The sequence below is a fragment of the Jatropha curcas genome, chromosome 11 (genome assembly GCF_041381405.1).
Source record: "Jatropha curcas cultivar XTBG-Jc1 chromosome 11, XTBG_Jcur_1.0, whole genome shotgun sequence".
NCBI lineage: Eukaryota > Viridiplantae > Streptophyta > Magnoliopsida > Malpighiales > Euphorbiaceae > Jatropha > Jatropha curcas.
In genome coordinates this window covers 4827842-4897704 of record NC_143161.1, presented here as the reverse complement: position 1 = coordinate 4897704, position 69863 = coordinate 4827842, and the positions used below count along the sequence as shown (strand labels likewise).

Below are 69863 nucleotides of genomic sequence, written 5' to 3'. Positions count from 1 at the left end.
TGTCACTGTTTTGAAGATGTTCGGATTTTTCACAGGTCTTTTCTCTGTGGCGGATCGACTGGGCTATTTATTTATGCTTACTGCTTATATTATTACTATGCGCGGTCTGATATGTCCGGCTTCATGCAAACCTCTTTCTTCTTTGGGTACATGGCTTGCGTATGCTATGGCTTCTTTCTCATGCTTGGGACAGTGGGTTTCCGTGCCTCCCTGCTCTTTGTTCGACACATATACAGGTCGATTAAGTGTGAATAGATGGCTGGTTCGTCTTTTCATTGCAATTAATGCCATCAGAGAAAGATCTATAATTTTTGTTAGAACTTAGGCTGGAGACTAAATTGGCTGTATCAGGAGTGACGGGAATGGAGGAAGAAGCTTTGGTCTTTTCTGATCTCTTTTTACATGTTGGCTTTAGATGTTAGGAACCTTTCTGACATTCTTGGTATATGTAATTATCAATACACAAAATGTGAAAAGTGTCTGTACTGTTACTCTGCGTATACCTTTAGTTTGTAGAAGCAGCACTCTTTTTCAACAATCTCTTTTGCAAAACACTTTAAGAATGAAATCTATTTTTCGGATTAATGTTCTTGTTCCTTTTGTTAGGACTATCAAATTTCCTCAGAACTGACGTGTAAATTGCATATTCTACGAGTATCAACATTGCAAGCTCATGGAAAATACCTTTTATTGTCTAAAAATAGATAATTTTATTGCACTGGAAAAGAACTGTCATGAATCTCCCTTCAACTTCTGTCATGTATAAATAATTTGTTGGACAGTATTTTATTAGTTTAAATTTATAATTAAGTTTAATTTAAAATCTACAAATACATTTTATATAATTAATAAATTAATAATATAGCCATTTATAAATGGAGCTTCAAAAGATACATTTTTAGCACCTAAACCAGCAACCAGAGACAATGCTTCGCTGGGCTGGGCTGGGCTGGGCCTATAAGACCCACCGTCATCACAGAGGCGGCAAATAAATTGAAGGAAGGGTATTATGGTAGTTGGGTTCACCCTAATCCCTTTGTTCTCCTATAAAATGGGAGCGATCTCTCCCCACTTTTTGCGATCGACGCTTGGAGCATTCCCTTGTTGTCGCTCTAAATCTTTGTACGATGGAGAAACAGGTTCGTTATGGTGAATTAGATCTTACTGGTATAAACGATGCCGAGATTGCTGGATACCTTAATGGGAAGAAGGAAATTCAATTTAGAAAGCTCATGTGGGAACTGTTGAACAGAGATCGGTCTAGAAAGGGAAAGCGACCGCAAAAGGCTCTTAAATCTAAGAAGAAAGAAGGTCTGGCCAACAAAGCTGTTAAAATCGATGGAGATTTGAGCGAGAACATGAAGAGGACGAGAGTCAGTTGTAAGATTAACTATGATGCTTTAAAGAAACTTATGGAGGAGGAGACAAAGGAGAAATCGACAAGTCCTGAAATGAGGGAAGAGGGTGAATATGCTGCTGGAGATGATTATAAGGATATGTATAATGATGAGAATTGTGAAGAGGATGATTTTGATTATGAGAGTTATAAGTACTGATTGTTAACAGAGAAAAATTAATCCATTTTTTTGTGAGTTTCTTATTTTCTTTTGAATGATTATTTTTTCTACTTAAAACGAATTTGAGAAATATTTAATGGACACTTCTCTTCAAAAAAAAATAATATTTAATGGACACTAACATGTTTGGTATTCATTTTCCTCCATTTATAAATTGAAAAAGAAATTATAATGCATAGAAGAAAGATTTGCTGGAAAACATTTTGTGTTCTATTAATTAATAAAATACAAGTATGTGAATTCTTAATGAATTTTTTTTCAAGAAAATCTTGGGGTTTAGGACTTTGATGAAGCCTTGTAGCTTTTCCTAGTTTGGTCTATATCAGCAATTCAATAAAGAATACCTTTTGATCTCTTATCCTTCTTTTACAGCAAAGATAACCTCTGAACTGGTGAAACTGCCAATTTGAAGCTCTGAACTAGTGAAACTGCCAAGTGCCAATTTGATACTTGGAACTGAAAGCCAAGCTATTATTAATCTTGGCTTCCTGCCCTTTCTTTTCGCATTTCAGGATTGCTATAACGGTAGTTATTTTAGTTATCTATGTATGGTTGGTCGAGTGAAAATGTAACATGGTGAAGGAAATTTACAACTCAACGCGCAGCTAGCACTTTTACAGGGAGTCTTGCAGATCCTAATCCTGTAGTAATATTATTAATAAAATAATTTGGTTGTGAGCATTTTGTGGAAAATCATTAACATTAACTTAGTAATATTATTAATAAAATTAATAATATAGCCATGTGTATGTAACTGGAGCTTCCACAGCAGTAGGAACTAATCATTAAAGCAGAATAATGAGATATGTGTTCAGTTAAAATTGTTTATTCCAATTATTATTACCCACGTTAATTATTTAATACAAATTACTCGTATGTATATATGTATATGTCTCCTCACAAACAAGAAAGCCCACAAAGGGGTTGATTATTATTGTTGAAAAGGAAAATTAGTAGTATTAAATTTCTCCATCCCAGAACTCAAAGGGGGACTTGTATGGGCCTTCATTTGAGATAAAATACTCACAAAGATGACCTCTGCTTTGTGGAATTTGATCAATCATGTCCAACTCTTCCTTACTTAGCTCCCAATCAAATATCATCAAGTTCTCTTTCATTCTTTCCTTGTTAAAGCTTTTGACCGCGACGCTAACACCTTGCTCATACACCCATCTCAAACACACCTGATTATGTATGCACCCAGTTAGAGCTCATATATAGCTTTCATAATAATATGAACATGACCAACAAATCAATTACCTGAGCCACTGACTTTCCTCTAGCAGTGGCAATCTGTTTCAAGACATCACATTCCATAGGTCTACGATCAATTTGCCAAGGAGTCCCTTTGGTTCCCAATGCAGAGTATGCTGTTATATGAATACCCTTTTCTTTACATAATTTCCTTAGCTCCTTCTGTTGCCAATAAGGATTCATCTCTACCTTATTAAAACATAACAAAAGTATATTAGCAGATAATATGAAAAAGCTCCAACTCATAGCTAATAAAATCAACAGTTCAATTGGTTGATACTTCTATCAGCCATCAACAGCTGTTAAAAAGCTTATCAAATGCCTGCAACCTAACTGTAAGGTACAAGAATGTTCCTTAGCTCCTTCTGTTGCCAATAAGGGTTCATCTCTACCTTATTAAAACATAACAAAAGTATATTAGCAGATAATATGAAAAAGCTCCAACTCATAGCTAATAAAATCAACAGTTCAATTGGTTGATACTTCTATCAGCCATCAACAGCTGTTAAAAAGCTTACCAAATGCCTGCAACCTAACTGTAAGGTACAAGAATGTTCGGCATCAGCTCTGATACCAGTTTTTGGGTATCAGCTCTGATACCACTCGTTAGGTACCGGCAATAAAGTTACGAGAATAATTACGGCAGCGGAATAATAGAAATGGGAACACAGAAATTTACATAGTTCACCCTCAACTGTTTAGGGCTACGTTCACAGGACAAAATCCGAATATTTCTTCTACTATTAAAAATTAGTAGGCTTACAAAGAGAGTAATACAAAATAGTGGCACTCAAAGTATTTCCCAAAAACACCCCAAAATAATTTTCTCACTATTTTTCTCTCCCCTAGTTTTAGGAACCCTTCCTAAAACTAGATAACCTCTCTACATTTTTTTTTCTTCTTCTTCTACCATGTATTTTTGTGTTGTGCTGCATCTGCCTCTATTTATAGGCAGGTTAACGCGTACGAACGCATTTAATGAGCCGTGTACAACTCTGGTTCCTTCTTTTTCAAATAACATGTTTTTCTCCTTTTTTTTTCTTTTTCAAATTGTGTGTGGGTCCCAATTGAGTGGGCACCGCCACACCAATAACAAACCACCAAAAAATAAACATGTGGGTCCCACTTGAGTGGGTACACCACAGTAAATCTCCCCATACACACTCAAGTGGGGACGTTAGCCATACTCTCTATCATCCCTGCAGCTAGTCGACAATATTCAAACTTGTTTTTTGGAAGAATCTTCGTTAACATATCTGATCCATTTTCATCTGTATGGATCTTCGCAAGTTGTAACTGCTTCATCTCCAGTACATCCCTGATCCAATGATATCTAACATCAATATGCTTTGACCTTGAATGAAAGGAGGAATTCTTCCCAAGATGAATCGCACTCTGGCTATCGCAGAATATCAAATATCATTCTTGATGAATTTCGAGTTCATTCAAGAACTTCTTCATCCACAGCAACTCATTGCAAGCTTCTGTTAATGCTATGAATTCTGCCTCAGTTGTTGATAAAGCAACACATTTCTGTAATCTGGACTGCCACGACACGGCTCCCCCTGCAAATGTGATCAGATATCTTGATGTAGACTTTCTCGAGTCGACATCCCCAGCCATATCTGCATCGGTATAACCGACTAATACTGGCTTCTCATCTCCAAAGCATAAACATACTTTGGTTGTACCTCGAAGATACCTGAAAATCCATTTCACTGCAGCCCAATGTTCCTTTCTAGGATTTTAAAGAAACCGACTTACTACTCCAACTGAGTGAGCAATATCTGGCCGTGTACAAACCATGGCATACATCAAGTTTCCAACTGTTGAAGCGTATGAAACCTTTTCCTTTTCTTCCTTCTCTCCATCAGTAGAAGGGCAGTGTTTAGAACTTAATTTAAAGTGATTCGTAAGAGGACAACTCACCGCTTTAGCGTTTTTCATTCTAAACCTTTAAAGTACTTTCTCAATGTACTTCTCATGTGACAACCATAATTTCTTGGCTCTTCGATCTTCATGCCAAGAATTTGCTTTGCGGGTCCCAAGTCTTTCATGGCAAAAGACTTACTTAGCTGTTTCTTCAAGCTAGAATTCTGACCAACAATCAACATATCATCCACACAGAGCAAAAACAATATATTCATCATCAGAGAATAGAAACACAATGATCTGAAGTAGTCTTTCTGTAGCCATGCTCCCCCATAACAAACTCAAGCTTCTTGTACCACTGTCTCAGTGCTTGCTTCAAGCCATACAGGCTCTTCTTCAGTTTGCAAACACAATCCTCTTTTTCTACGAAACCCTCTGGTTGCTCCATGTATATTTCTTCTTCCAAATCTCCATATAGGAAGGTAGTCTTTCCATCCATTTGCTCGATTTCCAGATCAAAACTGGCGGCCATTCCTAGCACTGTTCGAATGGATGTCATTTTCACAACTGGTGAAAAGATCAAAATCAATACCTTTTCTTTGATTGAATCCTTTTACAACCAGTCTAGCTTTGAATCGTGGTTGGGAGCTGTGTTCTTCCTGCTTGATCCTAAACACCCACTTGTTCTTCAAAACTTTCTTGCCTTTCGGCAACTTCATCAGCTCAAATGTTTCATCCTCATGCAAGGACTTCATTTCATCTTGCATGGCTTCAATCCAGTTCCTGTTGTGTTCATTTCCATAGCTTCTTCAAAGCTTTCGGTTCTCCCCCGTCAGTCATTAGTACATACCCATTGACTGGATATCTAGTAGATGATTGTCAGACTCTACTAGATCTTCTTAATGTTTGAGAACCTTCCGGTGCTGGTGGTTGAACATGAACGCCATAATCTTCATCCGGTTCATTTTCATTAGGAACTTCTGGATTTTCTAACTCTGGCACTTTTTCTTGTGGAACATTTTCTTCATCTCCAATTTGTCTGCGTTCTATTGGAGGGACTCTCTGTATGTCTATTGAGTCTTCATCAGATCTATTGGCACTCTGCTTCAATATCTTCAATAGTCTGATCTTCAACAAATACAGCATCACGATTTCTGATAATCGTCTTCTGGATTGGGTTATAAAACCTATAGCCACATTGGTCTTGACCATAGCTAATGAATACACACCATCTAGTCTTGACATCAAGCTTAGACCGTTCATCCTTCGGGACATGTACCCAAACACCCACAAATGATCATAGGAAACATTCTTTCCTAACCATACTCTCTCTGGAGTATCATACTGTAGAGGGAAACAGATTGAACGGTGAACTACTGTGAGTAACGCTTCACACCAAATCTTTTAGACAACTTTGCATGTGAGAGTAAACATCTGACTCTCTCCATCAAATTTATGTTCATCCTCTCAGTGAAACCGTTCAGTTGCGGCGTCTTGGGAGGTGTTGTTTGATGTCGAATGCCATGCTTTTTACAGAAAGCATCAAATGGCCCAGTGTATTCTCCACCATTATCTGTCCTAATACACTTCAGCTTCTTGCCTGTCTGTCTCTCAACCAGGTTTAGAAGACTTCAATGTGTATACCCAGGTCTTTCTAGAATGGCCATCGATAAATGTCACAAAATATCGATTTCCACCATATGACATCATCAATGGTCCACACTAATCTGAATGAATCAGATCTAATACATTCTTCATTCTAGAAGGAGGGGTAATCTTGAAAGCTACTCTGTTTAGCTTTTCCGCCATACAATCAAGACACTTGTCTAGGTGAACTTCATCCGATCCAGGTAATACGTTCCTTCTTGCCAAAGTTTTCTTACTCATGTGGCGTAGTCGTTTATGCCACAATTTAACTGTACTGTCATTCTCCGCTACACTCAAAGTGTCTTGTGAGAGTTTCGCATGCATCACGTATAGTTTTCGATCTCTAGCTACCACAAATGAACCTTTTGTGAGCTTCCACTGACCATTTCTGAAGGTGCTACAGAAACCTTCATTATCAAATCTACCAATCGAGATTTGGATGCATGCTCGAAAGCCCATTCCTCGTCAGTCTTCTCTTTCGATTTAGTTCAACTAAACACAGACAAATGCATTTTGATTACCATAAGGAGATATCTCATTTCTCCATATATGGTAATTCCCGCTATTTAGACTGATCATTTTGCTTGTCCATTTTGACTTGCGCAGAAAATCATCACCAACATAAACCGTATACGTGAATAGTGACTATGAATAGTAACAGTATACTCTGAAGTAACTGTATGCATAAACAGTAACTGTACACGTAAATAACACTATGCGTAAACAGTGCTGGGCTTACTTCAAAGGGACTCAGCAATAGTAACGCCAATAGTACTGTTCACATCAACTTTGAGTTACTATTTTACTATTCATCACTAAGTTGATTCTGCACGTCTTTTCGAGCGGACGGCACCAATTGACTCGTCGCTATATATTTATTTTCAAAATATATCCACGGATCCGGTACCATTATCTGACCAGCTGGACCTACCGAAACTTTCAGTTCTGATACCACTTGTTCAGCATCAGCTCTAATACCAGTTTTTGGGCATCAGCTCTGATACCACTTGTTAGATACCGGGGATAAAGTTACAAAAATAATTACAACAGCGAAATAATAGAAATAAAAACACAGAAATTTATGTGGTTAACCCTCGATTGATTTCTTCTTTGAGTGGGTACACCACAGCGAAGAATTAGCTAAACCAAACGCCCGATAAATAATGTTAACGCAACCATCGCAAGCCCAGATGCAAAGAAAAATGAACTTACTTGATTGAGTGCCGGAGGGATTGTTGCAGTGGCAAGTAACTTGTCAATCTTCTTGCAAGTAAAATTGCTGACTCCTATTGCTTTTGTGAGGCCAAGATTTTGGCATTCTTCCATAGCCTTCCAAACAGACTCAAAATCCATCAAAACAATATCATCTGGCTTAAACGGGAATTGGGTTTCTGATTTCAAACTCACTGGAAAGTGAATTAGAAACAGATCAAGGTACTCCGTTCCAAGATTCCTGCACCCGTTAATACCACAATCACCAAAAAAGAATTTACAATTCGCTTAATTAATAAAAAAACCATGAATTGTAGAGTGCTAACCGGAGAGTCTCTCGCAGAGCCGGAAGAACGAGATGAGAGTGAGCGTTATTGGAAAAGAGCTTAGAAGTGATAAAGAGGTCATCCCGTGATTTGATTAGGTCGCGTTGCAGAGCTTCAGCTATAGCGTCGCCGAGAGGCTTCTCGGACTGGTAAATAGCAGCAGTATCGAAGTGTCTGTAGCCAACTTCAATTGCATTAACAACAGATTGTTTCACTGAATCATAATCGCCAAACGGAAAATCAGCAGTTCCAAAACCTATAATTGGAATTTTTTGGCCACTTGAGCCGATGCTTGCCTCTGGAATTCCCTCCATTCTCTGCTACTTTTTCCCCCTTTGTTCTTTGGCTTGCTAATTTTTCTTCTGAGGATGGATTATTGTACGACTAAATATTAACCGTTCGGAGGTTTCAGCTTTTAATTTGAGGACGTGGGAAAGCTTTGCTTTGTCCGGTGGAAACTTTTCTGCAAATTGGGAATGGCAAAAATAAATAGCAAGATAAAAATCTATTAACTATGGCAACACCGAAACAGTTTTCTAAGGCCAAACAAGATGTTGACTTGACAACAGCTTCCTTGGTGCCGTGGCGCTTAGTGCTCTTAACTCAGCTTTATTATTTTTCATGAATTAATTTTTACATGAAAGCTCTAGAATATTTGAATGTTGAGTGAATTTATGGTAAAAAACCTAAATTCTGCCAGAAATAGACAAATTTCTTTAAATCATGGAAGTTAGTATTGACTTCTTGTAAAAAGCTTTTGTAATGTTGCTATAGAAAAGCAATCTTAGCAATGAAAGAAAATGAGATTAAAATGTGAAAGCCAAAAGCTTGGAGAGGAAAGGGATATTTTGTAAGAACATTAATTTATGTGGAAAAATGAAGAAGAAAGGACAAAAAAAAAAAAAAAAGAAAAAAAAATTGTATTTGAAGGTACTTTGTTTTTTCTACTCTAAATTCTGCTATATTCATTTCTTTGTTTTATCTCCTCCTTTCAATCTCCAACACGAGCATATAGATAAATTCGAGCTTCAAAAGAAGCGTGTGCCATCTCTATTTCAGCATAAGTTCTTTAAGCACCATGTATTTGAAAAAGTGGAGCCAAATGGATAAACCCTCGGATAAAATAGGGATGTTTCTTAATCGCATAAAATGTAATTTCTAAATTTTTATATCTATAATATATATAATCATGAAAACAAAAATCCACAATAATTCTTGTCCATTGAATTTTGATGGCTATGATTGCGAATTCCGCAAGTGCATGGCCATACAAGTAATATAGTGAAAAAAAATTGTCAAATCCATAGGATTGGGAAATAGATTATTAATCCCAATAGATTATTAATTTTTATGTTTAACAATTATCAAGAAAACCGTAAATATTTGGCAACATTAAATAAAATTAATAACTACATATTAAAGTAAATTAAGCTAACAATTTTCAAGGATTTAATTAATTAGTATTCTAGATAATCTAGCTATGGGATATTTATTAGCTTAATGTATACTTCGAATGGTTAATTTAATGGTTTATAACTGTTCTTGAAGGAAGACTAATATAAAATATCCAAGTTCATATTTCAAGGTTAAATGGACGTGTTAGAATCAGAATGACACATATTTTCGTAGTACTACGTTAACTGAAACCCAATAAGTTGGTGTAAATCTGTTGGCCCTCGAAGAAATCTAACCTATCTCTAAGTCTATTTTTTTAAGTTTAACACTTAAGTTCGACTAATAAGTCAATTTTCCAATCATATAAGTCGGTCTAAAATTATGTAAATATGAGACCCAACATATTGTAATACCCCGAATTCTTATTTTCGAAACTTTTGAATTTTTATTAAATCAAAAATCAGAAATTTTAATCATGTGGACTGCAAGTATAAAATAGCCTCAATTCAAGCCCAAGTTTACGAAGTTGGGCTCAAGCCCAAAACACATTATCGAAATTTATCAAAAAAAAAAAAATTTATATATATATATATATATATATATATATATATATATATATATATATATATATGATTATTAATATTAACATTAAGTAAATTGAAGGAATGTTATAGAACCTAACTAAAATAATCAAAATAAATTAAACCGGACCTAAAAATCAATTTAATTTGTCGAGAACCACACGAAGGATCCGAAAATCGATTGGAAAACTCGAAAAACCAAACGAAATGAGACCAAATCACTGAATCAGACCGAACCGGTTCGAATCGAACCGGATCGGCCCACTTTTCTTTTCTTTTTCTTTCTTTTTCTTTTCTTTTCTTTTCTTCCTTCTCCTTCTCCAGTAGCGTGGCCTCCTCCTCCTCCTCCTCCTTCCTCTCCTTCGATCTCCTTCCTCCGGCCACCAAATTCAGCAAATGAATACTCTAAAAATATCTACTCAACGTGAGGAAGAAGATTATAGCTTAGATTTGAACTGAAATTGTGTCTATTTTGAAGGGGAAGAGCTTGAAGTTTTGGACACCTTTTTCCGACGATTCACGCCGTTTCAGGCAAGCCTTGGACACAAGGTGAGTACCAAATGACTCCTCTCTTCTTCCTCTTTCATTTGATGGCCTCCTCGTCGACTGTAATAGCCGGAATCGGAAAACCCAAAATGGGTATCACCGAACCTTTCCGCCCAATTTCCGGCCAACTGGTTCACACCCACCTTGATTTGAACACATATTAGTGATCCTCTCATCGAAACGAATAAAATGATGTATTGTTTGTCAATTTTGGTGAAGGTTAAATTTTCCGGCCACCGTGCACGGTGGCGGCGGCGGCGGTCCGGCGACCGGCCGGCGAGACTTCAAGGGACAGAATGCTCTCCTCTTCGTGCGGAACACGGAAATGAAATTTGATTTTAAATCGGTACACTCTAAAGCTTAATCCGCAATTTTTGAATAAATTCTGAATTAATTAATTAATGAACTTAATTAAGTATTTAAGTAAATTAAATTAAATATTATTAAATAGATTTTATGAATATTAATTATAACTATAAGGTTGGTACAAAAAAAAAATATATTCCTAGCTAATAATAAATTTTAGGAATTTTATTAACAAATAAATAGTTATAGAACAATTAATTATAATGGATTATGTGAATTAAATGACCGGTAGCCAAAATAAATAAACGAATGTGAAATATAAGTTTTTGAATTAAAATTCTTATTTAGAATTTTCTTGTTTATTTTAAAGGCTTATAAAATACAAAATGCGAGGACAAAAGCTGGAAGCATGTGGCTAAAAAGGCAGTCCTTTTAAAGGACAATAAAGAACTGTGAGTAGTGTTAGATAACTAGCATCATCCGCCTGCATTCATGCATTCACGGCTAAATGTTATCATGCATTATTTTGTTGAATTGCCATATTATGATGCACTATTCTTTGATATTAAAAATTGTTTGATTACTTGTGCTATGAATATACTGTGCCTTGTTTGTGTGGAATTGGGATGACGTGGACCACCATGGGTTTGTGAGGACGGTCTGTGATATGGATCCTGAATATGATATGATATGGAATTTGACCGTCGGCCGGGAAAATGGGAGATCGGCGCCCCCGTGTGCACCTGATGATATGGATTATATGGAAAACCACAGGATGGCTTCTTGTTGTTGCGCACCTGATAATCTAGATTTGATTGTAGCCCGCAGGGTGGCCTCCTGTTGTGAGCACTTGATGATCTAGATTGGATGGAGACCACCGGGTTGCCTCCTGTTGGTATGGAAAAGAAAAGAGAGAATGGAAAAACAATGAGAGGACTGGTCAGTGAGGATTAGACCAGTTGGCCGTATGGGGGATCGGCTCCCTGGTGCACATGTATGAGAGGGCGAGCCATGTGTGAGGACGGCTCGCTGGGGATTCAGGTGGTGCCATTGACTAATTTCCACGTGATGTGATTATATGAAGGTGATAATACTTGTGATTGCTGTTGTATTGCCATTTGTGTGACAAAGTGCATGATCATATAATTAAACGGTAACCGGATAAAAATATTTTAGCATCTGTGTGATTGTGTGGGGTGAGAGGGTTATCTAACCCTACTCATTGAGTTTGGCGCTCATCCCTGCCTACTATTTTTTTCAGGTAATAGAAAGAAAGGAAAGCCCTATGGAGTTGAGACACTTATTGTAGAAGATTGTTAATGATAGAAATAACGATGTGAATGTAAAGGTAGAGTTCCGCAATTGTATTCCAGTTGGGTTGTAAACAAATAGTAAAAGTCCATATTAAGTATATGAACTGCATTATGGATGCATATGTATAAAATGTTAATGGGCCTGAATCCATAATTATGAATAGAAAGTGAGATTTAAATAAGTTAGGCTTACTACGGGCTTCGGGGGCCTTAAGCCCACCCAGGTCCTAGTGCCGGTCCGGTCCATGGAAATGGGTCGTGACAAAGTTGGTATCAGAGCATAAGTCGGGCCTTAGGAATCAATTGCGGAACATAGGAAATTAAATAGAGAGCTCCTATGTTGGGATCGGCCGTAACCAACAAAGGAGGTGTAGTCTGGATTGAATTCCATTTTAGTGCCGGTGGACGCATCGTGCACGAGGATGGAAGGAAATCTATATGAAACTTAGGATGAGAATTAAATGTATATAAGTAATAGTAAATCATAAAAAGGTCCGGGTAACTGACGTTTATAAAATAAACATTTCGAGTTTTGCTAAATCCCCTCCATCTATTTTGAAGCAGAAGATCAGTTGGAAATTGGTGTAATGGCCTGATCACCCATTACACCATGATTCGACAAGAGACACTGCTTCAAAAAAGAAAAAAAAAAAATTGAAATTATTTAGAAAAGAATTCGGAGTTTTAAAGACAATAAGAAAGTAAATTTATTTGAACTATGATTTGAGAAACATGTTTTATTATTTGCTTATTGGAAATTGTTTTGAAGTTGCAATTAATTGCTTGGTTTTATTGTTTTGTCGGCATGTCAAAAAAAAAATTTATCTGATTTTAGAATTTAAATTATTTTCAATGATTGCATGTTTGATTTATTTTATCATATTGTCTATCCCGAGGACTAAATTAGGCCTATAGAAATTAATATTGATAAATTAATAATAAATGGTATAGAATATGAATTTGAATTAAAATTTCAATTAAGATATAGATTAAATTCTAGAAATGTTACTGTTAGGGAATAAAAAGTGAAAATTGTAATGTACATTAAATTAAGGGTTAGCAAAAGAAGGATTTAGGACAAATAGTCATACTAGACAAGAAATCCTCAATTAACCAAGCGAAACTTAAGGATGTAAAGAGAAAATTTGTAACTTACTTAAGCATAACATTAAGGAGGATAGAGACTTATTGGAAAAATTAAATAGAGTTAGACGTGGAAATAATAATTTGTGTCTTAAAAAGTATTGATTGAGGTGAATCTCGATATATAGAATTTAAATAGAGCAATGAAATTAAAATAAAAGACAAAGGTAAACTAATTATGTTATTAAATATGAAGAAAATAATTTTTAACTGGATAGGTCATATTGAGGTGAGGCAGAATATAATAAGGAAATGGGTAAAACTTCCTTTGCACAACTAGTATGAAGGGTAAGATTTTGGGTGTTTTAATATAGAATTAAAAGTAAAATTGGTTGGTAAATAATTGGGCAAAAGTTTGAATCGAAAATTTGATTAATATGGAAAAGATTGACTAATAGTTAATAGAAGTAATTACAAGCCATGAAATAATTATGAATCTTTTATAATAAAATGAGCAATTAGATTGAATCGATAATAGACTTATGGAACTAATGTGTAACTAAGGGATAGTTGGTATAATCTAAAATTTTATAAGGTGAAAGTGTAGTAAGTGTATTAGATATTATATAATTAAGATCCTAGCACATGTAGGATGCTTAAAGGGCTAGACTAAGTTCATAAATCTATTATAATAAAATGAATGTAGAAGATGATGAATAATGGGGAATGAATGGGGAAAGGAACGTGGATGCTGTAGGAAGCTTAATAAATTAAGGAAATTGGATGTATCTAGGTAGAGAGTTATGTAGAAAGGACTAATACCATTTATTAATCTAAGGTAATGATAAGAAACGTGTATAAAACCTGCTTTAAAGAATTAAGTACAAATTTAGATCGAGGTGCTAAAATAAAATAAAATAAAAGTTAATAAATTTGGAACAGAATAAAGGTCAAAGATAACTCATAATGATGAAGTAGAGATAAAAAAAAAAAAAAAAAAAAAAAAATTTAGAATAAGAAATTCAAGAAATAATGACCTTACGACGGAATTAAATTTTGTGTAGAATAACGGTTTCACGCCATAGATTCATCTACCCAGCATTAAACTCTTTCAGGGATAAGACTTAAATGAGGTTGGGTACACTAAGGAGACATGAATGATAAAAGAAAGATTAAAATGAATCAAACAGCTAAAGAACTTGGATAGAACTAGGGGGATGTTAAATAATAGAAAAGCCAATGATGATCAATTAATTTATCTACTGTGAAATACTAGAATAAATAATTAGAAACAAATTGGGAAAGAAGTAAAATTCAGATGTAAGAAATATACATATATATATAAAAAAAAAAAAATGATGATAAAATAAGTAACGAAATAAATAAAGATAAAATAATAATATAAATATAAATATAAATATAAATATAAATCACTACTGAAAATAACTTTTGGGAAAATTTAAGGTGTGGACCAGTCTACTTGAGAAACTAGTAATAGCGAAAGGAATAGTAATGATGGAGATTAGAATATTCTTGGTTTAAGAGGATCATTTAGGGATGAAATATGTAACAGTAGACTGGAACTAGATGATTTAAGGATTGTCCTCGTGGAGATAGACAATTCATTTTTGTTAAATACCAAAAGGTTTTAGAAAATACAATGAGTGTTGATTTTCAAACTTTATAAAAATATTTTTTTTATACCACGATTGAGACTGGTTTAAAATAAAAGTAAATGCAAATTTCTATTAAAAGAATTTCAAGGTTTTGTGTGAGTGACATGCCGATGTTTTTAAAAGTTGGAAAGGAAAATTATTTTGAAAGTTTTTAAATAGTCAGTTACCCATAGGATGGTCAACCTAGGCTGTAGTTGTCAACTCATTAGTCGAATTTTGAATAAACAATTAATCTAATAATTTATAACGGTGAAACAATGTATAGTGGAAATATAAATAAATGAGGACTCTTAAGTTACTCAAAAATCTTTAGTAGACACATTTGATGAAATGCCTGATATGAGATAATTAGTGTTGTAGACTATTATTATAAATGAACTCATTAAAATGGAAATTTTCTCAAGAATAAGAAATACAAATCAAGAAAACTTAGAAATAGATCCATTTAGAATTGAAAATTTTAGTACTATACCTTTTTAACTGTAGTAAATTGTGACAAATCAGAACTAAAGAGATTTGATGTGAAAATTTAAATTTTCTCGTAATTTATGAGATCATAAGAAAAGTATTTAACTCTAGAGGATATTTTGGAGTTCAATGGAAATATGTGGCAATTAATTTCTTCAGGCTTTTCAATAAGTATAACAATTAATAAATTTAAATCCTTACAGAAAAGAGAATAAAAGAAGCTAGTGAAGTGAATCGTAAGGTAATGGATAAAAATTTTGACATGTCAGCGAAAGGAGGAAGGACCAGAACTCAGTCGAGGTCTAGATAATAATACCAGGTGGCAGTGTGCTAACCTGAGAAACTAGAAATGATAAGGTTACATGGATAAATTTAAGGAAATCATAAATACCTTGCTAGACATAAATAAGTAAGGATGAGATAAATAAATTGATACTATATTTTAAAACTTGGATGGAAAAATTTAACGATTAGCTTAAGTATTATAAGGGCTAATTAGGGCCTTGCTATCATTTCATAATTAAGGCATAAATTGAACTTTCATATGGAAACGAATAAATTATTTAGTTGACGCAGAGTTGGGTGAAAGAAATTGAGTTATTGATGTTTTCTTAATTGGTGTGATGTCGAAATTGTAAGAAAGCGTTAGATCGGGACTTAAGAAAATAATAAAGATTAGATTGAAACAATAGTAATCGGATAAGTCGTGAAAAAAAAAAAAAAAAAAATCTTAAAATTTTGGATTATAGTAATAGTTTTTCAACTTTGATTAAGCAAATATTTAGTCATAACATATGTAAATTAAATAAATCAAGTTTTATAATAAATAAATTAAATTTCAAATTTATTTTACATTATATATTTGGATTTCATAAAGGAATGCGTAATAAAATTTAATTTTCAAATGAAATTAAATAATCTTGGGGAACATAGATATATATATTAAGCATTTTATTGAAAAACTCGATTAATTATAAGATTTTTATTTAAAGAACGATTTTCTAAAGATTCCAATAGCCGAACGATGATAGTATTGAAGATTAATGTAATAAAACTCCTTATAAGCTACAGCTAGGTGGTACTATGTAGCTTGAACGAAATTTTATTCTAAATATGATAATTGGCTGTAGAAGTACAACCCGAATACCCCATTCACTGCCTTTCCTCGATCTGTATTTTCGCTTTTGAGCTGTCTCCTTGGTAGTGGAAGCAATTTCTTGTGACTTTAAAATTCCCCATGCATCCATTCTTATTCTTTCCCACTAGATTCAATTCGAGGACGAATTGTCTTAAGGGGGGGAGATTGTAATACCCCGAATTCTTATTTTCGAAACTTTTGAATTTTTATTAAATCAAAAATCAGAAATTTTAATCATGTGGACTGCAAGTATAAAATAGCCTCAATTCAAGCCCAAGTTTACGAAGTTGGGCTCAAGCCCAAAACACATTATCGAAATTTATCAAAAAAAAAAAAATGTATATATATATATATATATATATATATATATATATATATATATATATATATATATATGATTATTAATATTAACATTAAGTAAATTGAAGGAATGTTATAGAACCTAACTAAAATAATCAAAATAAATTAAACCGGACCTAAAAATCAATTTAATTTGTCGAGAACCACACGAAGGATCCGAAAATCGATTGGAAAACTCGAAAAACCAAACGAAATGAGACCAAATCACTGAATCAGACCGAACCGGTTCGAATCGAACCGGATCGGCCCACTTTTCTTTTCTTTTTCTTTCTTTTTCTTTTCTTTTCTTTTCTTCCTTCTCCTTCTCCAGTAGCGTGGCCTCCTCCTCCTCCTCCTCCTTCCTCTCCTTCGATCTCCTTCCTCCGGCCACCAAATTCAGCAAATGAATACTCTAAAAATATCTACTCAACGTGAGGAAGAAGATTATAGCTTAGATTTGAACTGAAATTGTGTCTATTTTGAAGGGGAAGAGCTTGAAGTTTTGGACACCTTTTTCCGACGATTCACGCCGTTTCAGGCAAGCCTTGGACACAAGGTGAGTACCAAATGACTCCTCTCTTCTTCCTCTTTCATTTGATGGCCTCCTCGTCGACTGTAATAGCCGGAATCGGAAAACCCAAAATGGGTATCACCGAACCTTTCCGCCCAATTTCCGGCCAACTGGTTCACACCCACCTTGATTTGAACACATATTAGTGATCCTCTCATCGAAACGAATAAAATGATGTATTGTTTGTCAATTTTGGTGAAGGTTAAATTTTCCGGCCACCGTGCACGGTGGCGGCGGCGGCGGTCCGGCGACCGGCCGGCGAGACTTCAAGGGACAGAATGCTCTCCTCTTCGTGCGGAACACGGAAATGAAATTTGATTTTAAATCGGTACACTCTAAAGCTTAATCCGCAATTTTTGAATAAATTCTGAATTAATTAATTAATGAACTTAATTAAGTATTTAAGTAAATTAAATTAAATATTATTAAATAGATTTTATGAATATTAATTATAACTATAAGGTTGGTACAAAAAAAAAATATATTCCTAGCTAATAATAAATTTTAGGAATTTTATTAACAAATAAATAGTTATAGAACAATTAATTATAATGGATTATGTGAATTAAATGACCGGTAGCCAAAATAAATAAACGAATGTGAAATATAAGTTTTTGAATTAAAATTCTTATTTAGAATTTTCTTGTTTATTTTAAAGGCTTATAAAATACAAAATGCGAGGACAAAAGCTGGAAGCATGTGGCTAAAAAGGCAGTCCTTTTAAAGGACAATAAAGAACTGTGAGTAGTGTTAGATAACTAGCATCATCCGCCTGCATTCATGCATTCACGGCTAAATGTTATCATGCATTATTTTGTTGAATTGCCATATTATGATGCACTATTCTTTGATATTAAAAATTGTTTGATTACTTGTGCTATGAATATACTGTGCCTTGTTTGTGTGGAATTGGGATGACGTGGACCACCATGGGTTTGTGAGGACGGTCTGTGATATGGATCCTGAATATGATATGATATGGAATTTGACCGTCGGCCGGGAAAATGGGAGATCGGCGCCCCCGTGTGCACCTGATGATATGGATTATATGGAAAACCACAGGATGGCTTCTTGTTGTTGCGCACCTGATAATCTAGATTTGATTGTAGCCCGCAGGGTGGCCTCCTGTTGTGAGCACTTGATGATCTAGATTGGATGGAGACCACCGGGTTGCCTCCTGTTGGTATGGAAAAGAAAAGAGAGAATGGAAAAACAATGAGAGGACTGGTCAGTGAGGATTAGACCAGTTGGCCGTATGGGGGATCGGCTCCCTGGTGCACATGTATGAGAGGGCGAGCCATGTGTGAGGACGGCTCGCTGGGGATTCAGGTGGTGCCATTGACTAATTTCCACGTGATGTGATTATATGAAGGTGATAATACTTGTGATTGCTGTTGTATTGCCATTTGTGTGACAAAGTGCATGATCATATAATTAAACGGTAACCGGATAAAAATATTTTAGCATCTGTGTGATTGTGTGGGGTGAGAGGGTTATCTAACCCTACTCATTGAGTTTGGCGCTCATCCCTGCCTACTATTTTTTTCAGGTAATAGAAAGAAAGGAAAGCCCTATGGCGTTGAGACACTTATTGTAGAAGATTGTTAATGATAGAAATAACGATGTGAATGTAAAGGTAGAGTTCCGCAATTGTATTCCAGTTGGGTTGTAAACAAATAGTAAAAGTCCATATTAAGTATATGAACTGCATTATGGATGCATATGTATAAAATGTTAATGGGCCTGAATCCATAATTATGAATAGAAAGTGAGATTTAAATAAGTTAGGCTTACTACGGGCTTCGGGGGCCTTAAGCCCACCCAGGTCCTAGTGCCGGTCCGGTCCATGGAAATGGGTCGTGACACATATCCACAGACATTAATACACATATTAAATCAGGAAATCTTAGGCATATATAAGAATAAATCAAACTATTCTTGGACACATTAATCTAATAAATAGTTCCCATAACTAGATTTAGAGTTTAGTACAATATTCATAATAATATTCAAATAAAAATAGAGAGAATAAGGCATGAGACTCAAGTTACACTTGAATTTTTTTTCTTTTTTGCTACTGTCCCTTGAACTCAACCCAAACCTTTTAATTCAGCTATTGTCTCTCCTTCTCATAGGCCTTGCAAGATCCTCCTCTTTTTCCTTGACAAGTGTTGGCTGCTTCTTTGATTAGTTGATCCTTAGTGGTTTTGTGTTGGGAAGAAGAAGCAAAATGCCTTGTGTTTTTTTGTGTCCCTCTCTCCTTATTGCTCTCTTTTTCTATTTATAATTGCAACCAACTTGTGGGCAGGGTTCACTTCTCTTTTATGGTTGGCTTTCTTTTTCCGCCGCCTAAGCCAATAAAATAATAAGATAATTGCAACCAACTCGTGGGCAGGGTTCACTTCTCTTTTATGGTTGGCTTTCTTTTTCCGCCGCCTAAGCCAATAAAATAACAAGATAATTGCAACCAACTCGTGGGCAAAAGATACTGCAGTAAATGACATTGACAGCTATACAAAAACTAATTTGATGCTTCTAACTAACACACCGAATGATCATTTTCGAGGTTATCTCAAGAGTATAAATTAGAGTTTACGTCAATTTATTAAATAAAGTGTATTTCTTTTTATTTCATTCAGCTCATGATAAAATAAAAAACAAAAGAATTTATTTATACTGGAACTAATTTATTAATTAAAGTAATTCAAAACACAACTAAAACAATACAAATTGTATATAAAACCATATGCATTTTAATTGTTATCAAATTTCACTTATCTAGAAGATGTGACGCTATAAATTACTTGTGCCTAAATATCAAGAAGCATGAAAGTCCACAAATTCACAGTATAATAGCAGGCTTTCCGCCTCCGAACCTCAAACCAAATCCTATCATTTATAAATGTATTTTATACATCAAATTCCTTTATATTAATTAAATAAGAGGGGTTTATTGAAAAGGAAAAATTATTAGTGTTATATTTCTCCATCCCAGAGCTCAAAGAGCGACTTGTACGGGCCTTCATTTGAGACAAATTGCTCAGCAAGAGTACCTCTGTTCTGTGGAATTTGATCAATCTCGTGCAGCTCTTCTTCACTGAGCTCCCAATCAAATATCATCAAGTTCTCTTCCATTCTTTCCTTGTTAAAGCTTTTTACTACAACGCTAACACCTTGCTCATATACCCATCTCAAACACACCTGATCATGCATGCACCCAATTAGAGCTCATATATCTCTTTCATACTAGCTACATATATAGGTTATATGTAAATGTAAATTACCTGAGCAACTGATTTTCCTCTAGCAGTGGCAATCTGTTTCATGACATCACATTCTATAGGTCTATGCTTACCTTGCCAAGGAGTCCCTTTGCTTCCCAATGCAGAATAGGCTGTTATAAGGATACCTTTTTCTTTACATAATTTCCTGAGCTCCTTCTGTTGCCAATAAGGGTTCATCTCCACCTTCTCAAAACATAACAAGGTATATTAGGAAGTAAAACACACGTATACACATTAATTAAAACTATTGTTCTTACTATATAACATAATTCAAAATTAATTGTTTTCCTAACTAGGTCCTTGTCAGATGTATTATGGTTACACTGACCAGGAAAAACTATTTTATTCTAGCTAGGTCCTCAATTGAGCTACACTCTAGTCTAAAGAATGTAAATTATTAATAGGTAATTTAGAGGAAAATCATTAAATATGAATAAGTTAAATTTTAACCCATCATCTCTTAAGTTAACATTAAATACAAACATCAATTTACAACATAAAAATTATCCAATATTAATTTATGCAATATTCTACTAATTTTCAAATAAATTTTATCAGGAAGTTAATGTAGATGATATGCTAGATATAAAATCAGTTTTTAACCCCAGCAACAATGCTTATTCTCTCTCGTTTACTTGCTCTTTTTGTTACTTTTCATAGAACAATTTTCTCTCTCTTTTCGTCAATTGCATAAACAAATGAGTAAAAAAATATAATTGATGATAACCTTTATGGTCAAGATGAGTTAAACTTGAACTCTCACTCTCCACATTTTCTACAAAATATAGGAAGACTAACAATCTTGATCGGCTATTTTAAACTAAAGTATAACAATTATAAAGTCTACAAGTGCTATTTCATGAGGAAATGAATAAAAAGGGTAATTTTTTTTTTTTTTTGAAGAGGGTATTAATTATTTAGTCAATGCATATTACATTCTTATTATTTGGCAAAATTATTGATAGTCTTTGAGGGCTGCTTACTATCTTTAAACTACTCGGTCAATACATCTGATAAATTTTTTTTTTTTTGGGTTAAAATATCCTATAATATTTGACTATTTTGTGATTCACATTTAATATAATTTTATAATTTATTTAGATTCTTATTTATGGTAAAAATAATACTCTAGACGGAAGGGTTAAATATTTTAAGGGGATTAAGTCTGAAGAATGAATGAGTGATTTTGAAAATAATAGGGATGTGATAGCAATTTAACAAAAACTATTAAGGACTAAATAATTAATTACTTGAAAAAATCAACCACTATGATATGGATACATTAGACATGACTAGACTGAATAAAAAGAAGTTTTGTCTCTTTATATATGTGTATAGAAATTTCGTAATGGACGTCCATTTCCTCTTGGATTTCGTTATATTGGCCATTATTTTAGCCATGCATAACCTAAATTCCACCCCACAATCAGCTATCTACTATTTTGTCGAAGAGGGAAGAGGGTTGTCGTGATTCATAATCCAAAGAAGGAAAATTAAATATTAACGCAAGCCCAAGATCAAAGAAAATGACTTTATAGCGATTCGGTAATCAGGTTTGGTGGTCGTCTCATTTATTAAATGAGATGGAGGTTTCAGGTTCCACTCTTCTCAATTACAAATGTTTTCTTCAATTACAAATGTTTTAACTAAGAAAAGATCAACAAGTGTTTTTAAATAAGGGAAGAGTTATTATTTCGGTTTTTAGACTTCCAAACGAATAAAGAAAAAGAAAATAAAGAAAAAGAAAATGACCTTACTTGATTGACTGCCGGAGGGATTGTTGCAGTGGCAAGTAATTTGTCAATCTTTTTGCAAGTAAAATTGCTGACTCCTATTGCTTTTGTGAGGCCAAGATTTTGGCATTCTTCCATAGCCTTCCAAACAGACTCAAAATCCATTAAAACAACATCATCTGGCTTCAACGGGAATTGGGTTTCTGGTTTCAAACTCACTGGAAAGTGAATTAGAAACAAATCAAGGTACTCCATTCCAAGATTCCTGCATCCATTAAAACGACAATCACCAAAAAAAGAATCTTTCAATTCGCACAATTAGTAAAAAAACCATGAATTGTAGAGTGCTAACCGGAGAGTCTCTCGCAGAGCCGGAAGAACGAGATGAGAGTGAGCGTTACTGGAGAAGAGCTTAGAAGTGATAAAGAGGTCATCCCGTGATTTGATTAGGTCGCGTTGCAGAGCTTCAGCTATAGCGTCGCCGAGAGGCTTCTCGGACTGGTAAACAGCAGCAGTATCAAAGTGTCTGTAGCCAACTTCAATTGCATTAACAACAGATTGTTTCACTGCTTCATAATCCCCAAATGGAAAATCAGCTGTTCCAAAACCTATAATTGGAATTTTTTGGCCACTTGAGCCTATGCTTGCCTCCGGAATTCTATCCATTCTCTGCTACTTGGCCAATTTTCCTAAATGGAGCAAGAAAGATAAGATTTTGCATGAAACGTCTAACATTTAATATAAATACCAAACACAAACAGGTCTGAAAGTGACACGTCAACGTTTAGGGTAAGCGATTTGCGGAGGTAACTGACAATCCAAATCCAACAGAGTAATTTTAGTTTGGTTCGGTTGTCATCAGATAAGTTTTGATTGGTTAGTTATAAATATTAATTTAGTTTTTCAGTTATAGTATAGTTAGTATGAAAAAATTTCGGTTAGGTTAATCCAAATTAACTAAATTCGTATTTAAGATATATATGTTTTTTATTTTAGATTTTTTTTTGTCAAAATGTTGACTTTTACCTTACATTAAAATGAAACAAAGAACTCAAATTATATTTGTATAGCTTTTGTGACGGCTGACAATAATATGATATGACTTTTAATACCATCGATAAAGAAAACCATGCTTAACTGAATACTAATTATAATTTTAAAGTTTAAATAACAATTAATATAATTAACATTAAATGAATAAAGTTTAATGAATGCTTCTTTTAATATTAATTATATTATTGTTATTTGGATAGTTGGATTTAGATATAACTATCTTTATAATTTTGTAATTTGTGTTTGGACACTTGTGACTTGTTAGATTAATTAATCAATTTTATTATTTATTTATTTATTTTTATTCTATACAATTGTCTATAAATTTATAAGTTTGTGTAAATAATTGCTTTAAGAGTATAAATTGCAAATCTGGAAATAGAAACACATATATTGAAAAATTTTGGATTTGGATTAACCGATTGAAAATACCAATCCAGTTATCCGGACGGTTGCGATTTTTTTTATAAAACCGCATATCATTGGATTCGATTATTTTTTATTTTATTTTAAATGTGGTTTGGATTGAATAATAGATTTATGAAATTTAGATTAAATTATTCGATTTGGATTGGTTCGGATTAACAAAAATGCTCATCCCTAATTTTGAGTGTATGAAAACCGGAGCAGCAAATTGAAATAAAAAAATGAATTTTTTAAATATACATATAAACTGGCTCCACCGATGGGTTGACCGGATAACTAGCGTCAAAATCAAGTTGATTTTGCTTTTAATCATTTAAAAAAGAGAATCGAATTGAACTAATCGACCAGTAGTTGAGTTGAATCGCGCAACCGCATAAATCCTGATTTTTTCGAGAAGTTTAATTTTTTTTATTATATTACAATAATTTTAAATTATAATTACTTAATTAAAATATATTATTCTCTTTAAAATAATAATAATATATATTATTAATATTTTTACCATCCACTAATTGAATCATTAATCTATAGGTTGTAATTCATCCATTCAGTTTTTTATCCAGGTCAATGGCCGGCCGAGTTTAATAACACCGAATTTTTTTTACATGGTATAAAAAATTGATAAACTTTGTGGGCGATGCAGCGATTTTTTTTTAAATTGATAAATTTTTTATTCTAAAATAATAAAACTCTCATTTTATTTTTCCCAACGATTATCGTGGGCTTGGGTAATCATTGATGAAGCAGTTGCACTGGGCTTGAGTTTCCACTACCTCATCGTTGATTTCCAGGGTTCTGAAGTGCATGATTCTGAACCATAATTTTTCAGATAGATACCAGTGTGCTGACTGATATTATCAAATCCATGCAAGTTGAATAAATTTCTAATCACATTTTGGTATTATGTTTATAGAACATCCACCATTCAAAAATACGCCATCTTTAATAAATATCTAAAAATCCTAAAATATCTCAAAATTTTCATTAATATCTTCTATTTATCTGACACAATCTCCTTCGAATAAATATAATGAATAAGTGATGGCCGTGAGATTTTCTCCAGTATCTCCTCTAAATCTAAAATTGTTAGAAAATGATAGCTTATATAAAGACACTAAGAGACGTAGAAAGGACTCTCTACTCATTAATTCTACTCTCCACTTTGTTCTCTTTCTCTAAAAAACTCCGAAAAGAATTCTACAAACACAAGCTATCAACTTTCGTGTTGCTTTGTCTTTTACGAGGACAAATATTCCTGCATAGTCATTTTTTTGTCCAATAATCTTTGAATTACATTCAACAAAGAATATGCGAGAATGTCAATTATTTTAGGATTTGATAAAAAAAAATGTGTTTTGATTATTTTAATTTATTATGGTGGATTAAATTAATCCATGTGGTAGAGTCGGATTTCACAATTAATGAAATTTGTGCAAAATTAAAACAAAATGTGCAATTTAGAGTGTCCAATAATAAAAAGTCGTTCTAAGGTGAAATTGGAGCATCTCGAAAAGGTCCAGGTGAAAAATATGGTTCATCTGCTAAGTTACAGTAACAGAAATTATGAAATAAATCTTTTAGTGACAAACATTTCAACAGGGTTTGTGCCTTTTGATACAGAACTGGTATAATTTTTGCAAAAAAAATTATAGTGGACAATACTTAACATTTACTTGACCACAATAATTTTTTTATAGGATGGTGTCTAACAGCATAGCAGTACAAGGTCTTTTTTTTCGTTTTACCATGTCTTATTTAGGTGCTAACCTGCCATTTATGTGTAAAAAATCTGCAGATGAAATGCATGAATTCAAATTGAATTTCCAGGTAAGGCTTGTTTATTGAAGATTGTATATGTTTTTGTTACTGTTATATGTTTTCGTTTTTATTCTTTTAGATTTTGGTTCACGGCACGCCAACACGCGCATATCTCAATCCTAACAAATGAGTAAATTGGGAGCGTTTTTTGCCAAGTTTTGGAGTGATTTGGCTATACAGTTGATTTTTGAGTAAATTGAATACTCGTTGAAATGTCAACAAAACGCAGATATTTTTTTCGGACGCCATTATTTTAATTTCAAACACCATCTTCGGAAAATGGCCAATTGTTTCTGTGGGCGGCTTCAAAACTCGAGGGACCATTTAAAATACAACAGCAAATCTAGTGGGATCTTAGGTGATGATTAATTATATTACAATAAGAGTGATGGGAACGCAAAGTTTGACCATTATTGGGAGCAGAAATAATAAATATATATAACTTTTGATATTAGTCACAGAACGTACAGGATATAAGTAGTGCCAGAAATCTTCCACAAAGGCAGAGTACGTAGGGCAAAGGAAAGACAGAGTCTGCCTGTGTTGAGAGTCAAGAAAAAAATATAACAACACTTGGGGATAATTACAGTAAAGAAAGAATGCAGAGCATTAAAATTCCAGAGAAAATACTGTCGAGTAATAATCCAATTCCTCTTGTAGGTTTTGGAACAGCTGAATACCCTTTTGGTGCTTCCACTGAAACCATGAAAGACTCAATTCTCCATGCAATAAAATTAGGTTATAGACACTTCGATTCTGCTGCTCTTTACCAAACTGAGCAACCTTTAGGTGAAGCAATATCAGAATCTCTACAGCTTGGAATTGTAAAATCTCGAGACGAGTTCTTTATCACTTCTAAGCTTTGGTGCTGTGATGCTCATTATAATCGTGTTCTGCCTGCTCTACAAAATACTCTCAGGTAAATACTACATAATATAAATTTTAATTCTTTTTTGGTCATTAATATATTATTATACCTTGTAAATTTGAAATCCGATAAGTAGTATTTAATATTTATTAAACTTATGCAGGAACCTTAAATTGGAGTACATTGATTTGTACTTGATACACTGGCCAGTGAGCTTGAAGCCAGGTGAATATGAGCTACCAGTGAAGAAAAAGGATCTTCTTCCAATGGATTTTAAGTCTGTATGGGAAGCTATGGAAGAGTGTCAAAAGCTTGGCTTGGCAAAATCCATTGGAGTAAGCAATTTTTCTTGCAAGAAACTTGAGATTCTGTTGGGCACAGCAAAGATTCCTCCTGCTGTTAATCAGGTGAGTTCGTCAATTAGCTAATTTTATTATTTTTTTTTCAACTTAATTTGCGAGAGTTTTCGGACATCATTCTAATATTTAAAATTTACGGTTACATTCTAACATAAGTAAAGAGTCACTTGACTTTCTCAACTCTTTGAAAGTAATTTAGTTCATCACCTGATATGGACTACCCAATAGTAATAATTAGCTATATCAATAAATAAAATAATTACTTCATCCGTCTCAAGTTATATTTACTATTCTTTTATGGATATTTCAAAATAATAGTCACTTTTATATTTTCGAAATACTCTTATATAATAGTCCGTGTGTATAATAATATAATTAAAAGAATTAATTCTGAAATTATAATTAATTAAAGTAATTTAAGTAATGATTTTTAAAGTGTGTGAAAAAAATTGGGATTTTATATTTGTAGGACTTAGTGAGTATAATAATAAAATGATAATTATAATGTAGGTAGGATATATATAGTCATTTACAATTAATGTAACAAAATAGGGTGTATATGATCATTTACAACTCATGTGGTAGATCCGTGTCACCTTTTACATAAACTTAGACAGTGGATAAGTCCATCCATCTCTTCCCAATAAATGCTGTAAAAAATACTTTGATAATTTTTTTAATTGATAATCAAAAATTTGTTGGTTTAATGAGAGAGTTTTATGCCTTTATTGTAAAATATAAATCTTTTTACAGTTTTTGTTAAAATTTTGATCTTAAATCCTTCTTTGTTGCTGGAAGTCATCTTGTACTCCCTCCGTTTATAAATAACTGTTACATTTCCACTTTTCTCATCTCATAAAAAAGTTATATTACCCTTATTTACAATAAAGAGAGAAAGATTTTTGGAAATTATAATAATTAATATTCGTAATTTGTAAAAGATAAACACGGAATAAAATTTAGTATTTCTAAATCCACAGATGTGATGTTTATTTGTAGACACAATATTTTCGCAAATATGACACTTATTTGTGAACGGAGAGATCGTAAGATACAATCTATTAAGTTAAAGTTTATTGGCAATCTAAAATGATTTGTGTTTTACCTACGGATTGTGGTTCTGTTGGCTGGACATGTGGGAAGAGCTCTCAAGTTCGATTCCTACTAATTGCACCTGCAGAGAGGGGCGAGAAGCCTTGACTGTAACTAAACCTCGAACCAGATTAGGCGATCCCTAATAATAGAGTTCGGATACCAGTAGTTGAAAAAAAAAAGATTTTTATTCTTTATTTGACAATAAAAATGATGATACTAAATGGGTTTTTTGGTGATGATGAAGGTGGAGATGAATCCACTTTGGCAGCAAAAGAAGCTCAGAGATTTCTGCGAGAAAAAGGGTATACCAGTAAGCGTATACTCTCCTTTGGGAGCCAAAGGAACCTTATGGGGTACAAACTTAGTCATGGACTGTGAGTTGCTACAAGAGATTGCGAAGGCAAAAGGAAAAACTCTTGCCCAGGTATATTAATTTTGGGATAAAATATAATTAGGTTTCTAAATTATATTTAAACTAACATTTAAGTCCCTTTATATTTGAGAAATAATTATGATGTTTTTGATTTATGATTTATCTCATAGCCAGATTCTTCCATTCAAAAAGTGAACTATTTCCATGTAAAGACTACCCATAATCCGACTAAAAAGTGTGTCTAATTAACTGTATAGAGTTCACTTTTTAGATTGAAGGACCCAATTATAAGACGAATATATAAATTAGAAATGTTATAATTATTTTTCAAAAATAAAGAGATTTAAGTGTTAATTTGAATATACTTAAGGATGGGTTATATTTTACAGTTAATTTTATGCTCATAATTGTAAACTTCATCACTGATCAGTGATCAACTTGGGCTTGAAACGCAATATATGGCATAATAAGGTCCTTTCAACTTGACCATATTCAATGTATAAAGGCCAACAATGACAAATGCAAAAACAACAAGAGAATTGAAAATTCGGTGAGCAAACTTTGGAGGAAAAAAAAAACAGAATTATTTTTGGTTTTTTGATTTCAATTTTTAATTTGTTATATTACAAAAAATTCGGTCTTTACACCGATTATTATAAAACAGTCATTTTTGAGTAAAATCAAACAATATGACTAAATTGATTTCAACCAATAAGTTCAATTTGATTTTCGAACTTATTTCGATGCGATTCGATTAACAAAAAAGAAACTAATTTCGATTTTGAATCAGACCGTCCATTTTCACACCCCTAATTAGAAACATAATGTAACAAAGTTTTTGTCTACTTTTTATGAATTTGAAGGTGTGTCTAAGATGGGCATATGAGCAAGGGGTAGTTGTATTAGTGAAGAGCTTCAACAAGGAGAGAATGAAAGAAAACCTTGACATTTTTGACTGGCAATTAAGCCAAGAAGAATTAGAGATGATCGATGCACTTCCACAACGTAAAGGATTTCCTGGTATTGAATTCATTTCCGATGAAGGTCCATACAAATCTTTTGAGGAGCTTTGGGATGAAGATATTCAATTTTCTTAAATTTATTTATATCTCCTGTTTATGTTTTAATATTTATTACTGTTGAGGGTTATGTATGAATGAATTTCATTTTATTTTACTGAATATGTTTGGAAGTCATGAATGAAATTTTATTTCAAATTTTCTCATTATTTATGATAGGTTAATTATATTTATATGAAATTTGAATAATTTATAAATGAATTTTAAATTAGTAAGAATACAAATTTGATACAACTGTAAATTAATTAACTTCTTAAATAAGTTTAAGTTTAATATTTAGGATACTAAATATACAAATTCATTTGTAAATCAATTTTATTAAATGTTTATTTGCAACAAATAAAATAAATTTCACATGATTTAAAGATGAGATGCATGAAACTCTTTTATTTTTCTCTTTCTTTTTTCTCCTCATTCTCTTTCTCTTTATATATATATATATATATATATATTACAACTCAAATAAAAATATAAAAATATCCGCAGAAGCGAGGAAGACCACATCGTTTATAAATGAATTTTACGCTTCAAATTATTTTATTGTTCTAAAATCATCAGTATTAAAATTCTCCATCCCGGAGCTCAAAGAGGGAACTTGTATGGGCTTTCATTTGAGTAACGCTCAGCAAAAGTATGGCTCTCCATGACATGTCGTGGGCATATCTATTGTTGACGTAAGTCCTTCCCTTGGAAGATATTATTGAGTTGTTATATGTAGGAACACTTGGAGATGATGCTAAACTAAAGAAAAAATGGAGAGTATTAAAATTCCAGAGAAAACATTATCAAGTAATTATCCAATCCCTCTTGTAGGTTTAGGAACAGCTGAATATCCTTTCTCTGCTTCCATTGAAACCATGAAAGACTCGATTCTCCATGCAATAAAATTAGGTTATAGACACTTTGATTCTGCTTCTCTTTACCGATCTGAACAACCTTTAGGTGAAGCAATATCAGAATCTCTACAGCTTGGAATTGTAAAATCCCGAGACGAATTCTTTATCACTTCCAAGCTTTGGTGCAGTGATGCTCATTATCATCGTGTCCTTCCTGCTCTAGAAAATACTCTTAGGTTGTTGAATGTTGACTTAGTAGCTATGGTGAAGGCCGTTGGAAGATTAGATAATTATTTGTTATTCTGTTGCTATTTTTAAGGAATAATTTAATATGCTTATCATATCAGATATGCATAATAAGTTTGCTTATTTTTCTGAAGTTTTCTGTTTTTAGAGTCTATAAATACTTCTGTAATAGTGTTTCAATATAATAAAAAAAAAGCCTTCACATGTTTATAAATTTTGTTGTTTAAGATCCTTTTTGAATTACTCTTAGTTTCTGAGACACATATCTAACATTGTGGTATCAGAGCCAATATCTTATAGGACCTGTGAAATTGAGTGAACCAAAATCAAACCCAAACACCAACCCGTGAGATGGAGGGAGAGTCTAGTTATGGTTCAATTACTCCTCCAATATTTGATGGAGTTAAATACAAAGTTTGGGCTATTAGGATGGAAACTCATCTCAAAGCTTATGATCTGTGGGAGGCTGTGGAAGAAGATTATGAAGTTCCACCACTTGGAGATAACCCAACAATGATTCAGATCAAAAGTCACAAAGAGAAGGTGACAAGAAAAGCTAAAGCCATGAATTGTTTGTTTTCTGCTGTTTCACCCTCGATTCTCAGCAGAATTATGCAAAAGAAATCTGCCGCAGAAATTTGGAAATATCTTGAAAAGGAGTATAAAGGAAATGAAAAGTTAGATAATATGCAAGTCATGAATTTATTTCGTGATTTTGAAACACAAAGGATGAAAGAATCAGAAACTGCAAAAGAGTATGCCGATAGACTTCTCGATATTGCAAATAAGGTGAGACTTTTTGGCAAAGAATTTTCTGATGAACGAATTATTCAAAAAATTCTAGTCACATTACCTGAAAAATATGAAGCAACGATCTCATCTTTGGAAAATTCTAAAGATCTGTCAAGTATTACCTTGGCAGAACTCTTAAATCCTTTACAGGCTCTAGAGCAAAGAAGGCTTATGAGGAATGAAGTTTCTGTAGAAGGTGCTTATCAAGCAAGTTCACGAATTAAAGAAGGGAAACTGACACAGAGGACAAGAAATGCCAAAAATTATCCACCATGTCCGCATTGTAAGAAAACAAATCATCCTCAACAAAGGTGTTGGTGGAGACCAGATATTAAATGCCATAAATGTGGTCAGTTGGGACACATCGAAAGAGTATGCAAAGGACAGCAGCAAGAAGAGGTTGAGGCTAAGGCTGTTGTTGATGAAAACCAGGAGGAGCACTTATTTGTGGCGTCATGTGTTGCTACAGACAACTCTGAAGGATGGCTTATAGACAGCGGCTGCACGAACCACATGACCTATGATCGGGAATTATTTAAAGAGCTTGACACAACCGTCATCACCAAAGTCAGAATTGGAAATGGTGAACGTATTGCTGCAAGAGGCAAAGGAACTGTGTCAATAGATAGCCTATCAGGTCAGAAACTTATTTCTGAAGTTTTATTTGTTCCTGATATTGATCGAAACTTGTTAAGTGTTGGGCAGCTGCTAGAAAAAGATTATGAAGTGCTCTTTAGAAAAAAAGGTTGTATAATCATCGATCCTGAAGGAAAAGAGGTGTTTAGAATCAAGATGAAAGGCAAAAGTTTTGTTCTTGACATACTGGAACAAGAACAAACTTTTGTTGCACAAAGAGACAGCAACACCATGCTTTGGCATAAACGATTAGGGCACTTTCATCATAATGCAGTGCTATTTATGAAGAAAAATCAAATGGTGAAAGGCTTACCAGACCTGGAGAAAGATTTGCCGATGTGTGCAGCCTGTCAATATGGAAAGCAGACCAGATTGCCTTTTCCAAAAAGAACAGAATGGAGAGCAACTCATAAGCTAGAACTTGTACATACAGATGTTGGAGGCCCGCTGAAAGTATCATCCTTGAATGGTAGTAAGTATTATATTATATTCATTGATGATTGTACAAGATTCTGTTGGATATATTTTCTTAAATCCAAAACTGAGGTTGCTGGTATTTTTTGGGAGTTCAAAACATGGGTTGAAAATCAAAGTGGATGTGAGTTACATGTCATACGATCTGATAATGGCACGGAATACACATCTGATAAATTCAACAGATTTTGTAAAGACGCAGGAATTGAACACCAATTGACGGCACCATACACTCCACAGCAGAATGGAGTAAGTGAAAGAAAGAATAGAGTGATAATGGAGATGACAAGATGTCTGCTACATGAAATGGATTTGCCGAAGAAATTCTGGGCAGAGGCTGCGAGTACTGCAGTTTTTTTACTCAATAGGCTTTCTACTAAAGCTTTGAAGAATAAAACTCCTTTCGAGGCTTGGTTTGGTTATCAACCATTTCTGTTAAACTTAAAAATATTTGGATGCCTGTGTTTTTCTTATGTGCCTCAGGTGAAAAGGGATAAGCTTGATAGAAAGGCTGAAGCAGGAATCTTTGTAGGCTATAGCAACACGTCAAAAGCTTACAGAGTTTATCTACCTCAAGTGGATAAAGTCATAACCAGCAGAGATGTGAGGTTTCTGGAAGATGAAAAATGGAGTTGGAATGATGCTAAAAATAACAAAATTCCAAAAACAGTTAAAGAAAATGGTGATGCCTTAGAATTTTTTGATGATGCCTTTGATGATGAACCAGTAAGGGGCACAAGATCACTTGAAGACATTTATCACAGATGCAATGTGGCTATCATGGAACCAGAAAAATTTGCAGATGCTGTTTTAGATGAGAAATGGGTTTTAGCAATGGAGGAGGAGCTGAGAATGATTGAGAAAAATGATACATGGGAGCTTGTGGATAGACCAACACACAAGAAGGCCATTGGAGTAAAATGGGTTTATCGGACAAAGCTGAATTCTGATGGATCTATTAATAAACATAAAGCAAGACTAGTGGTCAAAGGTTATGCTCAAATGTTCGGAGTTGATTTTTCTGAAACTTTTGCTCCTGTGGCTCGTCTTGATACAATCAGAATGCTATTAGCTATAGTTGCACAAAAGGGATGGAAGGTTCATCAACTTGATGTAAAGTCGGCTTTTTTAAACGGTTACTTGGAAGAAGAAATTTTTATAGAGCAGCCCGAAGGTTTTCTGGTTAAAGGAGATGAAGATAAAGTATATCGTTTGAAAAAAGCCTTATATGGTTTGAAGCAAGCCCCTAGGGCTTGGTACAGCCGAATTGATTCTCATCTTCTAAGCTTAGGCTTTGAGAAAAGCTTGAGTGAATTCACTCTCTATGTTAAGAAAATAGAAACAGATATACTCATAATATCTTTGTATGTTGATGATCTATTAATAACAGGTAGCAATGGAAGAATGATAAATCAATTCAAGGCAGAGATGATGGAGGTGTTTGAAATGACAGACCTTGGAGAAATGTCTTTTTTTCTTGGAATTGAAGTGCATCAAAAAGAAAATGAAGTTTTTATTTGTCAACAAAAATATGCCAAGGAGATTCTAAAAAAATTCAAGATGGAGAATTGCAAGTCAACCACAACTCCAATGAATCTGAAGGAGAAATTTTGCAAAGAAGATGGAGCCAAAAAGGTAGATGAGGTGCTGTACAGGAGTTTAATAGGTTGCCTAATGTATCTAACTGCAACCCGACCTGATATCATGCATGCTGTAAGTTTGCTGTCAAGATACATGCATTGTGCTAGTGAGATTCATTTTCAAGCAGCAAAACGTATAATTAGATATATTAAAGGCACAATAAACCATGGTATTAAGTTCAGTCAAGTTCAGAATTTTAATTTTCATGGTTTTTCCGATAGTGATTGGGCCGGTTGCTTAGATGATATGAAGAGCACTTCCGGTTACTGTTTCAGTTTTAGTTCTGGTGTATTTTCCTGGTGTTCCAAAAAGCAAGATGTGATAGCTCAATCCACAGCTGAAGCAGAATATGTTGCAGCCACTTTAGCAGTTAATCAAGCTTTGTGGATAAGGAAATTGTTAGCTGACTTGTCTATGGAAGGAAAAGGAAGTACAGAGGTTTATGTCGACAACCAGGCTGCAATCTCAATTGCAAATAATCCAGTATTTCATGGAAAAACTAAGCACTTCAAGATTAAATTGTATTTCCTTAGGGAAGTTCAAAAGAATGGTGAAATAAGTTTGGTGCACTGCAATTCAGAATTTCAGAATGCTGATATTTTGACCAAATCTCTCTCTAAGGCTAGATTTGAATATTTAAGAGAAAGACTTGGAGTTTGCTGCTCCTAAGCCAAGGAGGAGTTTTGTTGAATGTTGACTTAGTAGCTATGGTGAAGGCCGTTGGAAGATTAGATAATTATTTGTTATTCTGTTGCTATTTTTAAGGAATAATTTAATATGCTTATCATATCAGATATGCATAATAAGTTTGCTTATTTTTCTGAAGTTTTCTGTTTTTAGAGTCTATAAATACTTCTGTAATAGTGTTTCAATATAATAAAAAAAAAGCCTTCACATGTTTATAAATTTTGTTGTTTAAGTTTCTAATTAGCTAACTCTTTTAATTTTTGTTTACAAAATTAAAAATGCATGGAAATTTGTTAATTAGTATTAGATACAAATATTTACATATATATACTTGTTTAAATTTGTGCAGGAATCTTAAATTGAAGTACATTGATTTGTACTTGATACACTTTCCAGTGAGTTTGAAGCCAGGTGAATATGAGCTGCCGGTGAAGAAAAAAGATCTTCTTCCAATAGATATCAAGTCTGTATGGGAAGCTATGGAAGATTGTCAAAAGCTCGGCTTGGCAAAATCTATTGGAGTGAGCAATTTTTCATGCAAGAAACTTGAGATTCTGTTGCGCACAGCAAAGATCCCTCCTGCCGTAAATCAAGTGAGTCGTTAATTAGCCATATTAAGTTCAAATTTACTGGTAAACTGAAATATTTTGGCTTATGTTGGCGATGAAGGTGGAGATGAGCCCACTTTGGCAGCAAAAGAAGCTTAGAGATTTCTGTGAGAAAAAGAGTATACATGTAAGTGCATACTCTCCTTTGGGAGCCAGAGGAACCCCCTGGGGTACAAACCTAGTCATGGACTGTAAGTTGCTAAAAGAGATTGCTCAGGCAAAAGGAAAAACTGTTGCTCAGGTAGATCAACTTCAAACCTCTCTCTACTCCTTTCAATTTTTTTTATTGTATTTTAAAGGTATTTTCTACTTATATATGAATTTGAAGGTGTGTCTGAGATGGGTATATGAGCAAGGGGTAAGTGTAATAGTGAAGAGCTTCAACAAGGAGAGAATGAAAGAAAATCTTGATATTTTTGACTGGAAATTAAGCCAAGAGGAATTACAAATGATCGATACACTTCCACAGCGCAAAGGATATCCTGGTCTTGAATTTATCTCTAATGAAGGTCCTTACAAATCTCTTGAGGAGTTTTGGGACGAAGATATTAAGCTTTCTTAAAGAGCATTAATAATTGGCTACTCTGCTATATTACGTCTTTTGTTCATGTTTAAAAATAAAATCATTTTATGTCTTCTCTTCCTATTGGTTGCCATCTTTTGTCTATCTTTAGTTATTTGGTTAGGTTATGATTTAGCTGCAGGTATTTTTTATTGTCGTTTTATTTAGTTTCTCTAGAGCTTTTTGCTCCTTTTATGTACCAAAAATATTATTTGAAAGTTTATTTCAGTATTGTGGTTTGTTAATTATATTGAAACCAAATATATATATCTTGTAAATGAGTTTTACATTAGAGTTTTTAATTGAGTTTTATGCTTAATAATTAGGATATTGACGTAATTCAAAGATAAAAAAAACAAATTCTGTTGTCATTCTCTTTCTTTTTGGCCAACTGATATAAGTATCCATTCATCCAAACCAGGGGAAACATGGAGCAAGATATAAGTGCCTAAGGAAACCGTTTCGCTATTAGAAACTAACCAATCAGCACAGGAGTTAGCTTCTCGATAAATGTGCTACAAGTAAAATTAATATAATAAGTTTTGATTCATCACTATATTATATATATATATATATAGTTGATATAGAAATACTATTTTATTATTATTTGTGGAGTTCTATAAAATATATATATTTACTTAATAAACCCGTGATTCAAATCGAGACAATTTACCTAATTTAACTTATTATATCTTCAAATCGTAAATTAGATTGAGTTGAAAGATCAAGTTATAACAGGTCAAGTGTAGAAAGTATATGTTTAAGTTCTATACATGGGCAATAAATTTGCCTAACACCTAGAAATTAACAATAATTCCTTTGAGATATAAATTAAAATTTGATGGTCATCTTAATAGTTAATAATCCCTTTCTCACATTAATTTAAGAAAAAAAAATTAGTTTCTCTATTTCATAATTTTTTCTCTATTCCTGATTTTTAAGACGAAATAAGATGAGAAGGAACTTTGTGTTAATACTAAATTATTTCTATTCTGAAATTGCTTTCAAAATTCATAATTAAATTAATATCGAGGTTTTTTCAAATAAGAAATTCAGAATATTTTTTGAGAATGGGCCGAAATTTCTAAAATCTCGTACACAATCTAATAAAAACTCCTCACTCCAAAAAGGGTAAATCTATTTACCAATTTTTGTGCTCATAATTCTAACTTTATAACTTATCATCAGTGATCAACCTTGGGCTTGAAACCAAGATCTGGCCCAGTAAGGTCCTTTAACTAGACCATATCCAACGTATGAAGCCCAACAATGACAAACGCAAAAATAAACAGAGAATTGGAAATAAAAGCAGCAAAAGATTACTCTTCAAACACAGTCTAATTGCCAACTATACATGAATTCGAAAGCGTGTCAATCTCCTCAGGAGCTTTGACACGAAGATATTCAGTTTTTTTAAAGATATTTTTAAAAAAAAAATTATTTTAAGAGTTAAATGAATTCCATTATATTTTATCGGTTAATTATATTTAAGTCAAATTTATATAATTTGTAAATGAATTTTAAATTAGTAAGGATACAAATTTTGACATGATTATTTTACATTAATTGAGTTTTATACTTAATAGTTAGGATACTAAGTACATATACAAATTTATTTGTATATCAATTTTATAAAAAGTTTATTTGCAAAATGAAATACATATCACAAAAATAATGCAAACAAATGGGAAAAAAAATGATAAAATAAAAAAGAAAAATTCTTCTTTTTTTTTTTTTAACTTTTTTTGCCAATTAAGATTGATAATTAAAATATAAGCATTAATCCATTAAAGCAAAAACTAATAATTATTTTCTCTAACTTTATTTTGAGGAGTGGGTCAAGCGTGTGAAAAGGCCATCATGAGGGTTTCACTTCACCACCTCCTCTTCCCACTTCCATAGCTGTACAGTGTACAGTCAAACCTTTTAAGATAAAAATTTCTGGGCTTAGCAAAAAAAAAACAAAAAAGGCCTAAAACTATAAATAGTGACTTTCTTCTTTCAAGCTGAATGAGAATAATTGTGCCCTTTACTGGGTCAACTTTTGGGGAAAAAGAAAATCACAATGTTCAATCTTTAATTTATATTTAAGCTAAATCCAATCCAATCGAATCATACTGGAATCATGATGTGGAGCCACAACACATTAAAAGACTAATTAAAGTAAACTAATAAAGGTCCACATAAGACATAATTAATTAATTAATTAAAATCTGAAATTAATTATTGTACAAGAAAAGCCACAAGTAAAAACCCACAAACACAAACAGAAACACGTTGAAATGACATTTTATGCTCTGAAATGAATTTTGATTTTAGAAAAATAAATACAAAATTAATTTTTATTATACATAAATTGAGAGAGAGAGAGAGAGAGAGAGAGAGACAAAAGACAATGCGTGTTCTGAGGTCATTACCAATCATTTGGAATAGTATACATATGTAGATGGCCCCAATTGGCGTGCAATGGACGACAATTCGGTCTCTTTTCTTTCTTTCTTTCTTTCTCTGCCTCTTCTCTTCTATTCACTCCTTTTCTTTTTTTTTTTTTTTTTGAATAATTTCTTGGTTTTGCATAAAAAGTCACGCCCAAATTTTAGCAAATAATCCAAATTTATGGAAATAATAATACTGTTTAAAAAGGAAAATTATGCAATAATATCATAGCATATAGGCTATATTGAGTTTTGATGCCTTCTAAAGCATGCTTACATAGCCTATCATGTACGATTTGTAATGGAGCTTTTTTGACTATATCAATAAGAGGATCTTCGTTGGACCATCAGCATGCTTTTTTTTTCTTTGAAGATTTTTTTTTTCAATAATTTTCCTTTTTTAAAAATTAAGAGATTTTAATTCCCTTCGAACCGCATATTGTAAATATTTCTAATCTTATTAATAATAATGTTTTTTTCAAAAATCAAATTTATACATTCATTCTTATATGATTAAGTCTGCTTACCATCCATTGTTAGTTTTTTAATAAATCTTTATTAATTAGCTAAAATTGACAAACTGCACTTTTGGTGTGTACATATATTTATATATAATAATTAATTAATGTCTTAGCTAATTAAATTCATTCTCTCAAAAAAAGTATGACTAAAGATTAGACGGTCCAACTTAATTTAAATTGACCCCATGCATGCGTGTGCATTTGTTAAAAGCACTTAAGCAAAGTAATTAAAATGGTTAATTAATTTCTAATAACATAAATTCCATCCAGTTTAATTTACATTTGTGACAATATTTTGAAGAGTTATCCTTTCACAAAGGCATACTGTGCCTTCTCTTATGGGTCCCATGATCATAATTATGAAAAATGAGCACTAATAATAACAAAATTTAAATACCTTTTTCTTAACGGTCAAAATGCAATCCTAAATGATGATAATAAAGAAGGGTCTCTATCTCTACATTTTGATACCCTCGCTGTGGTGCAAAGAAAAAAAGTAGGAGTTGAAGAAAATTTTTTGATTGATTTCTTTTTTTACTTTTGGCTTTTTAATTAATTGATTTATCATGTTTATGTTTATGTGGAATGTTGTGCATTGAGAGAAAATTAATGTCTCCCACTACCCTAAAATTAAGAGTGATGTCTTTGATAATCTAATGACCTATGATTGATTGATAAAAACCTTATTTAAACTTCATAATCTTGTTTGTTAATCTCGAGGTTTAATGTTTTATTTTCATTTCTAGGATTCAGAGAAACTAATGTTTCATTATTAATTTTATTTGAGTAATAATTTATATGATTCATGCAGTTTGTATGAAAAGAAAAATTATTATTTGTTAATATTGTTATATTTTGACTATTAATTAATTTATTATTCCAGATTAATTAATCTGAATAAAGTTTTACTATATTTTTCAGATATACTCATTCATCTTTTATGATTATACTTTCCAATGATTTGTAACTTTTAAAAGGCTTTAATAGATTGGTGTTTGGTATGGTAGAACTGAAAATTAGATACATAAAATTTAAATATTTTTAAGTACTTAATAATATTATAAACACCACCTAATTAATTTTTTTTCCTACATTGAATATATTTCTGTATTTATCATGTATAATTATTTAAATAATTCAAAATATGAACTCGAAAGAAGCCCCATGAGACAAGACATGAACCACTAGGTTTTTTTTTTATATTAACCTTGAAGACTTGCATAAAAGGCCCAACTATACACATACATATGAGATAGATGATGAGAAATGTTGATCATTGACATGGAAATTCAAGATATTAAATCCATTGTCAAGCTTTTCTGCATGTGATACCTCAAGAACTAATAAATATTACATATATAGCAAAAGGGTATGGTCCCAAAACCAGCTACAAAGTTCAACTTTAACATTGGTAAAGATTTTGTCATGGGGGATGAACAGTGAATCAATGAACCCATAAAAGAAAAATACTTTCTTAGGTTTATATTTGGATATCTCTCAATATAATCATTGAATGTGAAAATATAACTAGTAAATGAAAATACTAAAAAGTGAATAATAATAAATTGAATATAAAACATAAAAAATAAATACTTTACACTCCTATTTTAAAATAATCAATACATTATTATTATTATAAAAGGGTAGCACAATGCTCTATATAGATATAGCTTGTGCTTGGTTATCAAGAAAAGCAAATTAAAAAACAAGAACCAAGTGGAGGAGGCATCATCACCTCTCATGCCAAAATATACCATTTACCCACAATTCCTAATTGATGTTGTTCCTTTTGTGGGCCTCAGTCACTCTTTTTTTTTTTTTTTTTTTTTTTAAATGATAAATTAATTATTCTCCTCAATTGTATTTTATTTTTTAGTGGGTAATATTACAATTCATAGACAGATGCACCTCTTTTGGTTTGAACTTTCATTGATTCCCTTCTTCCATGTTTTGGTGTGTGGGTCCCACATTACAATTAATTATCTCTCTTTCTTAATTAATCACTTCACTAATTAAACTTCAGAAAGCAAATTTTGAAAATGGGAGTCAATTATCTAGTGTTAGGATATAAGCTGCAAGTTTTATTTTACAAGTTGTTGCCCTTAATTTATGAAATCTAAGCTTAATTATCTCGAAACAAATTTACGTGAATCGAATTGCTATGTAATATCAATTTTTTATTTTTTATATTATGAGATTGACAATTCATTACCAAATAATTTGTTTTTTGTTGCTAATTGTTTATTAATTATGTTTTTGACTAAATAATTAAATCCTATGTAATTTTTGAGTCCGTAAAATTATTTAGTCATTCTCTCTAAAAAGTATCATTTTTGCCATTAAGCGAGGAATTAAATAATGACATTATATCAAATATGAAGAACTATGTGGTAACATTATATTAATGTGAATGACTAATTAGTCAAATATTACGTGTATTTTAATGAAAAAAAAGATATTTTTAAATGAAAAGTTGTTATAATTATGCGGATGCAAACGTCAGAGACTCTAAATAGTTAGAACAAAGTAGTGATTTCCATTAAATTTATGAGATTTTATAGTAATGTCCCAAAAAGAATTGATATCTACCGGTCCTCTCCCATCGTTCTAAGTGCTTTAAATCGATCCTTGTTATCAGAAATGATTTTGAATTGTAAAATTGTGAAATTTAATGCAAATTAATTAAAATATACGATCCAATGTGAATTCAAAGAAAAGAAAAGGGACTAGGTACTGATTCAAATTGGAGCCCACAATTTGATAAGAGAAAAAGGTTGAAAATGAAATTATTCAATCTACGGGTGAGAAGATAAATTATTTACATAAAAGTCAAGATATTGCATTCTAATTTATCGCTGAAATATATACGAAGAAGAATGAATTACGCTTTAAAAAGGAAATTAAAACATTTATTTGAAAATGGTAGGAAAAATAAGAATTTAATATGGAAAAATAACCTATTAAAACACTTAACTTTGTTATCCCGTTAACTTGCAACCACGATACTGAATTTTTTTGGTAGACTTAATTATTTAGTTCTGTCTATATCCTATAAGTATTTTGTTAGGAGTGTTTTAGTTTTTTTAACTTAACATTCTTTGGCTAGGTTTTGAGCGTTTCGGCGAAAAATATGATTTTGATTTAATTTCTTGAGGTTTTTTAAGTTTTTCTGAAATTATTTATTAATAAAATTAAATTTTGCTGATAAAAAAAATATTGAAATGAGATTTTATATATATATTAGAAAAAGGCTTAGCTGCAGCATCTTAATTGAAAGAAAGAAAAGAAAGAAAAATTAGTATATATGGAAGAAGCAATCATAATGGGGCAGATGGGCAGCTGAATTGTGCAATGTAAGGTCAGCTACATGCACTATTTCCTTCGCATCTTCTAAGTACGAAGGAAACATTCTCTCACGCTTCGCTGACAGACAGTGACTCTCGGATCAATCACAGTCCAAATATTTTTTTTCCCTCCATCTCTAAAAGCAGCCAATCTTAAGATAGACTTTGTATGTGGGTCCCTTTTGCTTTTTGACTGAAAATCAAATCAATCCTCTTACAAAAATTCCCTTCCCTCTTATGTATATAGTTTCTACTTTCTAGTACTAAAAACAAATAATTTAAATATCGTATCTTGTAGAATAATACATATTGTTAACTTAAAGTTTATTAAGCAAGCAACAATGCAGTTCAATGAATTTTATTTGCAAAATCGATGTAGGTACACATTGCATTCTGTAAATATAAAAAAATTGAAATTTATTAGTTTTTCATACATAATTTTAAAAAAAAATACTAATGCTGTTTATCTGATAAAATACTTAGAATTGAAAAAATTTATGGCAATTCATTTTCCTAATTTCAATCACAAAAAAGGCCAGAAATGAAATAAAAAATCCCACTTTTGTTATTCCTCCCCCACGTTCCCTCCCTTTTCAATTTATGGAACACAAATAAAATAAAAAAGAGAGAGGAGCAAATTCCTTTTGCAAAAGTTTTCCTTCTCTCTTAGTAATATTTGCAACAACAAATTCTCATCATATTCACCACTTTCTCTCTTTCTCTCTCACTCTTTTCCTCTGTACAATTCTCTACACTGCACCTTTTCTGGCTTCTATTTCTCTATCTCAATTCTCGAGTTCTTGGAATCTTGTTTCTTCAATGGAGATCATCAACCCAATTCAGCTTTTCCATCATCTTCTACTCTTTATTGCAGCGTTCGCTTCAGTTTCCATAGCGGAGCAAGGCGTTGGTGCCTCCATTAAAACAGATGCTGCAGGACTTCTTATGTTCAAGAAAATGATAGAGAAAGACCCAAATGGAGCTCTGTCAGGTTGGCAACTTAATAATAGGAGCCCATGTGCCTGGTATGGAGTTTCTTGCTCACTTGGCAGAGTGACTCAGCTTGATCTTACTAAGAAAAATCTTGCTGGGATTATATCTTTTGATCCTTTAGCTTCTCTTGATATGTTATCTTCTTTGAAATTATCTTTCAATTCATTTATTGTAAATTCAACTTCTTTGCTTAATCTTCCATCTGCACTGCAAAATCTTGAATTATCTTCTGCTGTGCTTGTAGGTGGGATTCCTGAGAAATTATTTTCCAAGAATCCAAATCTTGTTTTTGTAAATCTTTCTCATAATAATTTGACAGGTTCTTTACCTGATGATCTTTTCACCAATTCCGATAAATTACAAGCCCTTGATCTTTCTTATAACAACTTCACAGGCTCAATTCCTTTTAAAATTGAAAATTCTTGCAACTCTTTGTTGCAACTTGATCTATCAGGAAATCATTTAATAAATTCAATTCCTGCTTCTCTCTCAAACTGCACAAGTCTCAAGAATTTGAATCTTTCTTTCAATATGCTTACGGGGGAGATTCCAAGATCTTTTGGTGAACTTACTAATTTACAAATACTGGATCTTTCTCATAATCATCTTACAGGTTGGATTCCGAATGAGTTAGGAAATGCTTGTAGTTCACTTGTTGAGCTTAAGCTTTCTTTTAACAACATTTCAGGATCCATTCCTGGCTCTTTATCTTCTTGTTCTTGGCTACAGCTTCTTGATTTGTCCAACAACAATATTTCAGGTCTTTTTCCAGATTCTATCCTTCAAAATCTCAGTTCATTGGAAAGATTGTTGTTAAGTTACAATCTGATATCTGGATCCTTTCCTGCTTCCATTTCATATTGTAAAAATTTAAGAATTGTGGATCTCAGTTCAAATAAATTTTCTGGTGTTATCCCACCTGACATATGTCCAGGTGCAGCTTCTCTTGAGGAGCTAAGAATGCCAGATAATTTAATCATTGGAGAAATTCCTGCCCAATTATCACAATGTTCGAATCTAAAGACTCTTGATTTTAGTATAAATTATCTAAATGGGTCAATCCCCCCTGAGCTTGGTAAGCTTGAGAATCTTGAGCAGCTCATAGCCTGGTTTAATGGGTTGGAAGGGAAAATTCCAGCAGAATTAGGGAATTGCAGGAACCTGAAAGATCTAATTCTGAATAATAATCACCTTACTGGTGAAATTCCAGTTGAGTTATTCAGTTGCAGCAATCTTGAATGGATATCTCTTACAAGCAATCAAATCTCAGGCAAAATCCCAAGCGAATTTGGCCTTTTGTCAAGATTAGCTGTTTTGCAACTTGCAAATAACAGCTTGAGTGGAGAAATACCAATAGAGCTTGGAAATTGCAGCAGCTTGGTTTGGCTGGACCTTGGAAGCAATAAACTTACAGGAGAAATCCCACCTCGACTTGGCCGTCAGCTTGGAGCAAAAGCATTAGGTGGAATCCCATCTGGAAATACTTTAGTGTTTGTAAGAAATGTTGGGAATTCCTGTCAAGGTGTGGGAGGTTTATTGGAATTTGCAGGTATTAGACCTGAAAGATTGTTGCAGGTACCAACACTGAAGACTTGTGATTTTACAAGATTGTATTCAGGACCAGTCCTTAGCCTTTTTACACAATATCAAACTTTGGAGTACCTTGATCTTTCTTACAATCAGCTTCGAGGGAAGATTCCAGATGAAATGGGAGATATGATGGCTTTACAAGTTCTTGTATTATCTCATAATCAGTTAGCAGGAGAAATTCCCGCATCACTTGGTCAGCTAAAGAATTTGGGTGTGTTTGATGCATCACATAACAGATTACAAGGCCAAATTCCTGATTCATTTTCAAACCTGTCTTTCTTGGTTCAAATTGATCTTTCTTATAATGAATTAACAGGAGAAATTCCACAAAGAGGGCAACTTAGTACACTCCCAGCGACACAATATTCACATAATCCTGGATTATGTGGAGTTCCATTGTCTGAATGTCATGGTGGAAATGGTCAAGCAACAACTAGTCCAACTGTGGATGGTAGCAGAACCGACAGGAAAACTTCAGCTGCATCATGGGCTAATAGTATTGTTTTAGGGATTCTCATTTCAGTTGCTTCTCTATGTATTCTGATTGTATGGGCAGTAGCAATGCGTGTAAGGCATAAGGAAGCAGAGGAAGTGAAAATGCTTAATAGCCTGCAAGCGTCTCATGCAGCCACAACATGGAAGATTGACAAAGAGAAAGAGCCTTTAAGCATCAATGTAGCTACTTTTCAAAGGCAACTAAGGAAACTAAAATTCTCTCAACTAATTGAAGCTACGAATGGATTCTCTGCGGAAAGTCTTATAGGTTGTGGTGGGTTTGGTGAAGTGTTCAAGGCCACATTGAAGGATGGATCAAGTGTTGCTATTAAAAAGCTGATAAGATTGAGCTGTCAAGGAGATCGCGAATTCATGGCTGAAATGGAAACACTAGGGAAGATAAAGCATAGAAATCTTGTACCTTTATTGGGTTATTGCAAAATTGGTGAGGAAAGACTTCTTGTGTATGAATTCATGGAGTATGGAAGCCTTGAAGAAATGCTTCATGGAAGAGTAAGGAGTCGAGACAGGCGAATTCTAACATGGGATGAAAGGAAAAAGATTGCCAGAGGTGCAGCTAAAGGACTTTGTTTCTTACATCATAATTGCATACCACATATTATACATAGAGACATGAAGTCAAGCAATGTACTTTTAGACCATGAAATGGAAGCAAGAGTTTCCGATTTTGGAATGGCAAGACTTATAAGTGCATTAGACACTCATCTTAGTGTAAGCACACTTGCTGGCACACCTGGCTATGTACCTCCTGAGTACTACCAAAGCTTCAGATGCACCGCAAAAGGCGATGTATATTCTTTCGGAGTTGTACTGCTCGAACTCCTGACAGGAAAACGCCCAACTGATAAAGATGATTTTGGTGATACAAATTTGGTAGGGTGGGTTAAACTCAAAGTAAGAGAAGGGAAACAAATGGAAGTCATAGATCAAGAATTGCTCTCTGTCACTAAAGGAACTGATGAAGCTGAAGCAGCAGAAGTTAAAGAAATGGTTAGGTACTTGGAGATTTCATTGCAGTGTGTTGATGATTTTCCCTCCAAGAGGCCTAACATGTTGCAAGTTGTGGCTATGTTAAGAGAATTAATGCCTGGATCAGCTAAGGGAAGCAGCAACAGTGCTTGAAATTAATGATTAGTGTAAGATGATAGTTTAATTAAGCTTTTTCAAGATTTTTAATTATATTGAGCTTTTCAGAGTTCTTCTTCTGTATCTAATGTTTTCAATTTTTGCTTTGTTCATTACTTCCTAACAGTAAATCATGAGCATGTTTAATTAATTAATTAATTATCCCCTTTTCTTTAAAGCAATTCATGTTTCAGAATTCTTTATACATGGGAGACGCTCCATCAGTAGGATTATACCAGCCAGTTTTAAAACCATGAATAAAAAAGATTATGCAACTGCAAAAGTAATGTAAATATATTTCTACTTTTTAAAATTTCGTATGATTCTGATTGATGAAGATCATTATAATCTTACTGCTGGAATGATGCAAACAGTAGAATCAGATGTCAATCAAAGTAATTTAACTTCATTCTAAAGCTAACCAAATCCTGTTTATGATAATTGATGATAAATATAAAAAAAGAAAAATGATTAAACAAAAATTAATGCCTTGGCTAAGACAAGTTAAAATTTTTACATATGTTTAACCAAAGGAATGTGTGGTAAAAAGACAAGCTGAGGTCAACCATAAGACCTCTCTAGTTCTGCCTTGGACATGAAGCTCTATGCTTCAAATGACCCATTCCTCAATAGAGACAAAAGAAAAATTAAAACATAATTATTTTCCATGCTTTTTGACGTATGCTTCTTGATACTAACGTAACAATAAAGATTTAACCGTCTTTAATTCAAGATTATTCAAAATTAATTATACAAGTGCACAATCTTGTTGCCGTCTTTAATTACAGCAAGAACATTGTGTGTGTTAATTACTTTTGTTTATGGTCAATAATTGGTTAACATCTTAAACAAAGTCAATAATGCCAAATTATGCCAAAATTTTGGAATATTACGAATTGGTTCATATATATGAAAAAAAATGAACTTGAGTATTAGTACCCAATAAGAAAAGTAGTCTTAACACTGAACAAAAAAAAAAACTATAGAACAAATGGCTGCTCCAACATTTTTCCTGGTACTTAGGCTCCTCACTCTTGGGGCTTTAGTTGCTTCAATTGTTGTTTTGGTCACCAACCAATTTACTTCTCTTGACGGCACCAAAACTAGTTTCAAGGACGTCAGTACCTATAGGTAAGAATGGTCGAGTATCTGCCTCATCATAGTCTTTTAAACTTATATATAAGCGACAACAATTTTTCTTTAAAAATTCTGATAAATGGTGAAAATTATCTAGCTTGTAAACAGAATTTAATTAAGGTTTGTAATTTGTGGTGTGTGTGTGTGTATATATATATATATATATATATTGCAGGTTCGTTCTGGCAACAACTTGTGGTGGATGTCTCTACGCAGTAATACAGATACCATTTGCAGTATATTATGCTTACAAAGGGAAGAGGCTTTTCAAAAGTGACTTCCTACCAAATTTTGATTTCTATGGTGATAAGGTGCTGCATTTTCTTTTTATCGATTAATTTATATTTTTAACAGGGTTCAATTCAAAAATCTGAAGTCTCAATATGAGTTAATTAGGTTTCTTGTTTTCAAAAGTATGTTAATTGAGTAATTGGCTTTTACAGATAGTTGCCTTTGTGCTGGCCAGTGGAGTAGGAGCTGGTTTTATGATCACCTTTGAGTTAAAAAAAACAGTAGACGCATCCTTCGAGGGTCTCCTTAATCTACCAGGATTTAGTGCAGAGAAATAAAAAAACCTCAAGTTCATTGACAAAGCTTACATTGCCACTGCTCTTCTGTTTCTTGGATTTCTTACCACCGCTTTACTTTCTGTTTTCTCGTCTCTCGCAATGAAAAGTACCAGAAAGGGTTTCTTTGGATAATATACTTGCATCATCCACCATTTTTAAGATTGCAAGCTCCTCTGGATCGATGAATTATTAACTATATTTTTGGGTTTTTGGTGCACTTCATTTATAATATCATAAACTATGTAGTCTATTTTATTTGATTATTCTCTATTTAGTTAAGAATAAGATATTGGATTGCCCTTGTATTTTCTCATTCATCAATCCATTAATTGAAGTAGTGCAAAATTTAAAATTGTCATTTGTCATGATTTATTGTTATTTTGTCACGATTTATTTTCTTTTGCAAATCGTTATGGAGCTTATTAAAGCCGAAACTAAAAACAAAGAATTCATTAAAAAAAGATTACGGAGGATATATTGGATTAAGAGTCTGTTAGATTTTAAAATTTCAATGGTATTTAATATAGATTCTTTTAGAATCTATTTAAATTTTATGGTATTCAATTCAAACTCTTATAAAATCTATAAAAATCTGATGGTATTCAATTATGACTTTTTAAAACTCTATACAAATTTAATTGTTTTTAAAAAATTGTTGATTTGGAAGGATTCTATAAAATTATTGATTTCGTTAGATTTTCATGTATGAATAAAAGAATTATTCACAAATCCATCTTCTAACACAAAGATTTCCAAAATCTTTTAAAATCTAATAGACTCTTGATCTAATATACCGAACGAAATCGGAGCAGGTATCCGCGAATTTTAATCTACCTGTATAGGTAGCCGTTTAAAATTTTATTATCCGTATTCATTCTAAACATGTTTAAGTACCTATATTCGAAGCCGTTTAAATATTAACTATCTGTATCTGTCCCAAAATTCGTTGAAAGTACCTCTTAAACGGATAGGGTATCCATGCATATTTAATTATTCAAATTTCAAACTTATTTAAATACATTTTTTTTACATTTTTTTACTATAATGGATAGGGTACCCACTATCAAACAGGTATAATATAGTGATTAACGGGAGTGGAATAGCCGCCACAGTCGCTGGCTATTGCAGGTCTTTCATAGTCGGCAGTGATAAGTTTTTAACGAAGAAAATAATGCTTTCGGAGAAGATTATGCATTTTGCTTTTCAGCCCCTTATTATTTTTTCAGTTTTTCATTTGGCTCTAATACCTTTTAATTTGTTCAATTAGATCTTAAAATTAATTTTGATTGGATATATAAAAATTATTGTGATTCCATCAAAGTCAATCAAAATCTATGAAAAAAGTTCCACCAATTCCATAAAACTTTATCTAAAATTCTAGTGGAATCTGTGCAAATCTTAGGAAATCCTTCAATTTTGTCAAACTCAATAATTCTTTTAAAATCTAACATAATCCTAATTCAGTACACCCTCTTAAGTTAACAACAAAGCCTAATTAATCAATTAATTATTAACTTTTTTAGAATTATTTTTCAATTACAGATCGTAACGGCAAAGAAAAATAATAATATAAGCAAATCCTGTTTCTTTCTCCATGTACTTATCAGAATTGCTGTTGCCAAATTGCAAAGCAGAGTCATTAATAATTTCGGTTATATAAAAATATGATTAGACTCCGTAAATACATGGATTAAACATGACATTAAGGACGATCCAAGGTAGTAGTGGACAATATTATATATACCTTAAAACATATTATTATTAAAAATTAAATTACCATTTTATCTTCATAAATTGATTATAAAAAACATTAAAGGAATAAGTTTTTTTTTTCTCTGCCAATCTGTATTGTCAGATTGGTCTTTTTATCTCTTGTAAAAGATGTAGAGTGAGAGGTTTCGAGTTTGAATCCTCTCCATCACAAAAATTATTACCAATTTGGTGAATGTTATTCTAATGGAAGGGTCCTCCACTACAAAGATTATCATCATTTTGGTAAATGTTATCCAATCCCTGCAATGATATTCCAGCCTACTGAGCACTTTATTCATCCAAAAAATTCCTTTTTCTTCACAATGCAAATATAAAATAAAGAAATCAATTTGAAAAAAAGATCTTTATCTTTATTGATTAGGGTTTCTACGAACTGTATCGAGAAAGATTATTTGGGATTTAATTTTTACACGTGTTCATATATAACAGAAAATTAAGAAAAATACTTTTCCTACACACGTACCAATAAGTGAGACGTGAGAGTATATGAAATTATTTTCCAGTCATTATCGAACACATCGAAGTAATATTCATAGTAATTGTCAAAGGTTGGCTTCTTCGCAATTCCATGGTACATTAAACTATCTAGCTACTCAACAACTGGAGCTTCCTCCTCCAAAGCAAGAAACCCCATTTCAATATTTTCAAATTGATTTGTGTCTTTTTGTTTGGTTTTATTGATAAATACAAAATGCAACCACTAATATAAGAACAACCAGATTACCCAGCAAGCATTACTGCATATGTTCAAACATATACATTTATAAAATCATAACAATGTCTGAAGCTGAGGTTTCCAAGACCCTGCGAATAGCAACACTTGCATTCAAAGTGCTCGCATTGATTTTGTTCTTGGGATCGGTTATTGTTCTTGTAACCGATAATTTCACATATAAGAATTTAATATATCGCTACAGGCTTATTTACTCGTACAGGTTTGCTTCTCTCTCCATCCTAATTTCAATCTGTTTATAGATTTCAGTGAATTCTATTATTTGATTACTTTGGTAATTAAATTTACATATGTATTGTATGGTAGGTATATGCTATATGCATCAGCGATTGGAATAGCATATGTTTTTTGTCAATTACCTATTGCAATCTTCCATTTAATCACAGGGAAGCACCTGATAAATTATGGCCCTATGCTTTATTTCGAACTTTTCGGTGATAAAGTAAGTTTAAAAATTCTTTTAAAGAGTTTTTTTTATTTATTAGAAGGTTCAATTGGCCGAAATAATATTACAAATTATATAACAATGGTAGTTTGCCTTATGATTGAGAGAATTTCTTTTAAGAGTTTATTTGATTTAATATGGATGAGATGAAATTTTATTTGAAATTGATATATAAATTCATAATTTGAACAGGTGATATTATCTCTGCTGGGTACTGCGATTGGAGCGGGATTTGGAGCAACCTATGATCTTAAAAGAAGTCTTGACGGTGTTGATCAGTCTGATTATAAATCCAAACTAGAAGAGTTCTTCAATTTGGGTTTTGTCTCTGCCTCTCTTCTCCTCTTGGGCTTTCTTGGCTTTGGAGCATCCTCATTTATATCATCTCTGGCCCTATCCAAAAAAGCCCAAAAATGAACATCTAAATTGGGCTGAGTTATTTCTGGGCCCAAGAAGATTTGTGCTCCAGCTTCAAGTGTAGTTCTGTAACTTTTTAAGGAAAACGCATGTACGATGATTCACATTTCAATTTTATTAAAATTATTTCAATTGAGTTATATGAGAATTGAATGAAAAAAAAGAGTTATATGAGAATCAGCTCTAGATTAATATTATTATTACTTAAACTATTTACGGACATCATTATCACCATCCGTTAAAATTTACACAATTTATAAATAAATTCTAAATTTAATATAGATGTAAGATACTATAACTATTCAATTTAAAATATATAAAAACTAGCAACGGTAAATAATTAATTAAAAATAAAAAAAATATATTTTTTAAATATAATTCATTAATAATAATATCAAGAATTACAAATAAGTTTATAGACCAGACATAGAACTTTATTATTAGTAACTAAAAGAGTTCACTGATCTTTTAATGAAATAAAGGAATTCATATCCTTTTGAATGAAACTAAAATTAAAAAATATAATATTATAACTTTCCACTAGGAGTTAATTTTGACAAAAGATATAAATTTTCATAGCAGCAACTAGTCCTTTAGATGATTTGGACATCAAAATAATAACTTCTCTGAATCTTCTATAACTAGATTGTTTTTCTAATAATTTGTAACATATGACAAATATAAATGAGTTTTCGTCGCTATGCGTAAATAGCATCAATGGAGAAACAAGTCGCCACTACCAGGCTCCATCGATTGAAAATTCACACATGCAAATTAAAATCTAAAGTATCCAACTAAATAAAATCAAATATCATAGTTTTGTTTAGCACTAAACCCTCATAAAAAAGGAACAAAAAAAAACTTCAAATACGAAGACAATCAACAATAACAAAATGACGGATCTATTATAGAAAAAACAGACAAAAAAATATTAGAAAATAGAAAATATGGGGCTACCGCTGATAAACAGTAGCAGCCACAAAGTAAAATTAGGGTTTAGAAAACTAGAAAGAAAAGAGAGAACTAAAAGTAGGGCAAGAATTAACTAAAAAAATATTTTTTTTAATTGAAACAAAAAAATTCTTGAAACTTATATTATAAAAACATATGAAAATATAGAATTAGAACTCTATCAAATATTAAAAAATTAATTTTTTTAAAGGAAATGATTTAAAGTCGAAAATTCTATTCTCTTAATATTAGAAAAAAAAATGTATGGCCATTCATCAATTATTAAATGGTAGAAAGATAAAGGATTTAAAAAAATTTAGATTGAGGTATAATTCATAAAAAGATGTCACAAGTAGAATGTTGGTAATTGATTGGAATATATATAATGCATGTGGGATGCCTAAGCAAGCACTACTGTTGAATCCATGGTCACTACAAAACTTGTTTCGTTTTTCTCCTCTTTTTTGAAGAAAGACCATAACATTAAAACTAAAAAGAATTAACCGAGCAAACGTATGGAACAATTGAAGGAGGAACTTTCTCAACTCCCGAAAGAGAGAGCTGATTCCTTTTTTTTCTTTTTTTCTCTATTTAACGATTGGATGAGAGACTAATTTTTTTTAGACCGAGAGCGATTATATTAAAATTTATTCTAGAAATGCCGACTTCACGACTCAATCTTACAAGTGCTAAGATAGGATTTAGTTCGCCTCAACCATTAAATCAAGTATCTTGAGTCGAGTTTATAGAGAGATAATTGAGCGAGTTTATGGGCAACTCATTCCATCCCTGTATAGATAAATACAGCTAAAAAGATTTACACTATTGTAGCATCATGTCAAACTGCAATAGATTGAGGCAAATTATCCAATTTCTTTCCTACCTGCTTTTCACTTCAGCATGATCCACTATAATTGGAGTATTATAAATTTATAATAACTAACTCCAATGTTCATTTTCGTTTTTCAATATTTAAAGTCCAGTTTTACCTCTGTCAGGACCTCAAGTTCCTTCACAAAGCTTACATTGTCACAGTTCTTTTTTTTGGTTAGATTTCTTTGCGTCGCGTTACTTTCAGTTTTCTCATTTTTCATAATAAATATCAGAAAAGGCTTCTCTGAATCAACCATAGAGTCAGAAATATATACTTAAACTTCAAAGTAAGCTCGTAAAATCAATGTGTTAGGTTTTATATTAATATTCTTTTGCAGTCCGCAAATCCTTACGGAGCTTCTTAAAGTCAACACTAAAAACGAAAAAAATAACTGAAAAATCAGTTCACATCAAACCTTAATTAAGAATTGACTTTATCAATTAATTATTCAATTTTTAGGAACTATTCTATTACAGATTGGAATGGCAGAGAGTGATAAATGAAGCAGAACCATCGAAAGAAACAAACATTAAACTCCGTAAACGCAATTTTACGGTGAATTAGACAAATAAACAAAAAAGATTGAGTATGTTGTTAAAATTATTTGGAGAGGTGACTTTCAGTCTGTAAACTTGAGAATAAGTTATTGGAGTTTTTTTTTTTTTTTTTTTTAAATTTTGGTTTTACGTATAACAGGAGATTAATACCGATTGTAATTTTTAATTAGACATCAAATTAAAATTTGATGCACCTGTCATTAAGTCATAATTATTATTGAACACATCGAAATTATTGTTCATAGTTATTGTCAAACGTTAGCTAGCTTCTTCACAATTCCACTCTATATTAAACTATCTAGCTATTCAGCAAGTTGAGCATTTCCCCTCCAACTGGCTAAAAGCAAGAAACCCATTAAACTATTTCAAAGTTAACGTCTCTTTTCCTCTGGTTTTCTCGATGAATACAAAAAACAACTACTTTAAAAACAAATAGGTTAGTTATAGATCAATATTGCATTTGTTCAAAAAGCACATACAGTCATAAATCATAAAAATGTCAGAACCTGAGATTTCCAAGGCCTTACCAATAACAACACTTATACTGAGAGTATTTGCAATGCTTTTGCTCTTGACAAGTGTTATTATTCTTGCAACCGATTCTGCCACATTTAAAGCTCTTTTATCATCGCAAGAAGTCACAATGCGTCTCAAGTATATTTACTCGTACAGGTGAACAGACTTCTCCATTTCCAAGCATCTTAAAATTCCTAATCTCTATCTGCTTCCAGCTTTTTATTTTTAACCTACTTTCTTGATGATGAGTCTGTTTGATTATGGACATGGTAGGTATATGCTATCTGCAGCAGTGATCGGAATAGCATACACATTTTTTCAATTACCATTTGCAATCTACCATATAAGCACAGGGAAACGCCTGATAAAAAATGTTGCTGCAATTTATTTCGACTTTTTCAGCGATAAAGTGAGTACGAAATTATTGTTTCAAGAGTTTTTTTTCCTGAAATTTTATTGAGAGTTCCTGTAAAGATCATCAGATATTGATGCTGGCAAATTTGAACAGGTGATATTATGCTTCCTGGCTAGTGGGGTTGGAGCAGGATTTGGAGCAACTTATGATCTCAAGGAAAACCTTGATCAGCTTGATGATATTTTTAAAAAACTGGGTTCCAATTTGCTATCAGAATTCAGAACCCAAATGGATGATTTCTTTACTATGGGTTATGTCTCTGCAACTCTTCTTCTCTTGGGTTTTCTTTGCTTTGGAGTGTCCTCACTTTTATCATTTCTGACCCTATTCAAAAGAGCCCAAAACTGAAGAAATAGGCTCTATTTTCTCTCAATTGGGCTGGGTTATGGTTAGGCCTTGGGAGATTTGTGCTCTACCCTCTAGTGTGGTTTTCTTTTCTTTTTCTATTTTTGAACAAAATTAACTGCATGATGATTCACATTTCAATATTATTGTTTCAATTGTGTTTTGGTAGAATGTTCAGGTAGGTTTCTGGGTTGGATTTGAATTTTTTTTCATATATAGTACCAGCATCACTCTATATTTTATAATTAGTTTGGGAATATATATATTTTTATTTTAATTAGTTATGAATTAACAGTTTTAATTGTTTGGACAGTGAGTATAGTTATAGATTGATTGTTGGTTTCTTACATAAATAAACATGATGAGAATAGAGAAAAACTGATAGATGGCGACTTGCAAGTACGTAAATCTACAAATATAAATAAAGAACATTTTTTAATGAAATAAATATAATTTGTGAGAGTTCTTGAAACCATATTTACAAATACATATAAAATAGTCTAGAATTAATTCCATCAAAGGTGCTAAAAAAAACTAATTCAGACAAACCAAATAAAAGTGAAAATCCCAAGTTTAAAAGAGCAAAAAAGTGATCCCGAGGAATGAGATGAGATGATAGAGATTTTTTTTTTTTAATCAGAAGTCTCGAGTTCGAACCATGGATATGGAGTCCCTCCCTTTAAATACTCAGAAGGGAGCGCTGTCTCACTTTGTGGACCTGCTCAGTGCGAATCCAGATTAGTCGAGTACTAGTAGGCTTTAGATACCGGTGACTAAAATTAAAAAAAAAAAAAGTAGAAATTTTTGACTTGATATTATGTCAGCATTCAATAATATAGTTATAAATGTATAGAAAGATAAATGATTTAAAATTGAGGTTATAAACATAAAAATAAAGTAAAAATAAAATTTGCATTAAGATGTCACAAATGCAATGTTGGTTATAATTTGGGATGCAATGCAAGTGGTTTTGGTGGGATAAATGCCTGAATTGCTTCATCTCAATCCACTGTGACTTTGAAACCAATTACCCAATTTGTTCAAACAGGTTTTGGTGGGCTTTCAATACAGTGGACTTTTCAATCGCATCAAATTAGTCTTTTGGTAAATCACTTGCCTACCACAATTTTTTTTTTTTTTTTTTTTTAGAAAGAGCAAAAAACACAAATATTATTTTTTAAAAAATAAATAAATGAAAATTTTAAATAAATCAAATTTCAAATCAATATAAATAGTTAAAGGAAAATATAATCATTCAAAGTAATATATTATAATCATAATCAGCCAAATAATATATTCCGATAATATTTTTGATGTGATAATGATATCATATATTATTAGGAGGCATTAAAAAAAAAAAAAAAAAGAAAGAAAGAAGGACTAAGAGTCTAGGACCTATGATCTGATTTATATATGGATGGGATTTCATTTCATATATGGAAAAAAAAAATATCGGAACAAGCTATTTATGCTAAATTTAAAAAATCACACTGTGGAAATATTCTCAACCGTTGATGTCATATTCTATTTTTGTTGTGGATTTTTTTAATAGGTTGTTTTGGAAAAATAAAAGAAAAAGCTAAGGTCCCATCATTACATATGAGAAGGAATGCCAAGAAGGATGAGGATATTTTTGTCCACTTGTATAAATATGTCCATGAATGTACCTTTCTTAAGGCAGGGTAGTCCTTTTCCATCTTCTCCCTCCACCACTGTTGCATTCCATGTGGAAGAGATTTTCTACACTATCAATGAAGATTAGGACATCTACACAAAGTCACTTTTTCCCTAACTTTTGTAGGGTATAATAGTATTACTATTTATTTATTGTTAATTTATTTATGTATTTATTTTTTAAAATAAAAAAAAAATTTGCAAAGAAATACTAGTCCTACGGCCTACCTGTCAAAAGATGAATGAATAGACCCATTTTCCTTCCATTTTAGTGTTTTTCCCCTTCATATACTCTTCCCATTTATTTGCTTTAATTAATGGTACTGCCATGTTGTCGTTCATGCCCAAGCCTATCTGATTTTTAATTTTATATATTATATTATTAATGAAATATTTATGTACAATGAGGGCAGAACTAGAAAATCAAGTTTGGGGGGCGAAATATAATTTTTTTTAAATGTTTAGGGAAGTAAAGAACATAAATTATCTAAAATAGAGATCCAATACGAAATTTAAGGCACCACTCGTACCATTTGAACTCCACATCATCTTACATTTTCTTGCAATATTGTAATAATCAATTACATGAATACCTAAAAAAATTCTTACCCATTTTTTTTTTCATACATCAAAGAATTTTGACACATTTTCTTTTAATAATATTCACTAAATTAATGATAAATTGTAATAGATAGAACTCAAACTCAGACTTTTGCACCCAACGTTTTTTATAAGACATAAAATCTATTAGCACACACTTAATTGGCAAAAAAAAAAAAAAAATAAAATTTTAACATTAACTCAACGGTAAGAGTTTACTGTTTATTTCATAATATATAGTTAACATATTTTTCTTTTTCTTTTTTTTTTTTTTTTTTTTGGAATGAAAAGGTAAGAATTTCATTAAGAGCAATCAGTAAAAACAAGAAAAGTTCATACAAAATCTGAAAACGAGCATGGGGAAAAGCTACCCTAGCTTGCTAATTAAGTTTTGAGAGACTTCGTTGGCTTATCTTCCAACCCAACTCAGGTTAACATTAGTGTCAACACAATCATCTACACTAAACCAAACTCGGTTTGGTTTCTAAGAGGAGCATGCAAAGCATGAAAAAGTTCTTGAGCATCAACTTCAATTAAAACATTTCAATATGATGAAAATAACATCATTCAATTAATAAAATGATTGAAAATATATAGTTAACATGTTAAGTAGTTAAAAATAATAAAATGATTGAAAATATATATACTAGAATTTAATAGTTTAAACTAAATATAGTTATTTTTTATTTTTATTTAATTATTTTGGAAATAAATTTACAATAAAAAGTATTTGGAATATTAAAATAAACCTAAATTTAAATATATTTTTTGCATCTATGAATTGGGTTGGATATGTGTGTATATATATAACAAATTAAAGTGCAAAATTTTAATTTTTGGTTTTAATAATTTGGTTGGGCTAAAAAGAAAAAGATAATGAGGAAAAAGAAAAGAGCAAGTGGAAAACCAAGTCTTGAATATAATGAAAATAACGAAAGTGCCATCCACCACGGCCAAATCTAGTGGACAAAAAAAAAGGAAGCTGCATTAAAAGGTGGGGAAAGAGCACCACGTGGTCCCAAGCAAAACAAAGCAGCGGAGGAAGAAAACCCAAACGCCAAAACCCTCCTCGTACATATTTGCAATTTTCCCCCTTGGTTTAAATTGTGAAAAAACTTGACAAATTACCCACATAAAAAAAAAAAACAATATCTTAATCGAGATTTACGCATCGTTTTTGTATATAGCTTTTAGCATTTTAATTATTATTTACCGTGTTTAGTGATGAAGTGTCTGTATTAATGTTCATAATTTGAGGGAACAAATTATGAAACGTTACTCATTTTTACGTTTAATAAAACGCTAATTAAATAATTAACAATTATTACAATAATTAATAACTACTAAAACAATTAATTTTATCTAATAAATCTTTAAACTTAAGTGCAGTCTCAAACTTTGGAGATCAATCTAGTATTTATAAAATCAAATTTTATTGCTAATTGCTAGTTTTATGGATTGTCCACTTTCACATATTGTGGAGTTAGAGTTAAAATGCTTTAGACATGGATATAAAAGTAGGGTTAATTATATTTTTGTAATGTCTAATTTTTTTTATTTTTTTATGTCTGAACTAATAATTTTTATATATTTAAATACATTTAGTAATAATTTCTTAACGAAAAAATCAAAGTGAACTACTTTATCTATTGTTTTACTTTATATTTTTTTTTAGATTATTACCTTTATTTCTTATTTATTTTTTTAATTTTATTTTATAAGCAAAAGAAAATTGAAAGGAATTTTGAGATTTTTTTAGAGAAGATATATAAAATAAATAAATAAATAATATAGACGAATTCAATGTATATTTATGTTTAATTTTATTGATTGAGTAAAATATTTCATTAAATTTTTTGATAAAATAATCCAGATAAATGCACTAAATTGTAACTTTTTAATAGTTAAAACACTCAATTGCAATTTTTCTATTCTGATAATAAAGCATAAAAAATTAAAAAATTCAGACACAGTAAATTAAATATAATTAATCCATGTATGAATGGCAACAATATGATACAAATAAAGGGGTTCTTGGCCATAATAATACAACTTTCAAAATGATTCAGCACTCTCTCCGTTCAAAATATAAAAATCATTTTATAATGATTATTTTGTCTCAAAATATATGAATATTTTAAAAAATAATAAATAATTTTTTTAATTTTAATTTTATTTATATTAAATATAATATAATGATGTGAGATAAATGTGAAATTTTATATAACTAATAAAAATTAATTTAATATGCATTTAAAAATTTTAAACCTCTTATATTTCGAAACGGATGAAATATTTACCAATCTAATGTGATTTTAGAAGAATTTTATCAAAGTTAATGCAAGAAACTGGAAGTTGATTCTAGAGTTATGTGACCACCGCGATTAGTGGCGGTTTCTATAGTAAATTAAAATGATTAAAAAAAAAAAAAATTAAAGTTGCTCTGCAGTCACCGCTGACATTGGCGGTCTGAGCGCTCAACAAAATGCTACTGTAAATACTAACTTTTGAAGGACATATTAATTTTTTATTTTATTTTATCTTCTTTCAAATGAAAAAAAATAAAAATCTTAAGAAATTAAATTACAATTTGCTAACAATGTTAGTTTCTTGAGCACTATTAATTTTTTTTTTTTTTAGTTTTATATTCTTCCAGAAATGCTCAAAAAACCACCACTACCGCTGATGATTAATTTCTTGAGTATTTATCAAATATTTCGTTTTATTTTATCTTCTTTTTAAAAAGGACAAAATAAAAGAAAACATCACTATTGTTGGTGTTTTCTTGAGCACCGATTATTATTATTTTTTTTTATCTTCTTTCGAAAATGATAAGTGATGTTAGTGAATCTACGTTGCTCTGAAACTGCAACTGATAATAGCAATTTCAGTGAAACTTTAAGCTTTTATATTATTTATATTATGCATGTCCTAATTATAAAAATTGAATTATGATTAATAAGATTTAAAAAAATTGACTTGTGAACTAAGCTAATTCTATGTATTGTTGAACTAAGACTTAAAATTCTGAAAATGTTAACAAAACCCATTTATATTTTTATGAAAAATTAAAAACTACGAAGAGTCTTAAACTGAGAGTCATGTATTGCAAATTGGGGTCTCCATTAATGAGAAGGGTACTGTTGCCCCTCTCTGCTCCCTTTTCTGCAGATTCTGATAAATTTTATTTTTACATGGCGTGAGTGTGTGTGTGTGAGAGAGAGAGAGAGAGAGAGAGAGACGATATTTGAGAGTTTGTGTGTTGTTCATGTGTTGAGAGGGACGAGTGCCTGTCCATAACCATTTCAACTGTGGCACTGAAAAACATGGCGTTTTTATAAGCATTTAAAGGGGACACAAATGCAATGAAAATGACATTCCCTTTCCCTTCTTCCTCTCTCTCTCTCTCTCTCTCTCTCTCTTTTTCTTTCTCTAAAACACATTTAACATTGAATTTGGGTTGAAATAAGGGTCAGCACCTTTGAATACTTCTTCCTATTTTTTAGCAAATGGTCCCCTTTCTTATTTCTCTAATTTCTATATTAACCAAACCAATATCAAATATTTAATTTTTAATCCATTTGTCAAGAAATTTTTGCATATTAATAAGAAAGGGTCTTTTCTTTCTTTTCTCGTTTTCCCTTCTTCTCATGCACATCTATATGTATTTTCAAGATTTTGCATGCCTTTGAAACCTTCCTTTTTACTTATTTTTTTAATGCTTCCAACTTACAACTAAAGGTGTATGAATTGGAGACAGCCTTCTTTTGCTAATAATTTATTGATTTTAAAGTCAGCTCTTACCCTCTCCTCTCTTCTCATGTTTCTAATCATTACACTTTTTTTGTTGACACCATTATAATCTTTAACATAACCCAAATGTAAAGCAAAACTCCATTCAAAACCAACGGTCACATGCCCCATCACAATTCACCCACTGGTGAAAAATAGAAAGAAAATAAAATCTATGGTTTCATATTATTTTTTAATTAGTAAATTTAACTTTTCTTTCTCCTTCTGCGAATCAGAGTTATATTCAGATAAAATTTTTCTAATAATAATAATCTAAATTGTTTAAATAAGTAAAATTTACTTATTTCCGTTAAACTAACCACTCGTGGGTTATTATTATTTTTGCAATTCATCATAACATCACAAAATAATTTATAGCTTGAATAATGAGCCTAGAGGGATAGTAAAAGAGGAAACACAAACCTCTCCATCATAGTAAAGGAAAAAAAACATGAAAAACCAGGTAATCAATAGCTTTTTATGTACTAATTAAGAAAAATATCATTAGATGCTATTGTTTTTCAATCAAAAAGCTAATTAAACAAGGGAAAAAAAATTCAAATCACTCGTTTTGACTATAATTGAGTATGGTCTCACTCACTACGAATATAATTGAGTGTAATTTCAGTTTCTTTTCCTGGGAATCTTCATGTAAATAATGCACCACATGTACTATTATAAGAACCAATCATGATGTCTGTTTTTCTTTAAAATTAAAGAAAATATATATATATATATATATTTTTTTTTTCTCTTTTTAAAATCAGCACAATAATTAAGAACCGTTGCACCACTCCAAATTAATTAATTAATTAATTAATTAACACAACAACAATGGTTAATTAATTGAAACACCTAATTTGATATATATGGCCAGAGCAAATTTAAAATCAACAACCAAAAACCAAATCAAATGCTTAAGAATTTTACTTAAATATATTTATTATCTATATATGATCACTCTCCTTCTCCTTCAGTTGTTGCTGAGGACATATAACTCATAGCAAGAGACGTCTCATCTGCCTGCGCAGCCACCGCGGCAGCCGGAGCTTGAAAATGTTGCTTGCAAGCTTGACAAGTAATTTGCATTATAGTAGAACTTATTTTCTTTGTTGCTTGTTCTCTTAAAACTTGAGCCTTCTCAAGTTCAGCTTGAGATTGTTGCCTTATCCTTTTTGCATTTGCGAATTCAAGCTCAGCCATTTCAAGTTGTCTCTTTGCTTGTTGTCTTGCTTCTTCTGCATAAGCCTTCTCCGCCATTGCTAACTTCATTTGCTCATTCGCTATTTCTTTAAGTCTTGCAGCTTCTTCACCAGTAGAATCATTGGCCATATTTTTTTCTTTATTACCGTCATTATTCTTTTCGATTGTACGGTCACTTGACCCTATCGAAAGCTTTAAATTTGTAGGGTAACGCTCTTGATCAGGGTTTTGCAACATGCGAGTTGTGGAAGAGGGTAGTAGTTGAAGTTCAAGATTGTGTTCTTGATGATGGCTACTAGTAGAAGCATCATATCTATCAGAAGATGAGTATAAAAAGACAGGTTGATCACTTGGTTTTGGAATAGGCAGTCCTTGCAACGGGGTGATACTAAAATTGGCATCACTTGAAGGGCTGGTGCTTGAAGCTGTTCTTGAAGAGCAAGCAGGTTGTAGCGCTTGTAGTTCAGGCTGAGTTCGCCTTACTGTACAAGCATCTTGATGTTCAATGAAACTTTCAACCCTGAAATCACAAGAAATTGGAATAATTCAAATGGATACTTACTTATATACTATTGGATTCGGTCAACATATTATATATTGTGTATGGTTTATTAATTCTTTTCTTCCCAATTACAGGTAATTAAGGTTTTTTCTTTTGTCGTGTAGGGTTGCCAAGAAGCAAATATTATAATATTGATTGAGGATCTGTAACATGGAGTATATGATGACTAGGTTTCATATATTAAATTAAGTACACAGATAAGTTTAAAATAACATAAAAATTGATGGGGTCTTTACTCTTTAGTTTACAAATGACTTTTTTGTTTGTTAAATGGGTAAATGGAAACTTCTTTCTTTTCTTTTTTTTTTTTTTTCTTTTTTGAAAGAAGCTTAGATCACAATATCACATATATAAACATGGCAAGCAAGCCTGAAATCATTCTTGGATTCAGAAAACTTAAAAACATTTCCATCGAAAAATCTATATGAAGCAGAAAAATACGCTTATCATGAGGATTTTTAGGGTTTGTAGATGAAAATAGTGGAAAATCTAATTTAATTGAGAATAAAATCCAATGAACTAAGGATAACATACCTGGAAAAGACCCGGCCACAGTCGCAAGAATGGCCTCTAGTGCCACAAGTCTTGAGATGAGCTTTGTAATCAGATTGAACAGCATAACCTTTAGAGCATTTCTCACAAACCCATTGCTTATGATTGCTATGTTTTCTTCTAAAATGCTTCTTTATACCAACAAGATCTCCTAAAGCATGACAAGGGTCATGGTGCAAGCAACTAGGCTCTGGGCACACATAAACTCTCTTTTTTACCTCTTGCGTCTCTCTCTTTAACAATTTCCATGGCACTTTGTGTCTTCTCCTATGCATTTGTAGATTCTGGTCTCTTTGAAACCCTTGGTTGCAGATCTCACACACATATCTATCTGATTCCAGTAATGTCCTTGGTGATAAAGATACAACCTCTGCATCTGGATCTATTTTATAACGATCAAAATTAAAAAATCAAAAACAACGAAAAAAAAAGAAGAAAAAGCTGTTTTTATTTAAGAAAAGATTAAGACAAACAAGAAAGGAAAAAAAACCCATGAATTGTATTATTGGATAAAGAAAATACAAAGAGAAAGAACCCCCAAGAATTATATTCTTGAAAAACGAAAGCAGAATACAAGCAAGAATTTGAAGCTTGTATGTTGGACCCGGTAATAAAAACAAACCTGGAGTACCAGCAGGTTTTCTTTTTCTTTTGTTGGTGAGCCCATTATCCAAGGCGGGGAATAAGGGATCAGAAGAAGGAGAAGGAGCAGCGCTGGAAGTGGTGGTGGAGGTGGTGGTGTTGTCTAGCATGGATGGATTATTGTTGGGATTTGAAGATTATATGTTGTTATTGGTGAAGTGAAAGAAATCAATCTTTACCCTGTACAGGTGGTGAAGTTTTTGGTGTAGTGGGGTTTTCAGCTTTACTGATAGATAGATAGATTGAAAGAAAATGGGTAGAGAGATAAAGAAAGAAATTAAAGGGAAAAGAAAAGGTTTTTTAAGAGAGAGAACGTGGAGAAAGAAAAAGCTCTTGCTTTCTGCAATCAACTTTCTTTAAGCTTTTAAGCTTTTTAGCTTTAGTTTTTGCCATCTCTCCTTTCTCTCTCTAGCTAGCTTTTCTTCGCTTCATTGACTCTTCCACCCCTTCTTCTTTGTGCAGGTAAAGTCTCTTTGTATATATATAAAGCTTTATAAGCTCTCTCTCTCTACCGCTACCTCTACAGTTGTTTCTTTTTTAGATAAAAAGAAAGAGAGAGACTTGGGGCTTGTTTGGCTGACCCAATCCCAATTTACTTCAAACTTTGAGCCCACACATTTGGACACAAACAAAAAAACATCCTCCTCACAACAAAACAAACAGTCATTGTTCATATCACACTGTAATATTGCATGAATATTTTGCAGGCCTGAGAGCTCTCTCTCACACGTGACCTCCCATCCTCCTCCTCACGTGACCTTTCTTTTCATGTTTGCAAAGGTAAAAAATAAATAAATAAATAAAAGAAAGGAAGAAAAGTAAAAGTGGGTAATAAAAAGTTACTGTGATTTAATGATAGCTAGGTATTAGCGAAACCAGATTAAATTTTAAATATAATCAGCTTTTGTAAAGTTGAAGTAAGAGTCGTGTAGTCTCTTTCAATGCGGGCCGTAATCATTATTTACACAAAGGAATTTTTAACCCTTCTTAGTTACAACCAAATCTTGCCTCTTTCATTTTTGCATGACTTGGTTTTCAATTTTAAGGTAATCTTTTAAATGCTCTTCCTTCAATCTTAAATATTGTACATGTCTAATTTCCTTTGGGCTCTTAGAATGACTTTTTAATTTATAATTAATTAAAATTATATTCTAATTATTTCATTCGTCTATTTTTATATGTCGTTTTCTTACAATAATTTCGCCCATAATTATTGTAATTTTAGTCGCATCTCTATTAACTATATTTAACAATTTTCTATACCAACTTTATCACCAAGATAATTATTGAGATTAAATTGATTAGATAAAAAAAAAGTTGATTTTAGTCAAATTAAGTGATATTTTATTATTATAATTTAAGTGATTTAATTGCTCTCTTCATCACAGTGTAACATTACATGCAAAACAATGGTGCACATTTTGAATGAGTAGCTAAACAAACATACAAATAAGTAACACTAAGTAGAATTAAAAACTACTACCATCTACTCAAGGGGTGTGGCTTAGTAGACAATATAGGCTGCATGTGAGAAGAGCTTTCGGATTCGATTCTCATTAACGACACCTGTAGGAAGAGGCGAAGAGTCTTAACTAATACTAAACCCTGAGGCGGACTAGACAGTCTTTGCTAGTAGGATCCACGTATACTGCATGGATAAAATTCTAGTTAACGTGGCTTCAATCTGATGAATAAAATTGAGGTCCTGAGACTCAAAAGTTTCAGGTACAAGGTTCAATTTCTGCCGACATTAGGTTTGAATTTTATTTATAATTTCTTAATAAATTTAGTTTGCCCTGTAATTGAATCAACAAAATATATATACATAAAAAAACATAAACAATACATAATAGTATTGTGATAAATATATGCATGGATGTGGAGATGGGGCCAAAGGAACCAGACATATCATCTGCAACACTATTCTTTAGAAGAAGCTCTGTGGAGGAGTTGGTTTTGTCAAGTCAGAATATATGAAATTGCATGTTTGAATTCTTTGTATGGGTGATTGATTGACAAGTACAGGCGTTTATATAAATAGGTCAAATACAGAATTATTGCTGAGACCTGCGTAAAAAAAATTTTCACTTTCACCGATTCCTTTCCTTCAATGCGGGGATTATGTAACTTTCTGGTAGATCTTCAAACTGATCATCAACTACTTAGAAACTTTTCTTCTTAAATTTCTTTATATATATATATATATATATACATATATATTTTCTCCTGTTATGATTAAGAAGATTTATATCAGAGATTTCTGAACGTCCATTTAATCACTGAACAAACACTGCACATCCTTACTCTGCAATCATTATATTCTTGCTTTAATTAATTCATTAGCTCTTATATATGCTAATTGGTTTTACACATAAATAGTATTTTTTTTTTTCCTTAAACATATTCAATTAAAATTTACTTATAGAATTATGGGAATTTTTTTTTTTTTTTTGAAAGAAGAATTTAATTGTCTTAACCTTTTACGTTTTTCATTGTTTAATTTTAGAGATAACAATTCTACATATCTAATTTAATTTATACCGTAAGATTTTTAAACATAAAACATTAGCCAGTAAAGAGTGAAGATTGATGTGATTGTATTTCACCAGGTGCTGAGGCACATGCTTCAGTCATTTCCCAGCTGAAGGAATAAACCTCAAAAATTATTATGACTCGCAAAATACTAAATAAAAATAAAATAATAATCATAAATTAATAAGACAAGCAAAAAATGGTAAATAAAAATAATAAAAGAAAAGCAAAGACAGTAAATAATAATAATAATAATCATTATTTTTTTTTTCTAAGAGATTATGAGATAACCTGTTAAAGAGTAGGATTAACAGAGGTGGAGATTGTACCTGAAATCTTTAAATTTCTAGAACATTAGCTTTTGCCATATGCTAGGTGTCATTATAGTTTCTATTTATTTTTATATATATTTCGAAATCAATATTAATGCTATAGTAATCTTATTTCTTGTAAAAGAAGCGAATATCTCATTATTTTCAAGGGAATTAGTACATGATACTCCCTCCTTCCCGCATATATAGGCCTAATTTGACTTCAACATTGATTAAGAAAAATTAATTAATATGATTGAATTTAGGGTATCAAAACGGGTTGGCATGTCGGATTTGACACGGATTCGCCTAACACGCGATATACGATTAGGGTCAACACGAATACGATCTATTTAATAATCGTGTCAAATTTCTCAACACGAACACGACATGAAAATTAGGCAAGTGACACGAATACGATACGTATAACTCGGCTAATATCATAAACAAGTTAAATGAGTGTGTTGACCCGTATATTACCCGTGTAACCCGCCTAATATTATAAACAAATTAAGTGAATCGTATTGACATGTGTATGACCCACTTAACCTGCTTATGATATTTTTAAATTTTAATCTATTTAATTCAAATAAAATTATATATATATAATGTATAGATTTTCCAAGATTCATAACTAAAATAACAAAAATTAATACAACAATAAATTTTAAATCGAGTTTTAGTTAGGTATTTATATTTGACACTAACATTATCTCTTTACCCTAAAATAAATGGATCACTCGCCTAACCTGTGCGTCAACTCATGACACGACACGTTTATATTCATTTCATAAATGGGTGAGCCGTTTATGACACGACTTCGCTTAACCTCAACCCTAACCCATTTATTTCGCGTGTTAGATGAATGGTGTTCACGTGTCATGACTCATTTTGACATCCCTAGTTGAATTATATCTTTTGTTTAGTTTTTTTCCAAAATATCCTTTATAATATTAGATAATGGACATCAATTGAAAATGTGGATGTACATTAAACAGAGGTATGTTAAGAAATTAGATAATAAATGATGTTCTAAAAAAGGAAATAGGACTACATTTTAGGACAGACAAAAAAGGAAAATGAGTCTATATATATGGGACGAGAGAGTATAATTTAATATTATAAATTATTTTTTTGGTATAAACCACCAGTATTCAGATCCTATTATCATAGACCACCTATTTTGGCTTGAAGCTTAGTCACAGTTAAGGCTATTCGACCCTCCCTATACATGTGTTTGGTGTGGATCGAACCCAAATATTATTCATTTTTTATGTTTGTTTATTAAATAATATTGTATATTTAATAAATTTAGTCATTTATTTTGGCGGAATATATAAATATATCCCTAAATTTTATTACTTTAATTTTATCGCATGTCTAACTTTTATTTTGACTTATTGAAACATTTCAGTTTATAAAATTATACTATTAAATAATTGGACTTGCAAAATCATTTTATTAAACACTTCAGCTTGTAAAATTAGATCAACTAAATACCTATTAGATAATAGAAAAATTTGAAAATTATTGCTACAAAAATTTTGCCACCTATAAAATTAATATTTTGCAAATAAAAGTTAACGACTCTAAAAATTATTATTTTTAGTATGAAAATATGTTCAATATTATCAAAATGGATAACTTTCAAGGAAAAATAAATCTCCTTTAAAATTAAAGATGCGACAAGATTAAGGTGGTAACATCTCAGTTCCATCGAACATATCTATAGAAAAATTTACAATTAACTCACTTTATCGCTAATTAATTAATTATTTATTTGAAGAGAGAGAGAGACAGAATGGAAGGGGGGTGAAGAAGATAGTAGAATTAAATAATGATGGAAAAAAAAAAAAGGGAAGATGCCTATACACTTGTTTGTTGAGTTGGAAAGGATAGTGAAGATGATGGAAAATGGATTCTCAACACATGCTTCTTCCAAAAAAGCAAAGTGGCAATTATCCTTCCCAATTGTGAAGGACTACAAATCTAATCATCTTTTTTCTTAATCTAATTAATAATTAGTTAATTAGTATTAAACTATGGTACTTACCATTGAAACAATTAATACTTTTTAAGCATTTTGTTGACTTTTGGCTAAAGCTCAAATGGCTCGATTCCAGAATATTTAACTTTAGCTCTTTACTCTTGGGAACCAGCAATCAGCCAATAGTGTCTCACAAACCTAAAATATCTTAATTAACTTCACTGTTTTTGTTCATTATGGCTTTAATTTTTATGTTCTTATTTTCATTAATTATGGAAATCCCAGTAAGATTCAGTAGCTGTAGATGCAGAAGAACAACAATATTTTTATAATGTAGATGGTTGAGATATATATGCATGTAAGTAGTGCAATAATTCCCAACTGATAGATATAATTCCAAGTACTTGTGTTCTAAAAACTTGACAAATATTTGAACGTTCAACAGAAGTATCATTGATGGCTGAGCAAAAGACAAGAAACAAAAAATGGTAATGTAAAATCAAAAACAGATAATAAGTGTCCCTCAATTATTTCATCATAGCTAGTAATGGCCCTCTGTTATTGCACTGAAACCTGAGTCCTTTGTCTGGTTTAGGCTTGTTGGTATCCAAAGAAGTGAACCAAAGTGACCCTCTATATATAGAGAAAAAAAGAAAAATCACATAAAATAAAAAAGAAATCTCTAGATGTGACTCAATTGGTTTATTTTGTATTGTTAACTAGGATTAGATTTCTAAAGCTGAGTTACAGAAAAAAAAAAAATTAAGGGTTTAAGACAAAAAGATAATGCTATTTTAAAAATTATTTATTTTTCAAACTGATGTGAATTTGACACTATTGAGAATGTGATGTGAAGGGCAGATAGAAATAGATGTGTT

At 31.9% G+C, this 69863-nt stretch overlaps 11 protein-coding genes and 1 long non-coding RNA gene across 12 annotated transcripts in view; 9 read left to right on the top strand and 3 right to left on the bottom strand.

Annotated features, from left to right (window-relative positions):
* Positions 1-585, top strand: part of LOC105634187 (transmembrane 9 superfamily member 2) — a 3685-nt gene extending 3100 nt beyond the window's left edge. Inside the window, exon 7 of the mRNA XM_012217007.4 lies at positions 36-585. Coding sequence (XP_012072397.1) covers positions 36-255 — 220 coding nt within the window. The 3' untranslated portion in view covers positions 256-585. The remainder of the gene's footprint in view (positions 1-35) is intronic.
* Positions 586-1009: 424 nt separating this feature from the next.
* On the top strand, positions 1010-1600 carry LOC105634186 (uncharacterized). The gene has a single exon (XM_012217006.3). The coding sequence runs from the start codon at positions 1128-1130 to the stop codon at positions 1554-1556; it is 429 nt and encodes a 142-aa protein (XP_012072396.1). The 5' UTR covers positions 1010-1127; the 3' UTR covers positions 1557-1600.
* Positions 1601-2387: 787 nt separating this feature from the next.
* On the bottom strand, positions 2388-8486 carry LOC105634185 ((1S)-1,7-diacetoxy-luvungin A aldo-keto reductase). The gene is made up of 4 exons (XM_012217005.4): positions 7889-8486; positions 7563-7803; positions 2838-3020; positions 2388-2761 (listed from the first exon to the last, which is right to left on the bottom strand). The coding sequence occupies exons 1-4, from the start codon at positions 8200-8202 to the stop codon at positions 2537-2539; spliced, it is 963 nt and encodes a 320-aa protein (XP_012072395.3). The 5' UTR covers positions 8203-8486; the 3' UTR covers positions 2388-2536.
* A 1485-nt stretch (positions 8487-9971) lies between these two features.
* LOC149492402 (uncharacterized) lies at positions 9972-19087 on the top strand. Its single transcript, XR_016318779.1, has 7 exons — positions 9972-10413; positions 10630-10756; positions 11087-11168; positions 11978-17289; positions 17506-17632; positions 17963-18044; positions 18854-19087. It is a non-coding gene; the product is annotated as an uncharacterized LOC149492402 (long non-coding RNA).
* A 1006-nt stretch (positions 19088-20093) lies between these two features.
* LOC105634184 ((1S)-1,7-diacetoxy-luvungin A aldo-keto reductase) lies at positions 20094-23046 on the bottom strand. Its single transcript, XM_012217003.4, has 4 exons — positions 22674-23046; positions 22346-22586; positions 20589-20771; positions 20094-20505 (listed from the first exon to the last, which is right to left on the bottom strand). Exons 1-4 carry the CDS (start codon positions 22985-22987, stop codon positions 20281-20283), a joined length of 963 nt encoding a protein of 320 aa, XP_012072393.2. The 5' UTR covers positions 22988-23046; the 3' UTR covers positions 20094-20280.
* A 2991-nt stretch (positions 23047-26037) lies between these two features.
* Positions 26038-29540, top strand: LOC105634299 (non-functional NADPH-dependent codeinone reductase 2). The gene is made up of 4 exons (XM_020679240.3): positions 26038-26537; positions 26650-26893; positions 28185-28364; positions 29177-29540. Exons 1-4 carry the CDS (start codon positions 26218-26220, stop codon positions 29408-29410), a joined length of 978 nt encoding a protein of 325 aa, XP_020534899.1. The 5' UTR covers positions 26038-26217; the 3' UTR covers positions 29411-29540.
* A 604-nt stretch (positions 29541-30144) lies between these two features.
* On the top strand, positions 30145-36069 carry LOC105634183 (7-acetyl-epi-neemfruitin B aldo-keto reductase-like). Its single transcript, XM_012217002.4, has 4 exons — positions 30145-30464; positions 35054-35297; positions 35374-35553; positions 35641-36069. Exons 1-4 carry the CDS (start codon positions 30145-30147, stop codon positions 35872-35874), a joined length of 978 nt encoding a protein of 325 aa, XP_012072392.1. The 3' UTR covers positions 35875-36069.
* Positions 36070-42805: 6736 nt separating this feature from the next.
* BRL2 (BRI1-like 2) lies at positions 42806-46576 on the top strand. The gene has a single exon (XM_012217000.4). The coding sequence runs from the start codon at positions 42994-42996 to the stop codon at positions 46393-46395; it is 3402 nt and encodes a 1133-aa protein (XP_012072390.1). The 5' UTR covers positions 42806-42993; the 3' UTR covers positions 46396-46576.
* Positions 46577-47361: 785 nt separating this feature from the next.
* On the top strand, positions 47362-48302 carry LOC105634298 (CASP-like protein 4D1). Its single transcript, XM_089716655.1, is given in 3 exon segments — positions 47362-47529; positions 47711-47846; positions 47979-48302. Coding segments are annotated over 3 exon segments (534 nt in total). The 5' UTR covers positions 47362-47389; the 3' UTR covers positions 48237-48302.
* Positions 48303-50654: 2352 nt separating this feature from the next.
* Positions 50655-51472, top strand: LOC105634297 (CASP-like protein 4D1). Its single transcript, XM_012217132.3, has 3 exons — positions 50655-50812; positions 50917-51052; positions 51248-51472. Exons 1-3 carry the CDS (start codon positions 50655-50657, stop codon positions 51470-51472), a joined length of 519 nt encoding a protein of 172 aa, XP_012072522.1.
* Positions 51473-54311: 2839 nt separating this feature from the next.
* On the top strand, positions 54312-55133 carry LOC105634296 (CASP-like protein 4D1). Its single transcript, XM_012217131.4, has 3 exons — positions 54312-54526; positions 54644-54779; positions 54879-55133. The coding sequence occupies exons 1-3, from the start codon at positions 54351-54353 to the stop codon at positions 55131-55133; spliced, it is 567 nt and encodes a 188-aa protein (XP_012072521.1). The 5' UTR covers positions 54312-54350.
* A 6905-nt stretch (positions 55134-62038) lies between these two features.
* SGR5 (C2H2-like zinc finger protein) lies at positions 62039-64635 on the bottom strand. Its single transcript, XM_012216999.4, has 3 exons — positions 64136-64635; positions 63496-63895; positions 62039-62919 (listed from the first exon to the last, which is right to left on the bottom strand). Exons 1-3 carry the CDS (start codon positions 64263-64265, stop codon positions 62154-62156), a joined length of 1296 nt encoding a protein of 431 aa, XP_012072389.1. The 5' UTR covers positions 64266-64635; the 3' UTR covers positions 62039-62153.
* Between the last annotated feature and the right edge of the window lie 5228 nt (positions 64636-69863).

Coding starts and splice junctions, on each gene's coding strand:
- SGR5 (XM_012216999.4), bottom strand. CDS start 64,265: ATGCTAGACAACACCACCACCTCCACCACCACTTCCAGCGCTGCTCCT. Junction 63,896..64,135: donor AAAACCTGCTGGTACTCCAG/GTTTGTTTTTAT, acceptor GTTATAAAATAG/ATCCAGATGCAGAGGTTGTA. Junction 62,920..63,495: donor TGTGGCCGGGTCTTTTCCAG/GTATGTTATCCT, acceptor TTGTGATTTCAG/GGTTGAAAGTTTCATTGAAC.
- LOC105634299 (XM_020679240.3), top strand. CDS start 26,218: ATGCAGAGCATTAAAATTCCAGAGAAAATACTGTCGAGTAATAATCCA. Junction 26,538..26,649: donor GCTCTACAAAATACTCTCAG/GTAAATACTACA, acceptor AAACTTATGCAG/GAACCTTAAATTGGAGTACA. Junction 26,894..28,184: donor TTCCTCCTGCTGTTAATCAG/GTGAGTTCGTCA, acceptor GTGATGATGAAG/GTGGAGATGAATCCACTTTG.
- LOC105634183 (XM_012217002.4), top strand. CDS start 30,145: ATGGAGAGTATTAAAATTCCAGAGAAAACATTATCAAGTAATTATCCA. Junction 30,465..35,053: donor GCTCTAGAAAATACTCTTAG/GTTGTTGAATGT, acceptor AAATTTGTGCAG/GAATCTTAAATTGAAGTACA. Junction 35,554..35,640: donor AAGGAAAAACTGTTGCTCAG/GTAGATCAACTT, acceptor ATGAATTTGAAG/GTGTGTCTGAGATGGGTATA.
- BRL2 (XM_012217000.4), top strand. CDS start 42,994: ATGGAGATCATCAACCCAATTCAGCTTTTCCATCATCTTCTACTCTTT.
- LOC105634186 (XM_012217006.3), top strand. CDS start 1,128: ATGGAGAAACAGGTTCGTTATGGTGAATTAGATCTTACTGGTATAAAC.
- LOC105634185 (XM_012217005.4), bottom strand. CDS start 8,202: ATGGAGGGAATTCCAGAGGCAAGCATCGGCTCAAGTGGCCAAAAAATT. Junction 7,804..7,888: donor GCTCTGCGAGAGACTCTCCG/GTTAGCACTCTA, acceptor TAACGGGTGCAG/GAATCTTGGAACGGAGTACC. Junction 3,021..7,562: donor TCCCTCCGGCACTCAATCAA/GTAAGTTCATTT, acceptor TGTTTTAATAAG/GTAGAGATGAATCCTTATTG.
- LOC105634297 (XM_012217132.3), top strand. CDS start 50,655: ATGTCTGAAGCTGAGGTTTCCAAGACCCTGCGAATAGCAACACTTGCA. Junction 50,813..50,916: donor AGGCTTATTTACTCGTACAG/GTTTGCTTCTCT, acceptor ATTGTATGGTAG/GTATATGCTATATGCATCAG. Junction 51,053..51,247: donor TCGAACTTTTCGGTGATAAA/GTAAGTTTAAAA, acceptor TAATTTGAACAG/GTGATATTATCTCTGCTGGG.
- LOC105634296 (XM_012217131.4), top strand. CDS start 54,351: ATGTCAGAACCTGAGATTTCCAAGGCCTTACCAATAACAACACTTATA. Junction 54,527..54,643: donor AAGTATATTTACTCGTACAG/GTGAACAGACTT, acceptor TGGACATGGTAG/GTATATGCTATCTGCAGCAG. Junction 54,780..54,878: donor TCGACTTTTTCAGCGATAAA/GTGAGTACGAAA, acceptor AAATTTGAACAG/GTGATATTATGCTTCCTGGC.
- LOC105634184 (XM_012217003.4), bottom strand. CDS start 22,987: ATGGATAGAATTCCGGAGGCAAGCATAGGCTCAAGTGGCCAAAAAATT. Junction 20,772..22,345: donor TCCCTCCGGCAGTCAATCAA/GTAAGGTCATTT, acceptor TGTTTTGAGAAG/GTGGAGATGAACCCTTATTG. Junction 20,506..20,588: donor GAGGAAAATCAGTTGCTCAG/GTAATTTACATT, acceptor ATGCATGATCAG/GTGTGTTTGAGATGGGTATA.